Genomic DNA, 72,089 nt, shown 5'->3' on the forward strand with positions numbered 1-72,089 from the left:
CCGGAAGCGTACAGACCAACGTGGCCGGAACCGAACCGTTCGGCAAGCCGCTTGGCAAGCTGCTCGTTGAGCTGCTCGACGAGCTGGGCAACGCACAAGCGAGCGAGCTGAACGTCTCGGCCTGGACAAGACGTCTGCGCTTGACGTCAACCAGGAGCCCATTAGCGCACAGGAAGTCCGCGCCAAGCAGTGCCATGGGCACGTCGGCGGTGACGAACGTCCATCGGAAAACCTGCCCTCCGAACCGCAGAGAGAGGCAGCGTTTTCCGTACATACGGATGGGCGTCCCGTTCGCGGCAAGCAGCGCGGGGCCCCCACCCGCGGCATGCTTGTCTGACGTGCCGGCGGGAACGACACTCACCTGCGCTCCCGTGTCGCACAGGTAACGGCGCCCGGAGAAGGTGTCCGTTATGAACAGCAGGCTGCTCGAACGGCCGGCGCTCATCGCCACTATTGAGCGCAGGCCCGGGCGTTTCCCGACCTGTTGAAGGAGCATGGCGGATGACACTGCCGAGCTTCGTGGCCGAACTTGGCGTGGAACCAGCACCAGGTGGTGGAGCTGGAGGAGCGCGGCTGGCTCCGCCAGGCCGGTGGAGTTGGCGGGTTTCCCCGCGGTGGCGGTTTTCGCCGCGGCGGTGGGCGGGGCGTGGCGGCGGTTACGAGGTGCGTATCAGCATGCTGCGTATGCTGTATAAGCTGATGCTGTGGATCAGCAGCATCAGCAGCATCAGCAGCATCAGCCACGAGGGCCATGACGGCCACGCCGACTCTCGCCCGCGTGTCCGAAGCGGCGAAGTACTTGTCCGCCTCGGCTGCCAATGCTCGGGGTTCCGTTAGCCCGGTCCCGGCCAACGCGAGGCGAACCTGCGCTGGAAGTTGGCGACGGAAAAGCGCCCGGAATAGAGAACCGGGGGCTTCGTCGCCCAACAGTGACAGCATATGGTCCATTCGGACCGACGGGCGCGTGTCACCGAGCTCGGGGAGATCCAGGAGGCGGTCGGCCCGTGCGTCGTCCGTGAGGCCGAACGTGGCTAGGAGTAGCCGCTTGAGTGCCTCGTACTTGTGGCCGTCCGGTGGGTGGCGAAGGACGGACACAACTCGAGCGGCCGTGCCGGGCCCGAGGGAGGCGACGACGTGGCAATAGCGCGTGTCATCGCCGGTGAGGCGCCGAAGCTGAAATTGGGCTTCGGCCTGGACGAACCAGACTTCGGCCTGAGCCTCCCAAAATTCGGGAAATTTGATGAAGTTGGCCATGGCAATGGCGTCGCGTGTGGAAGGATCGCTCCGGCAGATCCAACGTCGAGGGGGTCACCAGTAAAGCGCGGCGTTACGCGCGCTGCTTGCGAGCAAGAGGGAAGCGGACAAGCGGTAACTTATAAGCGTCTTTATTTCAGGAGCTCACTGTAACACTAGCCCGCTCTGGGCTGCGCGCCCCGTGTATATCCTCAGGCCACGCCTACCCCTCGGGCGTGGCCCTCGCCCACTTGGTGCGCGGAATGATGTCACCACGCCAGTGGGCTTTTGTGTCCGCCACAATAGCGTCATATCGTTCACAGCGTCATAGCGTTCATAGCGATTTTTTTTTTCATAGCGTCATAGCGTTCATAGCGTCATAGCGCCATCACGTGATCGCTCTGAGTGAATCAGCGCCCACCTGCTCTGATTCCGTTGATTCCGTGCGCTGAAATGCGCTGAGGTAAATATGAATAAAAAATATGGATCGTCAAATATTTTGAGTTCGGCCATGTTCGTCCCAGGCTCAATGGCCATGTCTATGCCAAATATCAAGCACGTAAGCCTCTCCATTTAGGAGTCTATCGGTAACATTACACACACACACACACACACACACACACACACACACACACACACACACACACACACACACACACACACACACACACACACAAACTGTGTTTTATATTATCTTGATGTGTAATGCTGCTGATAGCCGCCACGATGTGCAGCTGTGTTAGGAAAGGTCTTGGAAATTGAAGAAAGCTGAAGTTGAACCAGTGATAGTCAGAGCAACAGGGATGATCAAGAAAACCCTCACTGAGTACTTAAAAAGCATTCTGGGGAATAGCACGACAAACGAGCTACAATTGGAGGTTGTCAGAGGTTCACTGTGGATTCTAAAAAGGAACCCTAGGAACAAAGCTGTGAGAATGGAGTTTCATGAATAATGATCCTTTACCGAAAAAGGAAGTGGTGATTTTGAGATCTGAGAGAACTTCCTCCCACCTCCGAAAACCTGCATATGGAGATAACAACCAACGAGAGACATCAAGAGCCCAAATGAACCCCAAACCATGGCGGAGGCACTCTGAATCCGGAAAAGCAACCGGATTCATAAAGTGGTAGAGTTAGCAACTACATGAGGACTCCATGTGGTCTTGAACGTCCATCAACTACTGCCAGAGGCAGGACGCCCGTTTAACATCCATCCGAAGGACAGTACACACATTGATGAATCGCCCTCCCTGGGAAACACCTGGATGACGGTTTATAGCTGGGTCGGGATTCGAACCCAGGCTAGAGAGCTTAGAGAGGATTGTGCAGACCTCGAGATCTAGGCCATCCTCACAGCCCAAGCAAGGAAGTAGCACATACTACCATTAAAAATTAATCAAATGTTTGGTATAAGTTCCACTCTAGGGTTTGAACCATTGACCTTTTAGACTCACAGTGGATGTTCTAACCATTACATCAGGGCATGGCATACATGGGGCAGTGTGGTGGGCAGGTGAGAAAAAAAGGGGGAGGATCAAGTAGAGCTACATTCAGTGTACACCACCCCCATGCCAAATAAATAGCATATCCTCCCGTTCGTGACATTTCCGGGGCACCTTGGTGCCTCTGGCGATGCCACCATGCAGCACATGGGGATGGAATTGGGAGAGAGCGGTGTACACTAATTGATTGATCAATTGCGTAATTAAAATAAATAAATAATAATCGTAAAAAAAAAAATTTCTTAATGAATTGGCTAATAGTATACCGAAACCACCACTGCTAAATTCGAATCTGCAACTTTTTGAAAATTAATTGATTCATCGATAAATTGATTTATCAACAAATCAAAAATACCCTTTACAGACAAATCACTTGGTCATTGTCATGTCCAAATATCAGCTTCCTAGCTCCAAAGGTGCCTGAGATATTACCCAAATGAGAGAAAATAAATAACAAATTAATAATTAAAATAATTAATTAATAATCATAAAATAATTAATTTCTTAATTGGCTAATAACATACCTGAACCACCACCGTTTCATCCTAATCTGTAACTTTTTGAAAATTAATCGATTAATTTGAAGATTAAATCATTAATTGATTACTCTATAGATCAAAACTCACCTTCACAGCTAAATCACTTGGTCACTGTCATGTCCAAATATCAGCTTCCTAACTCAAAAAGTGCTTGAGATATTACCCAAATGAGAGAAAATAAATAAGTTCCTGATTAATCAATAATAAGTAGCGAGAACTACGAGTAGTGATGATAGGCTTCCAGGCAAAATAGCCACCATACCACGTGACTGACGTCATCATTTCAATATATTTTCCTCATCGGTAGTCGATCATATCTGTAAATTTTGGCTTGGATCGGTTAAGCGGTTCTGGAGATATGGATTTTCAATTTATTTTCCTTAAATCCAAGATGCCCGCCATACCATGTGACTGATGATGCCATAGTTCAGAAACGTTTTTCCACATGGGGAGTAGATCATACGTTTGACATTTTTCATTGATCCGTTAAGAGGTATTCCAGAAATTATTATTTTTCTTACATTCAAGATGGCGGCCAAATCACATGACCGAGGACGTCATCGTTTGCAAATGTTTCCCCCCCATCGGAATGTAAATATGTCTTTCAACTTTCGCATCGATCGGCAAAGCGTTTTCGAATAAATGGATTTTTAAAGTCTTATTTTTAAATCCAATATGGCCACCAAACCACGTGACTGATGACGTTTTTTCGCAAACTTTACCCCCATGGCTTGGTGATCACATTTTACTATAATTCACCAAATGTCTTTCTGTCCGTTCGAAGGTACCACAATAACGGCTGAACCGATCTCAACGATATTTTGGGTGGTTATTCCTGGGACCCCTTGGAGTAAAATAGGCTATATTGCTTTTCCAATTTTTCCCCAATTTCCCAATTTTCCAGTTTTTTCAAACACGATGGAATAACATTTACCGATATGAACAGTGATGCGGCTTTTATTGAGATTCTACAAATACTGTTTAGATTTTGATGAGAATTACGAACCTGCCGCGAATGCGGAAGTGGACAGATGACGGCAATGCGCGGGTTTGATAATATCCAAATACAACCGTCATTCAATCGTAATGTTAAAACGTTAATCGTGTTAATCATTTTGTGAAAGTATCAATTGATGATTGGAATTGAGTGAATACAATTACGATTTTGAATTCGTAATTGTGTTCACCCAACCGTACAGAACTTCACATCAGGATTTAAATATTTGTTTATGTCACGAATGTTGTTAAAAGTTTATTTTTTATATTAATGTTATTTCATTTGTCATTGGAGTTATGCTGTTTGGAATGAAAAAAGAGATATCAAGTTCAAGTGAATGACGGAATGCCATGACAGTTTTACGTTCTAAACGTGAAATTCGCGGATCGCCATATGCAGATTCGCCATTGACTGGGAATGGAACACACGTACCAGTTTGTTTGCGAACGGGTACGTTTTTCGTGGAAGTCCTTCACGAACTTGCTGTCCATGTCTGACGTACGACTGAAGGTGCTACAGGAATGTGGAATTTATTGGTTTCATGCTTTAGCATTCGCCGTTTCTGCATTGTCTGTTTGCTTCTGGCCTCCCACCCGTGCATAGCACGGGTACCCCACTAGTTTGTAAAATTTCACATTGATCTGTTCAGCGGTTCTGGAGAAGAAGATGATAAAAGTTTATGACGTCATAGGCAAATTGCAAAAACAAAATTCATGATGCACTAAGTTAAATTGGTATATACAGTCACGTGAAAAAGTAAGTACACCCCATGTAAAGTTTTGACTTTTTCAACATATTTCAACATACAGCTATTTGATCTTCATTTCAACAATATTGATAGATAAAGGTGATATAATACAACAAATATCATGAAACATTTACATTTTGTAGTCCATTGCATAATTTAAATAAACATAAATGCAAATTTTGCATGTGGAAAAAGTAAGTACACCCCATGAAATGTTTTTTAAAATCTTTTTAACATATGTGGACATATCAATATTTGATCTTCATTTAAACAGTATCTATAGATAAAGGTGATCTAATTGAACAAAAAACAATGGAAAATTGACTATGCAATAATTTATTCAACCAAAAATTAACAGAGATGCCATTTCCTTTTGTGGAAAAAGTAAGTACACCCTTGGCTCTGATAGGTGGTATTGCTCCCTTTGGCGGAAACAACCTCAATTAGGCATTTCTTATAACTGTCTACCAGTCTCTGACATCGACTGGGAGAAATTTTTGCCCACTCCTCCATGCAGAATTCTTTCAGTTGTGCGATATTGAGGGGTTTCTTGCATGCACAGATCGTTTCAAATCCCCCCACAACATCTCGATGGGATTTAGATCCGGGCTTTGACTTGGCCATTCCAGAACCCTTCATTTCTTTCTTTTCAGCCATTCCTTGGTTGATTTACTGGTATGTTTAGGGTCATTGTCATGTTGCAAGGTCCACCTTCGGTTGAGCTTCAACTCTCCGACAGATGGCCTCACATTATCCTCAAGCACCCTCTGGTACAATGAAGAATTCATAGTGGATTCTATGATGGTGAGCTACCCAGGCCCTGATGCAGCAGAGCTGCCCCAAACCATAATATTTCCACCACCATGCTTTACAGTTGGTATCAAGTTCTTGTGGTCAAATGCTATCTTTGGTTTTTGCCAAACATGTCTTCTGGTACTGTGGCCAAATAGCTCTACCTTTGACTCATCTGTCCAGAGCACATTGTTCCAGAAGTGCTGGTCTTTGCCTAGGTGTTCATTGGCAAACTTTAGTCTTGCCCTGATGTTCTTTCTGGACAGCAAAGGTTTCCTCCTGGCACACCTCCCATGTAGATCAAATTTGTGCAGCCTCTTTCTAATGGTAGACTCGTGCACTTTGACATCAACAGTGTCAAGAGCTACCTGTAGGTCCCGTGATGACATTCTGGGGTTCTTAGAGACTTCTTTCAGCATCTTGCGGTCTGCTCTCGGGCTGAACTTGCTGGGGCGGCCTGGCCTGAACAAGTTGGCAGTTGTTTGGAATCTTCTCCACTTGTAGATGATCTTCCGGACAGTCGAATGATTGATTTCAAATTGTTTGGAGATTTTAAAATCACTTACCAGACTCGTAGGCATCTATAATCTTCTTTCTGAAGGCCTCAGAGAGCTCTTTTGATCTCGGCATGGTGACGCCACACACTTCAACAACAAAGAGCAAACCAATCTAAATGTCTGAGGTTTAAATAAGACAGGTTCCTCCAAGATCCTCTCTAACGATGTTCTAATCATTTGCACTTGAGCTGGTGCACCTGATTCTAATTTTAGGTATTTGAAGTAGTGATAAATGTCGGGGTGTACGAGGTGTGTTCAAAAAGTATCCGACCTTTGTTCATAAAAAATACTCGTATCCAGATACAACAAACTTATACTAATGTCCTTCAAAGTAGTCCCCTTGGGCTGCCACACACTTCTCCCAACGGTTCTGCCACTGTCGGAAGCAGCGCTGGAACGCCTCTTTTGGGATGGCGCGCAGCTGGTCCGTCGCATTCCGCATGATGTCTTCTCTGGACTGAAATTTGGTCCCTTTCAGGGGCATTTTCAGCTTGGAGAAAAGCCAGAAGTCACACGGAGCCATGTCGGGAGAGTAGGGAGCCTGACGAAGCACAGGTGTGTTGTGTTTGGCCAAGAAACTCTGTATCAAATGTGAAGAATGGGCGGGTGCGTTATCGTGATGGAGCTGCCAATTGCCCGCTGCCCACAGGTCCGGCCGTTTGCGTCGCACTGCGTCATGAAGGCGACGCAGAACCTCTTGGTAATACTCCTTGGTGATGGTTGTGCCATGTGACATGATGACATGGCTCCGTGTGACTTCTGGCTTTTCTCCAAGCTGAAAATGCCCCTGAAAGGGACCAGATTTCAGTCCAGAGAAGACATCATGCGGAATGCGACGGACCAGCTGCGCGCCATCCCAAAAGAGGCGTTCCAGCGCTGCTTCCGACAGTGGCAGAACCGTTGGGAGAAGTGTGTGGCAGCTCAAGGGGACTACTCTGAAGGAGATTAGTATAAGTTTGTTGTATCTGGATACGAGTATTTTTTCTGAACAAAGGTCGGATACTTTTTGAACACACCTCGTACTTACTTTTTCCACATGCGAAATTTGCATTTATGTTTATTTTAATTATACAATGGACTACAAAATGTAAATGTTTCATGAGATTTGTTATATCACCTTTATCTATCAATATTGTTGAAATGAAGATCAAATAGCTGTATGTTCAAATATGTTGAAAAAGTCAAAACTTTAAATGGGGTGTACTTACTTTTTCACGTGACTGTATGAGTATAATGAGTTAAAGTTTCGTTGAGCTAGCTGTAACGAGTATCGTCTCCACAAAATGTGTGAGAATAATAATAATAATCCTTACAAGAACAATAGGCTTCCAGTGGGGACCTCACTAGAAGCCTAATTAATTGATTAATAAAAAACAAACAAGACCGATAGTCTAACAACAGTGTAAACGGGCTTGTTTGATACAATAGTTGAAGAGTGAAGATTTTGTGTCAACCGGACCAACGGTTGCAGAGAAAAGTATAGTCACGTTCTGTGCAGACAAGCAAGCAGACAAGCAAGCAGACAAACGAGAAAGACGTCATGCAGAGCACAAAACTTGTAAAATCCACGCCGCACGCCCCCCCCCCCTTCCCCCCCCCAAAAGTGGCCGTTACATCAATTTGTCCGTTTCATTAAAATTAAAATTATCGATTTAATCAATGCTCAGATCAATCGGATGAAAATTTATTATTTTCGAAGTTTGACCTTGAGTTTACCTTTTGACTTCAAAATAATTGGTTTCCCCCATTCAGTGTTGTAGTATGCAATTGCTGTTTAATTTTCAGTTTAATCGGATGAAAATTGATGATGTTTCACAGTAACATTGATTTTAGATGTTTGACCTTGCGTTGACCTTTGACCTTTTGACTTCAAAAATAGTTAGTTTTCCCCCATTCACTGAGCGTCTATGCAAGTGCTGTTTAATTTTCAAGTCCATCGGATGAAAAATGACGATTTTAGAAACTTGGTTATGTAGGAGCTATGCTCCAACGTAAATCGAAAGAATGGACGCGACAAAAAGCTGGAATTCGTCCGAGTTTCTTTATTGTGTCAAATCAACTCGGGTACTCTGAAAAGCCCGTTTATCGGGCAGCAATATATATACACATTATCCCGGAGCGTTTGCCCGGGAAAGGCGAGAGGGGGCGTGCCGGGGCGTCCTGGACGAGGCCTGGCAAGTCGAGAGCGGGCATGCCCGGGTGTCCCGGACGAGGCCTGGCAAGTCGAGAGCGGGCATGCCCGGGCGTCCTGGGCGAAGCCTGGCAAGTCGAGAGCGGGCATGCCCGGGCGTCCCGGACGAGGCCTGGCAAGTCGAGAGCGGGCATGCCCGGGCGTCCTGGGCGAGCCCCGGCATGGTGATCGCTCCGCGTCCTCGGTAGGTGCAAGGCGATTGTGTATACCCAGCAGTAGCCGCGACACACGTCCCCCCAGAATCGACTTACACCGGCAGGGTCAATGTAAGGGGGGTCCTGATGACCCGGCCGTAGCGACCCCTGGCGGGTCGTGGGGGGGGGGGGGGGGTCCGGTGTGGTGGTGGGCGGTCGAGTGGGGGGCACCGTGGACGGGGGGCGGCCTCGCCGCGGCGGAAGGGCCAACCGTGGCGGTTGGTCGATGTCCACGTGTGCCGGCTTGAGGCGGTCCACCGCAATCCGGTCCGACCTGCCGCTGATGTCGATGACGAACGACTTGTCGTCCCGTCGCAGGACCCGGAAGGGCCCGTCGTACGGCGGCCGGAGTGGCCCCCGATGTGCGTCATGACGCACAAAAACGTACTCCGCTGTGCGAAGCGCTGGGGGGACGTAGGACTGGGGGTCACCGTGGTGGGACGTTGGCACGGGGGCAAACCGTCGGGCGGTCTCCTGGAGGTCCGAATGCTGGTGAGCTGCGGACCAGGGACTGGTAGCGTCGGGCACAAATTCGCCCGGGACGCGTAGCGCCTGGCCGTAGACAAGCTCGGTGGTGGACGCCCGGAGGTCCTCCTTGGGGGCCGTGCGGAGGCCCAAAAGGACCCACGGCAGCCGGTCGGCCCAACCGCTGTCCTGAAGGCCGGCCATGAGCGCGGCCTTCATGGAGCGGTGGAATCGCTCGCACAACCCGTTGGCTTGGGGGTGGTAGGCCGTAGTATGGTGGAGCTTGACCCCCAGGTTGCGGGCGACCGCACCCCACAGCTCGGAGGTGAACTGCGGTCCGCGGTCCGATGAGATGTCTGCCGGTGCGCCGAAGCGGGCGACCCAGGTGGCGATGAAAGCCTGCACCACGTCGGCAGTGGAGACGAGGGGAAACGGCCTCCGGCCACCTGGTGGTCCTGTCCACCATGCTGAGCAGGTGTGTGAAACCCCGTGATGGGGGGAGGGGGCCCACCAGGTCCACGTTGACGTGGTCGAAACGTCGTTCGGGCACGGTGAAAGGTGCCAGCGGGGCCTGGGTGTGTCGGTGGACCTTGGCCTGTTGGCAGGCTGTGCAGGTGCTGGTCCAATCGCGGACGTCCCGTCGAAGGCCGTGCCAGACGAATCGCGCCGACACCAGCTTCTGGGAAGCTTTCCGGCCCGGGTGGGAAAGGCCGTGGAGGGAGGCGAAGATGCGGCGTTGCCAGGTAACGGGCACGATGGGGCGAGGCTGGCCTTGGGAGACGTCGCAGAGCAGGACAGTGTCCGTGAAGGGGATGTCTGCCAGGCGGAGGCCCGTGTCCGTCGCCCGGAGAGCTTGCACCGTGGTGTCGGTGGTTTGGTCTGCCGCCATAAGCGCGAAGTCCACGCCGAGGTGGACCGCGTTCGCGCTGGCCCGAGAAAGACAGTCGGCCACGGCGTTGTCTTTGCCGGCGACGTGCCGGATGTCCGTGGTAAACTCCGACACGGCGGAGAAGTGGCGCTGTTGGCGGGCCGACCACGGCTCCGTGACCTTGGCCATTGCGTAAACCAACGGCTTGTGGTCGACGAACGCCGTGAAGGGTCGGCCCTCCAGGAGGTGGCGGAAATGGCGAACGGCCAGGTGTAGACTGAGGAGCTCACGGTCAAACGTGCTATATTTGAGCTCGTTCGGCCGGAGTTGCCGGCTGAAAAAAGTGAGTGGCTGCCAAACCCTGTTCACCCATTGCTCATGTACGGCGCCCACCGCGTAGTCGGAGGCATCCGTGGTGAGGGCGATGGGAGCGTTGAGCACCGGGTGAGCGAGCAGTGTTGCGTCAGCGAGGGCCCGTTTTGAGCTTTTAAAGGCCGCGTCCATTACTGCGGACCAGACGACGTCGTGCTTGGCCGGCTTGCCCCGGAGGGCTTCGTAGAGAGGCTGCATGAGTTGAGCAGCGTGGGGCACGAAGCGGTGATAGAAATTCACCATTCCCAGGAATTCCTGCAGGGCCTTTATGGAGCGGGGACGCGGAAACGTGGTGATGGCCTCGACCTTTGTTGGTAGCGGCACGGCCCCGTTCTTGGTGATGTGGTGGCCCAAAAAATCAACGGCCGTCGTGCCGAAGTGGCATTTGGCTGGGTTGACGATGAGGCCGTGCTCGCTGAGGCGCCCGAACAGTGTTCGGAGGTGGAGGAGGTGCTCGGCCCAGGACGTGCTGGCGACGAGGATGTCGTCCAGGTAAACGAAGAGGAACGGCAGGTCGCGCAGCACGCCGTCCATCAAGTGCTGGAACGCCTGAGCCGCGTTCTTGAGGCCAAACGGCATTCGCTGGAATTCGAATAAGCCGAACGGCGTGATGACGGCCGTTTTTTGGACGTCGGCCGCCCTGACAGGTACCTGGTGATATCCCTGTATAAAATCGATCTTTGAAAAAATGACCCGTCCTGCCAAAACGGGCGGAGAAGTCTTGGATGTGCGGGATCGGATACCTGTCGGGGGTGGTAGCATCGTTAAGGCGGCGGTAGTCGCCACATGGGCGACAGCCGCCCCCTGGTTTTGGGACGATGTGTAGTGGCGAAGCCCACGCGCTATCGGAGCGCCGCACGATGCCGAGGTGTTCCAAAGCGTCGAACTCGGCTTTGGCCACGGCGAGCTTGGCTGGGTCGAGGTGGCGGGCTCTGGCGTAGACCGGCGGGCCCGTGGTTGGTATGTGGTGCTCGATCCCATGTCGTACTGCGATGGCCGAAAACGTCGGCCACGTGAGGGCCGGGAACTCCGTGAGCAGGCGAGCAAACTCGTTCGCCGCCGGGAGGGCGCATGCCAGCTCGGTCGGAGCGGAGCTGCTCAATGTGCATGCCAGGGAGCTGAAGGTCTCGGCGTTGATGAGGCGACGCCGTTGGACGTCCACCAGCAGTCCGTGTGCGCAGAGGAAGTCGGCGCCTAGCAGAGCCATGGGCACGCTTGCGGTTACAAAAGTCCAATTAAAGCGTTGGCCGCCGAAGCAGAGGGTGATGTTGCGCGGGCCGAAGGTGCGGATGGCCGATCCGTTGACCGCAACCAAGGAGGGGCCGCAAACCGCGGACTGCCTGTCCTGATCGGAGGTGGGTATGATGCTCAGTTGGGCGCCGGTGTCACACAGGAAGCGCCGTCCGGACGCTTTGTCCGTGATGAAAAGTAAGTTGCCCATGTGGCCGGCGCTCATGGTTGGTAATGAACGCCGGCCCGGCCGTTTCCCGGCTTGTCGAAGGTGCACGGGGGTCGGCATGTCCGGGCCTTCTGTCCGAACCTGGCATGATAATAACACCACGCCTGGTCAGGTGGAGGCTCCGGTCGTCGTGCTGGAGGTGGTCGGCGCGGCGTAGCGGCCGCCAATTGCGTCGGCAGTTCGGTCGTCGACCGTGCCGGGTGCTCGGGCGCCATGGACGTTGCTTCGGATGGCGGTGGGCTCCAGGTCGCTGCTCCAATGCGTTGGCCTGCCGCGGAGATCTTGTCGGCTTCCCTGGCGAGGGCGCGGGGATCCGTGATCGTCGTGCTTGCCAGGGCGAGGCGTACCGGGCTAGGCAGCTGACGGAGGAACAGCTCCCGGAACAGGAATGCCGGAGAGTGCTCGCCGAGCAGTGAAAGCATGTAGTCCATTCGCTCGGACGGGCGCATGTCGCCGAGCTCGGGCAGGTCGAGCAGGCGCCGTGCGCGTTCCGCTGATGAGAGGGTGAAAGCGTCGAGGAGGAGCTTTTTAGTCACGTCGTATTTGTCAGCGGCTGGCGGGCGCTCGAGGAGGCTCAGGGCACGGGCCGCGGTGGCTGAGCCGAGTGCTGCTACCACATGGTGGAAGCGGGTGTCGTCGGCCGTGATGCCTGGCAGGGCGAACAGGGAGTCCGCCTGGGCGAACCAAACCGCCGCGTGAGCCTCCCAGAAGGTAGGCAGTTTGAGGGCAACTGCCGTGTCCATGTTGGGTCACCAATGTAGGAGCTATGCTCCAACGTAAATCGAAAGAATGGACGCGACAAAAAGCTGGAATTCGTCCGAGTTTCTTTATTGTGTCAAATCAACTCGGGTACTCTGAAAAGCCCGTTTATCGGGCAGCAATATATATACACATTATCCCGGAGCATTTGCCCGGTAAAGGCGAGAGGGGGCGTGCCCGGGCGTCCTGGACGAGGCCTGGCAAGTCGAGAGCGGGCATGCCCGGGCGTCCCGGACGAGGCCTGGCAAGTCGAGAGCGGGCATGCCCGGGCGCGCCCGGACGAGGCCTGGCAAGTCGAGAGCGGGCATGCCCGGGCGTCCTGGGCGAGCCCGGCATGGTGATCACTCCGCGTCCTCGGTAGGTGCAAGGCGATTGTGTATACCCAGCGGTAGCCGCTACAGTTATCTCCATTTACGGGTTTTAGGAAGTGAGAGGAAGTTCTGCCAGAACTCAAAATGTACACCTCCTTTTTCAGTAAAGGATCATTATTCATGAACCATGTTATGAAACTTCATTCTCATAGCTTCGTTCCAAGGGATCTTTTTCGAATTTCAGACTTCTTAGTTGTAACCGGCTCTACAACTTGGGACATGACGATCGGTTTCGAATTTTGAACTGTCGGCGATAGACAAACAGAGACAGAACAACGCACAAAACCAACCTGATATACTTGAAATTTTTTCAATTTTGTAAGTAACAAACAGACCCAAATGCAATACCCTCTCCTATGGCGAGGGTAACAAACAAACAAACCAGGAAAACAAATAAACAGAGTGAAAACTGAGTACTCCCCTACAGCACACGTCATCGCCGGGCCCCGTTCAGCGCCCGGCGATGACGTCATGCATGATGCAGCGCCTGGAGATGGAACAGGGAGGGAGCGGTGTGATGCAATGCACAACATCCCGTAGGTTCAGGGTGAGGGGTGGGTCCTAATATTCTCTCCATGGAAATGGAATATCGCCCTTCCCGGTAGGAGGGGTATTACAAGTTCAAGTCAAACTAGAACGCCACTCAGTAGAGCGCATACTCCCGCCGTGGGTCAAGTTGGAATAGTACGATTTCACAAAGGTTTTAGGGAGTAGTTCAGTGACAAGACAAGACAAGACAGACTGAGACACTGCACAGATATATATTTAGAATTTATAGAAGATAATGTTTAAAAAAACAAGGCAATTTCACTTACATTTTCGGATTCAGCGTTCAATTCTATATAAGTGAGTGTATTTTGAGGCATGTGTGACTTCAAATAAAATTGTATCTTCTGGGAAGAATCCCGCGCACATGCTTGTCACACTTAAATAACTCACCTAAGTCTTTATAAGTTCATCAAATACTGACACCGCGATTGACATTCGCTGATAGTCTGGAGGCATATCCCCAAAAGTGGCCTAGAAAAGGTGGTAGGGGTACACTCATGTTACAAGCTGGCAACAATGTTTTTCTGAAAGCCCAGACCTCTAGGAACCCAAAAAGTCTTGTTGCCAGCTTGGGAAATGGTTTGGACCAGATTTGTGGCCATTTTTCAAAATGGCCGCCTACATTTTTGGTGTTTTCTAATATTTGAGCTCTAGAACTTATATCTGGCTGTCTTAAAGGTCTCTAGGGTTATGACCTTATAACATATAGTCATACAACAATCCTCACCCAAATTGGGGTGCATGGCATATCTATAAGTGGTTTTATTGAAGCAAAAAGGCAAAAATATGCCTGAAAAACGCCTTCATTTTGATTTTTCCAAATCACTAAATTGCATACTGTGAAGTTGTTCTTTGGTCAATTTCTTTCAAAATAGTTTTAAAATTTGCCCAGATCCCTCCTCTTCATTAGCAAATCTTCAGGAATATACCCAAGTTCTCAGAAAATATGTTTTATGCATGATCAGCTACCCCTACCCCCTAAATCACAAAACGTGCCAATTTTCAATATTTACAGATTCCAACCAATATCATTGTTGTATGACTTTTTCTCATCATGATAGGTCCAAATTAACTTACTCTATGTGATTAGGTGTTAATAAAAATTGAATTTCACACTTTAGTGAAAATCCAAGATGGCTGCCAAATGGCCATAGAATATTTGGTGGCGCGAGACCATAAGACTGCAATTTCATTCAGAGGCACTTCTAAAATGTTCCATGTATACTAAATATATGAGGCACTACTATTCTATAGGTCACATGTATGTGAAAGAGTCTTGATGAGTTGAAGATGTATTATTTTAGAGGGGGACTTTATGTAAAATTTATGTTTTATAACATTTGAATTTCAGGAAAGTAGTGTGGATTTGGAAGTGCCTTGTTTGCGGAGTATATTAGTTCCAACATAGCTGACAAACAAGGCACTTACATAAATGAAGACATAGAAGATTGTAAAATATAAGCTATATTATTTAATGTAAAACAAAAATAAACATACATAACTTGTATACATAATGCAAACATTATTATGTTACACTGATCCAAACAATACAAACGTCAATGCAATGCTTGCACCTTTAAACTAAACAAATATTTGGCACTGAATTAACAAAGTCATACCCAACAAGCTAATCTGGCTATTCATACATAAGTGACAGAATGTGGGATACAGTCATATCATAGACTAGTAATACATTGGTGGAACAGAGCTGAAGCAAGACTAGTTACATTACGTCAAATACAGCCAGCATAGTAACAATATGACATTATGGAATATACTCAAGTTTCCATGCATGTCGTCTAATCACTATCAGAGTCATTGAGGGGGTTCCTGCATAAGTCTGCACATTTGCATGCCAATGTGCACCGCAATCCATTTTTCCTACAGTTGCACCTGCCAGTTAGACATGGACGGGCCTTTGAGGTACATGCACACGTCGCAATTTTGACACATTCTGCTGTGAGCCCTTCCTTGGTCATGAGACGGGGCATCAGCTGGTTGTCCTCAAGGTACCAGCCGGATGTTGTTGGATTGGGGATTCCTGGATTTGGCACATTGGCATTTCGCCACACAAGGGCTTGATGATGTGCCCTTAAAATGTGCTGGTGCAATGCATCCTCTGTTGGTGGCATGTTCTCTGGCTTTTTACCAACTTTTCTGAATTGGGAACATATCAGCGCCTGGATTTCCTTTGCGTCTCCTTTCGGGTTGTAAAGACGGCAGACAAACTCCTCAGCCTTTGCACAAATCTTTTCACTTGGAACATGTGCAACCCCTAGCTGGGAGAGTAGGTGAGGAACTTCACAAAATATTTTCCATGCTGCCTTCTTTGATATGCCTGCGAGTTGACTGGTGCTGTCACATCCTGTAATGGCATGGAAAGCTAGAAGACTGTCCCTGACATCATCAGTGCAATCAATTTTGTGGCCAGCAATGTAGCGCCTGTATTTAGAGGTCCCTGATTTCTGCTACTACAGATCTGCTACTGCTTGACTTGACATCAGGTGCAATGGTCTTTTCGCCAGGTATGCTTCTTCGAAAGGCAGCAGACTGTGAGGCATGAAAGGAGCCTTGACCGTCAAGGGTCTCCTCTATGATGTCAATGTTATCATTAGCATATCTGATGTATCCTTGGTAGGTAGCTTGTGCAAAATTCAGGGGTATTATTGTGTTGTTTTGCTCAACATATCTGGCCAAGACAGAGTTTGCAAGGGCAGTGTCAGCTCTTCTTACAGTTTCATAACTAACACCATGTCCTGCAGCATGCATTAGTTGCACCAAGTCCTTGGACCTTGTTGCTTGGTGAACAGTGAGAGCTAGCCCTAGTTGCTTTGGTGTCTGCTTTCTGCCACCAGATGCCAAACATACTATGTCCTGTGCTATGCTCAAAATCCTTTTGCTTTCTCCATCATCATCACCTTCGGAGGTCCCTTCAGAATCTTCAAATATGCTGTCACAATCACACAGCAGGCGTAGGAAAATGTAAAGGCTTTCAGGAACCACCTTCTGTGCACTTTCAGTATTGATGTCTCCAATATCTGAGTGTCCTGGCATTGTCTTGATGTCATTTCTCATTTTGACTGCCACTCTGTAAAGCCAACTCAAGAGTTCCTTGTCCTTTGTTTCGGCTGAGAAAGATGGAATGTGCTGGGAGGTTTCATCAGAATCTTGTATCTCACTTTGTTCTAGCTCATCTGCCATCTCTGCTAAGTTCTGAACAACAATACCTGTTTGAATTAGTGGGAAGACTAGAAGTGAATCCTGTTGATTCATGGACTGTACAAAATCTGCCCTATCTCCTAATACCCTTTTGACTTTGTTCTTGAATGCTTTGTAACTCTGTCGGTCACATTGCTCCACACAGACACTGAAGTCTCTTCTCATCATGTAACAGTATTGGTGCCAGATGGTTTTCATGGTATAGATGTCTCCTCCAGACAGCCCAGCATCCACCTCCTCGATCATTTTGTTGAAACAAACATCTGGTGGATATTCTGGGCCTTCTTCTACCACAGTTGACTCAGACTTCCTCCTGAAGGTTACATAACAAGGAAGGTGGTACTTCCCTTCAGCAGCTATTAGGTCACTTATTCCTGCCAACCGGCATCTCATAATCTTGTTCTTTTGAGCATCATTTAGTATTCTGTCTGAGGTCTCTAAAGTGGCTACATTCCTCAATTGCTTTCCTGCCTTATCCTCCTGACAGAAAATACATTTGTCCCAGGACACTGAAGCAACTGATGCTCTAGAAGAGGGGCGAATGCATGTAGATGGTTGGTCACACGAGTCCTTTGCTTCCTTTTCATGCCGATTTTTCAGTCTCTCAATATGGTTGGCATGTGTAAACTTTGAATAACAGCCCCTGTGCCATACTATGTGTTCTTTTTCATCATCAAGGTCAATACTCTGTATTCTGTCAAGTGTTGAGATGTACTCATGGTCATGGTATTTCTGTCTCGTAATCACACAGTCTTTAAAGCGTTCGAGACCAACATCTGTGGGCTTGGTTGTCTTTTCATTTTTTCTGTTGCCTTGGCAAATGAAGCATGTGCTCCAGTCGATGTCCAGTGCAACTGATTCTCTCTTCCGTCTCCCGCCTATCACAGCTACAGGTTCCATCTTCATTCATATCTGGAAAGAGACAAAGACTATGTCTACCACAACACTGAAAGCTATTTACAGCACATGCAACAAGCAATATGTTATAGTACATTGTTAATACAACAATTATGTTAAAATGATGATTCGGGCAGGACCTGAGGAAGGATACAAAGGAAAGCATCATTATTGCAATATATTATGTCTCAAAAATGTGTTGGTATCAAATGGTAGACTACATTACCTTAACTTAACGTCATAATGTGAAATATTATATTTTATTGGCCATTTGGCAGCCATCTTGGATTTTCACTAAAGTGTGAAATTCAATTTTTATTAACACCTAATCACATAGAGTAAGTTAATTTGGACCTATCATGATGAGAAAAAGTCATACAACAATGATATTGGTTGGAATCTGGAAATATTGAAAATTGGCACGTTTTGTGATTTAGGGGGTAGGGGTAGCTGATCATGCATAAAACATATTTTCTGAGAACTTGGGTATATTCCTGAAGATTTGCTAATGAAGAGGAGGGATCTGGGCAAATTTTAAAACTATTTTGAAAGAAATTGACCAAAGAACAACTTCACAGTATGCAATTTAGTGATTTGGAAAAATCAAAATGAAGGCGTTTTTCAGGCATATTTTTGCCTTTTTGCTTCAATAAAACCACTTATAGATATGCCATGCACCCCAATTTGGGTGAGGATTGTTGTATGACTATATGTTATAAGGTCATAACCCTAGAGACCTTTAAGACAGCCAGATATAAGTTCTAGAGCTCAAATATTAGAAAACACCAAAAATGTAGGCGGCCATTTTGAAAAATGGCCACAAATCTGGTCCAAACCATTTCCCAAGCTGGCAACAAGACTTTTTGGGTTCCTAGAGGTCTGGGCTTTCAGAAAAACATTGTTGCCAGCTTGTAACATGAGTGTACCCCTACTGTCACATTTCCTGGAAGTGCCTCCAGACTATGAGGTAAATGTTGATATCTCTACTGAGGTAATAAAAACAACAACAAAAAAACAGCTTTAAAGCATTATACGTATCAAACGATACATTTTATGAAACGGGGAAACCTAATACACACTTTGGTGGTTTTAATGACAGAATATGTCTTTATTAGAAAAAAAAAACCTTGATGTCGACGCTGCTAACAAAATACACCGCTCTAACGCATAACCACGAGTTTAAACTACATTTACAACAAATATGAAAACTATTTTCATATAACAATGTTAAATATAGAATATATAAAAGATAATGTTAAAAAAAAATGAGCCCTATCTTCCAATGGTAAAAAAATCCTTCAAAAAATTCCTGGATCGAGAATATCCTGAGCTTCACCAAAAACTAATCAATTCTTCCTTATCCCAAGGGCAATCATCCCACCAACTTTCATCCAAATCCGTTCAGAACCTTTCCAGATATCTTGTTCACGAACACACACACACGCACACACACGCACACACACACGGCCGAACAACGATCGAATGCATAACTCCCTGGCGGGAGTAATACAATAAGCCAATTGTGGGACAATAAAATCCCATCCGTTCTTCGCTAGTTTATACAATTTGTAGGACTCCATGATCCCTCCCATATGTAGCTTTCACGTGTTATTATATCGTCTCAACAAAAGGGCAGTTTTTAAATAAATCCGACTCTGGAACGAAACCCAAATAAAATAGTTGCAGATGCTGCTGTGATTATTAATTTATTATTGAGGTGTTGTATAGCAATGTGGGTCTCAGATTCCAGATCCTGTGATCATTGAGGTGTATATATGTTAAGCTCGGTTAGCACATTCGCCCCTTTTTCAATTAATTTATATCTAAGTCATCCCATTTTGACCATTAAATGTATTGTATAATTTATAGCCCAATATTGATATTACTATTTATAATGTTAATATTTGTTGGAAATGCACTGTAATATTCAGTCATCAGGAGGAAAATATAAGGAGTTTATTGGGCGGTGTATTGGCTAGGACTGCTCTTTAGTGTGTACGCTTGTTACTGTAATTTTCTTGATATAAACGTGGAGTGAATTTTGCATTGTAAGGATCGCACTTGTCTCGCATCAACTATAAAATGGATTATTTAAGTTGTTATACTAAACAACTACAGGAAGAGGGGGTTTTTTTGCACTTTTTTCCTTGCATTTCTCAGCGCTATCTTGTCCTCGCTCTGAAGTCTAAACTAAAGACATGACTGCGAATCACTGGAGTAAAGCTATGCGGCTTTGTGCGGAATGGCCAGTCGATAAAACGAAGCGTGGTCGAGAGTTGGCGACGGCACTTCGGCTGTATATGTCTCAGAGATGGAAAAGCAGGTGAGGACGAGACAAGGGAGAAGGTTAAGGGGGTCGACTTTCATTATCAACATTACCACTACGACTGTACTACTACTACAGAGTAGCACTTGTCAAGATTTCCTCCGCTCAAATTGGTACTTTGCAATCATCACTTACGTATTCGTACTTGCCTCCTATTAGTATTACTGCAGTACTATCAGTATCATGCTAGTACGTACTCGTAAGTCAAGTGTATGATTACTATGATGTTGAAGAGCAGGGCTCTTGCTTGAGACGGACGAAGTGACGGGCAAGACACAAACTCGTCCGAGAAGATGTTTATTGCAAAAACCAACTCGGGAACTCTCCAAAGCCCGTTTATCGGGCTGCATATATATCACAACCAGAAGCACAACCGAAACCGAAAGCCACGCCTTTCAGGCGAGGCGCGCTTTGGGGGTCACGTGACCGACAGGTGCAAAGGTTTATAACCGCACGCGCGGCACGCTTTGGTGGTCACGTGACCGGCCACCCCGGCGCCGTGGTTTGCCCGCCGGTTACGTCACGGGTGGAGCAAGGAGATTCTGTGTTAGTCTCACTTGGGGGACCCATGGGTCGCTACACACGCCCCCCCAGAATGGACTTGATCCAGGAAGGTCAACCTGAGGGGGGTCCGGATGACCCGACCGAAACGACCCCTGGCCAGTCGCGGGGGGGTGGGGGGGAGGGGTCCGGTGTGGTGGCGGGTGGTCGGACGGGGGTGCAGTGGACGGGGGGCGGCCGCGCCGCGGTGGGAGAGCCAGCCGTGGCGGCTGGCCGACGTCCATGTGGGCCGGCTTGAGGTGGTCCAGCGAAATCCGGTCCGCCCGGCCGCCAATGTTGACGATGAAGGATTTGTTGTCCCGTCGTAGGACCCGGAAGGGTCCGTCGTATGGTGGCCGGAGCGGCCCCCGGTGCACGTCGTGGCGCACGAAGACGTACTCCGCCGTGCGGAGTGCTGGGGGACGTAGGATTGGGGGTCGCCGTGGTGGGACGTGGGCACCGGGGCGAAACGTCGGGCGGCCTCCTGGAAGTCCGTGTGCTGGCGCGCGGCGGACCAGGGGCGGGTGGCGTCAGGAATGAACTCGCCCGGTACACGGAGGGCCTGGCCGTACACCAGCTCGGCGGTGGACACCTGGAGGTCCTCTTTGGGAGCCGTGCGGAGGCCCAAAAGGACCCACGGGAGCCGGTCGGCCCAGCCGTCGTCCTGGAGGCCGGCCATGAGTGCGGCCTTCATGGAGCAGTGGAACCGCTCGCACAACCCGTTGGCCTGGGGGTGGTAAGCCGTGGTGCGGTGCAGGGTAACGCCCAACGTGCGGGCGACCGCGCCCCATAGTTCGGACGTGAACTGTGGGCCGCGGTCCGACGAGATGTCCGCTGGTGCGCCGAAACGCGCGACCCAGGTGGCGATTAACGCCTGGGCCACGTCGGCGGTGGTGGTGCAGGCGAGGGGCACGGCCTCCGGCCACCTGGTGGTCCTGTCCACCATGGTAAGCAGGTGGGTGAACCCCTGCGACGGGGGAAGGGGACCCACCAGGTCCACGTGGACGTGGTCGAACCGTCGCTCGGGCACGGTGAAGGGAGCCAGCGGAGCCTGGGTATGACGGTGGACCTTGGCCCGCTGGCAGGGTGTGCAGGCGTTGGCCCAGTCGCGGACGTCCCGTCGCAGCCCATGCCAGACGAAACGCGCCGCCACCAGCCTCTGGGACGCCTTCCAGCCCGGGTGCGAGAGGCCGTGGAGCGAAGCAAAAATGTGACGCCGCCAGGTGACCGGCACAACGGGGCGAGGTCGGCCTTGGGAGATGTCGCACAGCAGGACCGTGTCCGCGAAGGGGACGTCAGCCAAGCGGAGGCCCGTGTCCACCACCCGGAGCGCCTGCACCGTGCCGTCGGTGGCCTGGTCCGTTGCCATTAGGGCGAAATCGACGCCGAGGTGGACGGCGTTGGCGCCGGCTCGAAAAAGGCAGTCGGCCACGGCGTTGTCCTTCCCGGCGACGTGCCGGATGTCCGTGGTGTACTCCGACACGGCGGAGAGGTGGCGCTGCTGGCGGGCCGACCACGGCTCCGTGACCTTGGCCATGGCGAAAACCAACGGCTTGTGGTCGACAAAAGCCGTGAATGGGCGGCCCTCCAGCAGGTGGCGAAAATGGCGGACGGCCAGGTACAGCCCGAGGAGCTCGCGATCGAAGGTGCTGTACTTCAACTCGTTGGGCAGGAGTTGCCGGCTGAAGAACGCGAGCGGCTGCCAGGCCCCGTTTACCCATTGTTCATGGACCGCGCCCACGGCGTAGTCGGAGGCGTCAGTGGTGAGGGCGATGGGAGCCTGGGGTACCGGGTGGGCCAGCAGCGTGGCGTTGGCGAAGGCCCGTTTTGCGCCGGTAAAAGCAGCGTCCATGTCCGTGGACCAGACAACATCGCGTTTCGCCGGCTGGCCACGGAGGGCCGTGTACAAGGGCCGCATAAGTTGCGCAGCTCGGGGCACGAAGCGGTGATAAAAGTTCACCATCCTGAGGAACTCCTGCAGCGCCTTGACGGAGCGGGGGCGCGGGAAAGCGGCGATGGCCTCGACTTTTGCCGGTAGCGGCACGGCGCCGGTCCGGGTGATGCGGTGGCCCAAAAAGTCGATCGTCGCCGCACCAAAGTGACATTTGGCCGGGTTGACGATCAATCCGTGCTCGCTGAGGCGGCCGAACAGCGTCCGGAGGTGGAGGAGGTGCTCGGCTCTGGACGTGCTGGCGACGAGGATGTCGTCCAGGTAGGTGTAGAGGAACGGCAAGTCGCGCAGCACGCCGTCCATCAGGCGCTGGAACGCCTGTGCCGCGTTTTTGAGGCCTAAGGGCATCCGCAGGAATTCAAAGAGGCCGAAAGGTGCAATAACGGCCGTCTTCGGGATGTCGGCCGGGCGGACGGGCACCTGGTGGTACCCCCGAATCAGGTCCACTTTTGAAAAAATGGTCCGCCCCGCCAACCGGGCGGAAAAATCCTGGATGTGCGGGACGGGGTACCTGTCGGGGGGTAGTGGCGTCGTTAAGGCGGCGGTAGTCTCCGCATGGCCGCCATCCGCCCCCCGGCTTCGGGACGATGTGCAGCGGCGAGGCCCAGGCGCTGTCGGAGCGCCGCACTATGCCGAGGCGCTCCAGCGCGGCGAACTCGGCCTTGGCGACGGCGAGTTTGGCGGGATCGAGACGGCGAGCCCGGGCGTACACCGGCGGGCCCGTAGTGGGGATGTGATGCTCGATGCCGTGACGCACCGCGATGGCCGAAAACGTCGGTCGCGTGAGGGCCGGGAACTCTGCGAGGAGACGTGCGAAGTCGTCTGCCAATGGGAGGGCGCAGGAAAACTCCGTGGGCGCGGAACGGCTCAAAGCGCATGCCAGGGAGCTGAAAGTTTCGGCGCTGACGAGACGCCGGCGTTTCATGTCGACCAGCAGCCCGTGGGCGCACAGAAAATCGGCCCCGAGCAAAGCCATGGGGACGTCCGCCGTCACGAACTCCCAGTGAAAGAGCTGGCTGCCGAAGCGGAGGGCGACGGTGCGTGGGCCAAAGGTGCGGATGGCGTAGCCGTTGGCCGCGATTAAGGAGGGGCCGCAAACGGCGGCCCGCCTGTCCGCTGAAGCGGGAATGACGCTCAGCTGGGCGCCGGTGTCGCAGAGAAAGCGCCGCCCCGACGCTTGGGCCGCGATGAATAGCAGGTTTCCGGAACGGCCGGCGTTCATTGCTGGTAGGGAACGCCGGCCCGCCCGTTTCTCGACTTGCCGAACGTGCACGGGGGTTGACATGATCGGGCCTGCCGCCCGAACCTGGCGTGGAAATAACACCAGGCCGGGTCCGGCGGGGGCTCCGGTCGACGCGTCGGGACCGGGCGACGCGGCGTTGCCGCTGCCAGTCGCGCCGGCCCGGCGGCCTCCGGGAAGGAAACTGCATCGCGGGCGGGTGGGCGGGAGGGTTCCCGGCCGCCACCCCGATGAGCTGGCTCGCCGCTCCGGCGAGCTGGCTTGCCGAATCGATCTTGTCGGCCTCCTTGGCGAGGTCGCGGGGGTTCACGATGGTCGTGCCTGCCAGGGCGACCCGTACCTGGGCCGGGAGCTGGCGAAGAAAAAGCTCCCGAAACAGGAAATCCGAGGGGTGCTCGCCGAGCAACGCGAGCATGTAGTCCATGCGTTCGGACGGGCGCGTATCGCCGAGCTCAGGAAGGTCGAGCAGGCGTCGTGCGCGCTCAGCCGGGGAGAGGGCGAAAGCGCCCAGAAGAAGTGCCTTGATGGCGTCGTACTTGCCGTCAGCGGGCGGGTTCTGGAGGAAGCTCAGGCAGCGGGCGGCGGTCGCGGAGCCAAGCGCGGCGACCACGTAATGGTATCGCGTGGTGTCCTCCGTTATGCTACGCAGGGCGAACTGGGAGTCCGCCTGCGCGAACCAGACGGCGGCGTGTGCTTCCCAGAAGGTGGGCAATTTGAGGGACACTGCGGTGTCCATCGCGTGTCGTAAATTCGGGTCACCAGTGAAGAGCAGGGCTCTTGCTTGAGACGGACGAAGTGACGGGCAAGACACAAACTCGTCGAGAAGATGTTTATTGTAAAAACCAACTCGGGAACTCTCCAAAGCCCGTTTATCGGGCTGCATCTATCTATAATTCCAGTAATCTCTGTCTGTACGTTTGTACGTTTGTACGTTTGTCTGTTTGTCTGTGACCGCTGTTTCTCGACAACTACCGGTCCGATATACTTGAAACTTGCCAGGTATATTGCTGGGGACCCGAGGATGTGCCTTTTCAAGGTTTTAAATTAATCGGACAAGTACTTACCGAGCTATGGCGATTTAGCCGTTCGCCGTTCGCTTTGGCGTTGCGAATGGACCAAACCATTCATGTAAATAGAGGGGGGGGGGGGGGGGTTCTGTGGTCGTTCGCTTTGGCTTTGCGAATGGACCAAACCATTCATGTAAATAGAGGGGGGGGGGGTTTCTGTGGTCGTTCGCTTTGGCTTTGCGAATGGACCAAACCATTCATGTAAATAGAGGGGGGGGGTTCTGTGGTCGTTGCGAATGGACCAAACCATTCACATCGAATCATCGAATCACATCGAATGGACCAAACCGTTCGCTTTGGACCAAACCATTGCATGTAAATAGAGGGGGGGGGGGGGGTTCTGTGGTCGTTGCGAATGGACCAAACCATTCATGTAAATAGAGGGGGGGGGGGGGTTCTGTGGTCGTTACTGCCACGTGGTTTCAAAGTTTTTTTTTGTTGTTGTTGTTTGCACGCATGTTTTTTTGCACCCACGTACGGGCACGCCCTAGGATGTTTACACACACACACCCCTACACAAATTTTTTTTTTTTTTTTTTTTGGCAAGGAACGGGCACCCACGTACGGACACGTCCTAGCTTATATATAGTACGGGCATGCCCTAGTATATATATAACAACCAGAAAGCACAACCGAAACCGAAAGCCACGCCTCTCAGGCGAGGCGCGCTTTGGGGGTCACGTGACCGACAGGTGCAAAGGATTATAACCGCACGCGCGGCACGCTTTGGTGGTCACGTGACCGGCCACCCCGGCGCCGTGGTTTGCCCGCCGGTTACGTCACCGGCTGGAGCAAGGAGATTCTGTTGTTGGTCTCGCTTGGGGGGCCCATGGGTCGCTACAATGTAAGCACCGTATTCTTCCTCTTTCACCTCTATTTTTACTCACTCCTTCTTCTACTCCTGCTACTACTACTACTACTCCTTCTTCCTCTTCCACGCCTTTTTCGACTCCTACGAATACTATCCTTCTTCCTCTTCCAACTCCTTCTACTACTCCTTCCTCTTCCACTTCTTCCTCCTCTACTACTACTACTTCTACTACTCCTACTACTTCCTCTTCCACTCTTGCTACTACTCCTTCTACTACTTCCTCTACTACTTTTTCCCTCTTCCACTCCTACTACTACGGCTTCTACTACTTCTTCCTCTTCCACTTCTTCCGCTGCCACTCCTTATACTACTTCTTTTACTACTTCTTCTACTACTACTTCTTCCTCTTCCACTCCTTATACTACTTCTTTTACTACTTCTTCTACGACCTCTTCTACTACTACTTCTTCCTCTTCCACTCCTTTTACTACTTCTACTACTGCTTCTACTACTTCTTCCTCTTCCACTTCTTCCGCTTCCACTCCTTATACTACTTCTTTTACGACTTCTTCTACTACTACTTCTTCCTCTTCCACTCCTTATACTACTTCTTTTACTACTTCTTCTACGACTTCCTCTACTACTACTTCTTCCTCTGCCACTCCTTTTACTACTTCTTTTACTACTTATTTTACTACTTCTTTCACTACTTCTTTTGCTACTTCTTTTACTACTTCTTTTACTACTTCTTTCATTACTTCTTTTACTACTTCTTCTACGACTTCTTCTACTACTACTTCTTCCTCTGCCACTTCTTTTACTACTTATTTTACTACTTCTTTCACTACCTCTTTTACTACTTACTTATTTTACTACTTATTTTACTACTGCTTTTGCTACTTCTTCTACGACTTCTTCTACTACCTCTACTACTACTTCTTCCTCTTCCACTCCTTCTTCTTTTTTTTTTTTTTTTTTTTTTTTTTTTTTCTTTTTTTTTGTATACAAGATCGAGGCTCGTGAAAGAGCGAAAATTAATCACACAGAAAGACAAACAGACACATAAAACAAATAACATCGGGAGCGGTAGACAAGATGGGGAGAGAGGGGGAAGGACACAAACACAACATTTGCATTTGAGAGCAGGGACCGAGAGACATGGAGACATCGAGAGATCTGTGGGAGGGAGAGGGCTTTGGGGGGGAGGCATGTGACGGGGGGAGGCATGTGAAGGGGGGGAGGCATGTGAAGGGGGGGGGGGGGGGTGGGAGAGGTATAAACATATGGACACTGCCAGGATTTCCAGGAAATAAGTTGGAATTTCAAACAAGGTGGATCTGGGGTGAATTAGTGGGGGTAGAATAGATCAAGGTTATGGATGGGGGAAGATAAGAGATGGTGGTGAACAGCTGTTTTAAAGACCTGGAGGGAGGAGAGGGATTGAAGGGAGTGTGGGAGTTTGTTCCACAGGCGGGAGAAAAGAGGAATGAAAGAGTGAAGGTGAGCAGAGAGCCGAGATTTCGGCAGTTTAACCATCAGAGGGTTGCTGGCAGATCTTGTGCGACCTGTAGGAATATTTGGGGGACAGAGCACGGAGAGAGCTGGGGGAGCAAGGCCGGAGAGGAGTCGGTAGAAGACAGAAAGACCACCTACCTGCCTGCGGTGAGTGAGTGAAAGGCCCTCAGAGATAGCTTCATCGCGGGAGATTCCAATGATTTTGAAAGCTTTGGATTCAACAGCGTGAAGCCGAGCCAGGTGTGAGGCAGGGACCGAGAGACATGGAGACATCGAGAGATCTGTGGGAGGGAGAGGGCTTTGGGGGGGCGGCATGTTCTACCCCTACTCCAAGTACAATAGAACTATCATATTGCAATCCTATATTATTATCATAATCTTCATATTAGTATATACTATATAGTGCCATATCATCCATTTAATTTAAATGTTTTAAAATTTTTAATCTTTATCAATTGAGCCGCACTACTGTTGCCAAGGAGATGTTTGATTAAAGCAACAATCTGTAACAAAAGATGTATTTTGATGTCGCCTGTGATCTTTGCGACAGGAAACCTTGACTACGAACAGTTTAACACATTCAAAGGCCGTCCTTTCTTGAATGTATGGTTTTCCTGATCCTGGTGTTTTTCCTGATCCTGTTTTCATGTAGAGTATCTCACATTGCGTATGGGACAGCTATGTGTGATTTCTCTGATTTTTGTCATATTTTCCACCATGAACATGCAGGGTGTGACGAACATTGTAAGCCGGTGGATCCCAAACTGTTTTGTCCTCGACCCAAAATTTGAAATCGCATTCACCTCACGACCCAATTGGTACCTGTACATACTTGGTACCCGCACCTCCGATAAAAATTGTCAGTACCTTTGATAAAAATTGTCAGAAAACGTTTTGACGTGAAACCTCCCTCCTCCCCCACTCCCCTGCCCCCTCAAACGCTGGGATTTCAAGTTTGGGTCGTGAGCCTGCGTTCGGGAGCACCTGCTGAAAGCATTAGAGGGGTACTGGTACTGGCATTAGGGCAGGCTCCATGCAATGTACATGTGAAGTGTATCCCTGTCTTCTGGGCAGCACACAGTTGTTGGAATGTCATGAAGTGATCAGGATGTTCTGGATTGGTATGATGTGCCAGGATTCAGAGGACGGCATGTTTCACACAGGATTGGCTGTCCACACATGGACGATATGTTCCAGAAAGGATTGGCTGTTCACACATTGACGGCATGTTCCACAGATTAGCGGCATGTCCCACACATGGGTGGCATGTCTCACACATGGGCGGCATGTCTCACACATGGGCGGCATGTCTCGCACATGGGCGGCATGTCTCGCACATGGGCGGCATGTCTCGCACATGGGCGGCATGTCTCGCACATGGGCGGCATGTCCCGCACATGGGCGGCATGTCCGACACATGGGCGGAATGTCCGACACATGGGCGGCATGTCCCACACATGGGCGGCATGTCCCACACATGGACGGCATGTCCCACACATGGACGGCATGTCCCACACATGGACGGCATGTTCCACACATGGACGGCATGTTCCACACATGGGCGGCATGTTCCACACATGGGCGGCATGTTCCACACAGGATTGGTTGTCCACACGTGGACGGAATGTTCCACACGTGGACGGAATGTTCCACACGTGGACGGAATGTTCCACACGTGGACGGAATGTTCCACACGTGGACGGAATGTTCCACACGTGGACGGAATGTTCCACACGTGGACGGAATGTTCCACACGTGGACGGCATGTTCCACACGTGGACGGCATGTTCGACACGTAACCTGCCTTGTTCCACACGTGGACGGCACGTTCCACACGTGGGCGGCATGTTCCACACATGGAGGACATGTTCCACACGTGGGCGGAATGTTCCACACATGGACGGCATTTTCCACACGGGATTGGCTGTCCACACATGGACGGCATTTTCCACACGTGGGCGGAATGTTCCACACATGGACGGCATTTTCCACACGGGATTGGCTGTCCACACATGGACGGCATTTTCCACACGGGATTGGCTGTCCACACATGGACGGCATTTTCCGCACAGGATTGGCTGTCCACACATGGACCGTATGTATGTTCCATACCTTCACAGCTGTCACAGGTTTGGCCTCGCAGCGACGACTGACTTCAATGCAACTCCCAATGTCGAATGACACATGGCCTGGCCGCCTGTCAATGTGCTTCACAAAGAACTTCCACTCCTCGAGCTTCTGCCACAATACCGGATGTAGTTTGATTTACCACAGGCTCATGTTTATTACCCATTTCACATCGGCATAGTCATAGAATGCTATGTAGTTTGACACGCCGTTCACCTTCATTACAACTGAAGTGACTGAATGACATCCATGAGTTTTGCCATCCCAGGATGTATTGAGGATGTCCGAAGCACTGTTTAAAACAAGTCCCTCTTTCTGCAGGAGATCATTTGCAGACATGTTTTGATGAGCTGGCAGGTGCTCCTCATTAGACAGGCGGAGAGACACATTCAAGTCACTTTGAATATGGTGCGGAATTGTGCTCAATGGGATTGTAGCTTGAGGGACCAGCAGGCTCGCAAACTGAAATCAACATGTCCATCTTGTCATCACGTGACATTCTACACAAGTACAACGCATTCTCACACATAGCTTGGGGGACGACCAATGACGATGTGTTGGGATTTTCATTGCTTGCATCAGTTTTTCACCTGCACCCAGATGTCCAGGCACTCCTTATGATCGGCAGCTTTGTGTGTGTGCTCCACGCGGCTGGCTTTAAGGAGGTTATAACTCTAACTTCATGAGATGTTATTGAGTTGAGATGGGCTCTACTGAATGTACTTCCTTATAATCATCAATTCTTGCTCCACAAGTTGTGCTTGTCCCTCACGTTACGAGCATGGGCTGCATAACCATGCATCGTTACAAAATTCCTGATTGTAGTTGATAATTCTGGACACGTGGTACTGCACCAGTTTTTTTATTGTACATGAAGACTCCTTCAGTTCCATCATGTTTGCTTTCATCACTGTTGGGACCGTATGTTGGGACCGTTTGCTCAACTTTTGGACAAGTCAAGTGACAAGATTTCTGAGATGAGGGTAGGCTTCAGTACCAGCTCTGTGAAATTCATCAATACCTGCTGTTTACCCAAACACTCGCACTCGCACTCTCACACACACACACACACACACACACACACACAAGCCTACGAAATATTCTGAGTTGGAGCATCTGACATCCCGTAATGTGTCCTGATGGTCCTCATCATAGGAACGCCAATGTTGCCGGGGGTGACAGAAGCATCCTTGTACTGAAACGACCTCAGAATTTGTCTGGCTGTCAGTGGAGTGAAAATTGTGTCCATTGTCCTCGGCATCACCAACATTTCTGATGGCTTTGTCACGTGACAGTCCCAGCGAATTAGGCGCCACCAACTTGTAATCATTTTCTTTGGTTAACCTGATGAAGCATCTGTTTCTGTGCTCATTTGCAATTCTTGAGCAGTGGAATGGCAACATCCATATCACATTTGGACAATGGTGGGACACCTTTGGACATCAAGTTCAGTCTGTTCTGGCAAGATTTCATCCGCCAAGCATTCCGTCTTTACTTGGGTACTCAATTACGGCAACTAAGTCGTCCGTCAACACTTTAAGTCGGCATTTGCGTTCGTGAACAGTTCCTGGATTATTGAGCCCTTTTGTTCGAATACGTCAGATCTTAAGCCAGTCACCTTGACCGTTAAGCCCACACCAGGTCACGGATGTGCTGCTGACATTGTGTCTCTTCTGCAAACGCTATGTGCGCTGTGCCAGTCTCAGCAGGTACAGGCTTTGAGGTGGCATTCGCAGCTGGATGTTGGGAACATTGGCGTTCTTTGCTGGCACTCACGCTGGTCCAACACAAGTGCGAAAAGTGGTTTTTCAACACTAACACAAGTGCGAAAAGTGGTTTTTCAACACTATCACAAGTGTAAAAAGGGGTTTTTCCACACTAATACAAGTGCAAAAGTGGTTTCCTGCACCAACACAAGTGCAAAAAGTGGTTTTTCAACACTAACACAAGTGCGAAAAGTGTTTTTTCAACACTAACACAAGTGCGAAAAGTGTTTTTTCAACACTAACACAAGTGCGAAAAGTGTTTTTTCCACACTAATACAAGTGCAAAGTGGTTTCCTGCACCAACAAAAGTGCGAAAAGTGGTTTTTCAACACTACCACAAGTGCGAAAAGTGGTTTTTCAACACTAACACAAGTGCGAAAAGTGGTTTTTCAACACTAATACAAGTGCAAAAGTGGTTTCCTGCACCAACACAAGTGCGAAAAGTGGTTTTTCAACACTAACACAAGTGTGAAAAGTGGTTTTTCAAAACTAACACAAGTGCAAAAAGTGGTTTTTCCACACCAATACAAGTGCAAAAGTGGTTTCCTGCACCAACACAAGTGCGAAAAGTGGTTTTTCAACACTAACACAAGTGCAAAAAGTGGTTTTTCAACACTATCACAAGTGCGAAAAGTGGTTTTTCAACACTAACACAAGTGCAAAAGGTGGTTTCCTTCACTAACACAAGTGCGAAAAGTGGTTTTTCAACACTAACACAAGTGCGAAAAGTGGTTTCCTTCATCAACACCAGTACGAAAAGTGATTTTTCAACACTAACACAAGTGCAAAAAGTGGTTTTTCCACACTAATAGAAGTGCAAAAGTGGTTTCCTGCACCAACACAAGTGCGAAAAGTGGTTTTTCAACACTAACACAAGTGCGAAAAGTGTTTTTTCCACACTAATACAAGTGCAAAAGTGGTTTCCTGCACCAACACAAGTTCGAAAAGTGGTTTTTCAACACTAACACAAGTGCGAAAAGTGGTTTTTCAACACTAACACAAGTGCGAAAAGTGTTATTTCCACACTAATACAAGTGCAAAAGTGGTTTCCTGCACCAACACAAGTTCAAAAAGTGGTTTTTCAACACTAACACAAGTGCGAAAAGTGGTTTTTCAACACTAAGATAAGTGCGAAAAGTGGTTTTTCCACACTAATACAAGTGCAAAAGTGGTTTCCTGCACCAACACAAGTGCGAAAAGTGGTTTTTCAACACTAACACAAGTGCGAAAAGTGGTTTTTCAACACTAACACAAGTGCGAAAAGTGGTTTTTCAACACTAACACAAGTGCAAAAGTGGTTTCCTGCACCAACACAAGTGCGAAAAGTGGTTTTTCAACACTAACACAAGTGCGAAAAGTGATTTTCAACACTAATACAAGTGCAAAAGTGGTTTCCTGCACCAACACAAGTGCGAAAAGTGGTTTTTCAACACTAACACAAGTGCGAAAAGTGGTTTTTCAACACTAACACAAGTGCGAAAAGTGGTTTTTCCACACTAATACAAGTGCAAAAGTGGTTTCCTGCACCAACACAAGTGCGAAAAGTGGTTTTTCAACACTAACACAAGTGCGAAAAGTGGTTTTTCAACACTATCACAAGTGTAAAAAGTGGTTTTTCCACACTAATACAAGTGCAAAAGTGGTTTCCTGCACCAACACAAGTGCGAAAAGTGGTTTTTCAACACTAACACAAGTGCGAAAAGTGTTTTTTCAACACTAACACAAGTGCGAAAAGTGTTTTTTCAACACTAACACAAGTGCGAAAAGTGTTTTTTCCACACTAATACAAGTGCGAAAAGCGGTTTTTCAACACTAACGCAAGTGCGAAAAGTGTTTTTTCCACACTAATACAAGTGCAAAAGTGGTTTCCTGCACCATCACAAGTGCGCAAAGTGGTTTTTCAACACTAACACAAGTGCAAAAAGTGGTTTTTCAACACTAATACAAGTGCAAAAGTGGTTTCCTGCACCAACACAAGTGCAAAAAGTGGTTTTTCAACACTAACACAAGTGCGAAAAGCGGTTTGTCAACACTAACGCAAGTGCGAAAAGTGTTTTTTCCACACTGATACAAGTGCAAAAGTGGTTTCCTGCACCATCACAAGTGCGCAAAGTGGTTTTTCAACACTAACACAAGTGCAAAAAGTGGTTTTTCAACACTAACACAAGTGCGAAAAGTGGTTTTTCAACACTAACACAAGTGCGAAAAGTGTTTTTTCCACACTAATACAAGTGCAAAAGTGGTTTCCTGCACCAACACAAGTGCGAAAAGTGGTTTTTCAACACTAACACAGGTGCGAAAAGTGGTTTTTCAACACTAACACAAGTGCGAAAAGTGGTTTTTCAACACTAACACAAGTGCGAAAAGTGTTTTTTCCACACTAATACAAGTGCAAAAGTGGTTTCCTGCACCAACACAAGTTCGAAAAGTGGTTTTTCAACACTAACACAAGTGCGAAAAGTGGTTTTTCAACACTAACACAAGTGCGAAAAGTGTTATTTCCACACTAATACAAGTGCAAAAATGGTTTCCTGCACCAACACAAGTTCAAAAAGTGGTTTTTCAACACTAACACAAGTGGGAAAAGTGGTTTTTCAACACTAAGACAAGTGCGAAAAGTGGTTTTTCCACACTAATACAAGTGCAAAAGTGGTTTCCTGCACCAACACAAGTGCGAAAAGTGGTTTTTCAACACTAACACAAGTGCGAAAAGTGGTTTTTCAACACTAACACAAGTGCGAAAAGTGGTTTCCTGCACCATCACAAGTGCGAAAAGTGGTTTTTCAACACTAACACAAGTGCGAAAAGTGATTTTCAACACTAATACAAGTGCAAAAGTGGTTTCCTGCACCAACACAAGTGCGAAAAGTGGTTTTTCAACACTAACACAAGTGCAAAAAGTGGTTTTTCAACACTAACACAAGTGCGAAAAGTGGGTTTTCCACACTAATACAAGTGCAAAAGTGGTTTCCTGCACCAACACAAGTGCGAAAAGTGGTTTTTCAACACTAACACAAGTGCGAAAAGTGGTTTTTCAACACTATCACAAGTGTAAAAAGGGGTTTTTCCACACTAATACAAGTGCAAAAGTGGTTTCCTGCACCAACACAAGTGCGAAAAGTGGTTTTTCAACACTAACACAAGTGCGAAAAGTGTTTTTTCCACACTAATACAAGTGCAAAAGTGGTTTCCTGCACCAACAAAAGTGCGAAAAGTGGTTTTTCAACACTACCACAAGTGCGAAAAGTGGTTTTTCAACACTAACACAAGTGCGAAAAGTGGTTTTTCAACACTAATACAAGTGCAAAAGTGGTTTCCTGCACCAACACAAGTGCGAAAAGTGGTTTTTCAACACTAACACAAGTGCGAAAAGTGGTTTTTCCACACTAATACAAGTGCAAAAGTGGTTTCCTGCACCAACACAGGTGCGAAAAGTGGTTTTTCAACACTAACACAAGTGCGAAAAGTGGTTTTTCAACACTAACACAAGTGCGAAAAGTGTTTTTTCCACACGAATACAAGTGCAAAAGTGGTTTCCTGCACCAACACAAGTTCGAAAAGTGGTTTTTCAACACTAACACAAGTGCGAAAAGTGGTTTTTCAACACTAACACAAGTGCGAAAAGTGGTTTTTCCACACTAATACAAGTGCAAAAGTGGTTTCCTGCACCAACACAAGTTCGAAAAGTGGTTTTTCAACACTAACACAAGTGCGAAAAGCGGTTTGTCAACACTAACGCAAGTGCGAAAAGTGTTTTTTCCACACTGATACAAGTGCAAAAGTGGTTTCCTGCACCATCACAAGTGCGCAAAGTGGTTTTTCAACACTAACACAAGTGCAAAAAGTGGTTTTTCAACACTAACACAAGTGCGAAAAGTGGTTTTTCAACACTAACACAAGTGCGAAAAGTGTTTTTCCCACACTAATACAAGTGCAAAAGTGGTTTCCTGCACCAACACAAGTGCGAAAAGTGGTTTTTCAACACTAACACAGGTGCGAAAAGTGGTTTTTCAACACTAACACAAGTGCGAAAAGTGGTTTTTCAACACTAACACAAGTGCGAAAAGTGTTTTTTCCACACTAATACAAGTGCAAAAGTGGTTTCCTGCACCAACACAAGTTCGAAAAGTGGTTTTTCAACACTAACACAAGTGCGAAAAGTGGTTTTTCAACACTAACACAAGTGTAAAAAGTGGTTTTTCCACACTAATACAAGTGCAAAAGTGGTTTCCTGCACCAACACAAGTGCGAAAAGTGGTTTTTCAACACTAACACAAGTGCGAAAAGTGTTTTTTCAACACTAACACAAGTGCGAAAAGTGTTTTTTCCACACTAATACAAGTGCGAAAAGCGGTTTTTCAACACTAACGCAAGTGCGAAAAGTGTTTTTTCCACACTAATACAAGTGCAAAAGTGGTTTCCTGCACCATCACAAGTGCGCAAAGTGGTTTTTCAACACTAACACAAGTGCAAAAAGTGGTTTTTCAACACTAATACAAGTGCAAAAGTGGTTTCCTGCACCAACACAAGTGCGAAAAGTGGTTTTTCAACACTAACACAAGTGCGAAAAGCGGTTTGTCAACACTAACGCAAGTGCGAAAAGTGTTTTTTCCACACTGATACAAGTGCAAAAGTGGTTTCCTGCACCATCACAAGTGCGCAAAGTGGTTTTTCAACACTAACACAAGTGCAAAAAGTGGTTTTTCAACACTAACACAAGTGCGAAAAGTGGTTTTTCAACACTAACACAAGTGCGAAAAGTGTTTTTTCCACACTAATACAAGTGCAAAAGTGGTTTCCTGCACCAACACAAGTGCGAAAAGTGGTTTTTCAACACTAACACAGGTGCGAAAAGTGGTTTTTCAACACTAACACAAGTGCGAAAAGTGGTTTTTCAACACTAACACAAGTGCGAAAAGTGTTTTTTCCACACTAATACAAGTGCAAAAGTGGTTTCCTGCACCAACACAAGTTCGAAAAGTGGTTTTTCAACACTAACACAAGTGCGAAAAGTGGTTTTTCAACACTAACACAAGTGCGAAAAGTGTTATTTCCACACTAATACAAGTGCAAAAGTGGTTTCCTGCACCAACACAAGTTCAAAAAGTGGTTTTTCAACACTAACACAAGTGGGAAAAGTGGTTTTTCAACACTAAGACAAGTGCGAAAAGTGGTTTTTCCACACTAATACAAGTGCAAAAGTGGTTTCCTGCACCAACACAAGTGCGAAAAGTGGTTTTTCAACACTAACACAAGTGCGAAAAGTGGTTTTTCAACACTAACACAAGTGCGAAAAGTGGTTTCCTGCACCATCACAAGTGCGAAAAGTGGTTTTTCAACACTAACACAAGTGCGAAAAGTGATTTTCAACACTAATACAAGTGCAAAAGTGGTTTCCTGCACCAACACAAGTGCGAAAAGTGGTTTTTCAACACTAACACAAGTGCAAAAAGTGGTTTTTCAACACTAACACAAGTGCGAAAAGTGGGTTTTCCACACTAATACAAGTGCAAAAGTGGTTTCCTGCACCAACACAAGTGCGAAAAGTGGTTTTTCAACACTAACACAAGTGCGAAAAGTGGTTTTTCAACACTATCACAAGTGTAAAAAGGGGTTTTTCCACACTAATACAAGTGCAAAAGTGGTTTCCTGCACCAACACAAGTGCGAAAAGTGGTTTTTCAACACTAACACAAGTGCAAAAAGTGTTTTTTCAACACTAACACAAGTGCGAAAAGTGTTTTTTCAACACTAACACAAGTGCGAAAAGTGTTTTTTCCACACTAATACAAGTGCAAAAGTGGTTTCCTGCACCAACAAAAGTGCGAAAAGTGGTTTTTCAACACTACCACAAGTGCGAAAAGTGGTTTTTCAACACTAACACAAGTGCGAAAAGTGGTTTTTCAACACTAATACAAGTGCAAAAGTGGTTTCCTGCACCAACACAAGTGCGAAAAGTGGTTTTTCAACACTAACACAAGTGCGAAAAGTGGTTTTTCCACACTAATACAAGTGCAAAAGTGGTTTCCTGCACCAACACAAGTGCGAAAAGTGGTTTTTCAACACTAATACAGGTGCGAAAAGTGGTTTTTCAACACTAACACAAGTGCGAAAAGTGGTTTTTCAACACTAACACAAGTGCGAAAAGTGTTTTTTCCACACGAATACAAGTGCAAAAGTGGTTTCCTGCACCAACACAAGTTCGAAAAGTGGTTTTTCAACACTAACACAAGTGCGAAAAGTGGTTTTTCAACACTAACACAAGTGCGAAAAGTGGTTTTTCCACACTAATACAAGTGCAAAAGTGGTTTCCTGCACCAACACAAGTTCGAAAAGTGGTTTTTCAACACTAACACAAGTGCGAAAAGCGGTTTGTCAACACTAACGCAAGTGCGAAAAGTGTTTTTTCCACACTGATACAAGTGCAAAAGTGGTTTCCTGCACCATCACAAGTGCGCAAAGTGGTTTTTCAACACTAACACAAGTGCAAAAAGTGGTTTTTCAACACTAACACAAGTGCGAAAAGTGGTTTTTCAACACTAACACAAGTGCGAAAAGTGTTTTTTCCACACTAATACAAGTGCAAAAGTGGTTTCCTGCACCAACACAAGTGCGAAAAGTGGTTTTTCAACACTAACACAGGTGCGAAAAGTAGTTTTTCAACACTAACACAAGTGCGAAAAGTGGTTTTTCAACACTAACACAAGTGCGAAAAGTGTTTTTTCCACACTAATACAAGTGCAAAAGTGGTTTCCTGCACCAACACAAGTTCGAAAAGTGGTTTTTCAACACTAACACAAGTGCGAAAAGTGGTTTTTCAACACCAACACAAGTGCGAAAAGTGGTTTTTCAACACTAACACAAGTGCGAAAAGTGGTTTTTCAACACTAACACAAGTGCGAAAAGTGGTTTCCTGCACCATCACAAGTGCGAAAAGTGGTTTTTCAACACTAACACAAGTGCGAAAAGTGATTTTCAACACTAATACAAGTGCAAAAGTGGTTTCCTGCACCAACACAAGTGCGAAAAGTGGTTTTTCAACACTAACACAAGTGCAAAAAGTGGTTTTTCAACACTAACACAAGTGCAAAAAGTGGGTTTTCCACACTAATACAAGTGCAAAAGTGGTTTCCTGCACCAACACAAGTGCGAAAAGTGGTTTTTCAACACTAACACAAGTGCGAAAAGTGGTTTTTCAACACTATCACAAGTGTAAAAAGGGGTTTTTCCACACTAATACAAGTGCAAAAGTGGTTTCCTGCACCAACACAAGTGCGAAAAGTGGTTTTTCAACACTAACACAAGTGCGAAAAGTGTTTTTTCCACACTAATACAAGTGCAAAAGTGGTTTCCTGCACCAACAAAAGTGCGAAAAGTGGTTTTTCAACACTACCACAAGTGCGAAAAGTGGTTTTTCAACACTAACACAAGTGCGAAAAGTGGTTTTTCAACACTAATACAAGTGCAAAAGTGGTTTCCTGCACCAACACAAGTGCGAAAAGTGGTTTTTCAACACTAACACAAGTGCGAAAAGTGGTTTTCCACACTAATACAAGTGCAAAAGTGGTTTCCTGCACCAACACAAGTGCGAAAAGTGGTTTTTCAACACTAACACAGGTGCGAAAAGTGGTTTTTCAACACTAACACAAGTGCGAAAAGTGGTTTTTCAACACTAACACAAGTGCGAAAAGTGTTTTTTCCACACGAATACAAGTGCAAAAGTGGTTTCCTGCACCAACACAAGTTCGAAAAGTGGTTTTTCAACACTAACACAAGTGCGAAAAGTGGTTTTTCATCACTAACACAAGTGCGAAAAGTGGTTTTTCCACACTAATACAAGTGCAAAAGTGGTTTCCTGCACCAACACAAGTTCGAAAAGTGGTTTTTCAACACTAACACAAGTGCGAAAAGCGGTTTGTCAACACTAACGCAAGTGCGAAAAGTGTTTTTTCCACACTGATACAAGTGCAAAAGTGGTTTCCTGCACCATCACAAGTGCGCAAAGTGGTTTTTCAACACTAACACAAGTGCAAAAAGTGGTTTTTCAACACTAACACAAGTGCGAAAAGTGGTTTTTCAACACTAACACAAGTGCGAAAAGTGTTTTTTCCACACTAATACAAGTGCAAAAGTGGTTTCCTGCACCAACACAAGTGCGAAAAGTGGTTTTTCAACACTAACACAGGTGCGAAAAGTGGTTTTTCAACACTAACACAAGTGCGAAAAGTGGTTTTTCAACACTAACACAAGTGCGAAAAGTGTTTTTTCCACACTAATACAAGTGCAAAAGTGGTTTCCTGCACCAACACAAGTTCGAAAAGTGGTTTTTCAACACTAACACAAGTGCGAAAAGTGGTTTTTCAACACTAACACAAGTGTAAAAAGTGGTTTTTCCACACTAATACAAGTGCAAAAGTGGTTTCCTGCACCAACACAAGTGCGAAAAGTGGTTTTTCAACACTAACACAAGTGCGAAAAGTGTTTTTTCAACACTAACACAAGTGCGAAAAGTGTTTTTTCAACACTAACACAAGTGCGAAAAGTGTTTTTTCCACACTAATACAAGTGCGAAAAGCGGTTTTTCAACACTAACGCAAGTGCGAAAAGTGTTTTTTCCACACTAATACAAGTGCAAAAGTGGTTTCCTGCACCATCACAAGTGCGCAAAGTGGTTTTTCAACACTAACACAAGTGCAAAAAGTGGTTTTTCAACACTAATACAAGTGCAAAAGTGGTTTCCTGCACCAACACAAGTGCGAAAAGTGGTTTTTCAACACTAACACAAGTGCGAAAAGCGGTTTGTCAACACTAACGCAAGTGCGAAAAGTGTTTTTTCCACACTGATACAAGTGCAAAAGTGGTTTCCTGCACCATCACAAGTGCGCAAAGTGGTTTTTCAACACTAACACAAGTGCAAAAAGTGGTTTTTCAACACTAACACAAGTGCGAAAAGTGGTTTTTCAACACTAACACAAGTGCGAAAAGTGTTTTTTCCACACTAATACAAGTGCAAAAGTGGTTTCCTGCACCAACACAAGTGCGAAAAGTGGTTTTTCAACACTAACACAGGTGCGAAAAGTGGTTTTTCAACACTAACACAAGTGCGAAAAGTGGTTTTTCAACACTAACACAAGTGCGAAAAGTGTTTTTTCCACACTAATACAAGTGCAAAAGTGGTTTCCTGCACCAACACAAGTTCGAAAAGTGGTTTTTCAACACTAACACAAGTGCGAAAAGTGGTTTTTCAACACTAACACAAGTGCGAAAAGTGTTATTTCCACACTAATACAAGTGCAAAAGTGGTTTCCTGCACCAACACAAGTTCAAAAAGTGGTTTTTCAACACTAACACAAGTGGGAAAAGTGGTTTTTCAACACTAAGACAAGTGCGAAAAGTGGTTTTTCCACACTAATACAAGTGCAAAAGTGGTTTCCTGCACCAACACAAGTGCGAAAAGTGGTTTTTCAACACTAACACAAGTGCGAAAAGTGGTTTTTCAACACTAACACAAGTGCGAAAAGTGGTTTCCTGCACCATCACAAGTGCGAAAAGTGGTTTTTCAACACTAACACAAGTGCGAAAAGTGATTTTCAACACTAATACAAGTGCAAAAGTGGTTTCCTGCACCAACACAAGTGCGAAAAGTGGTTTTTCAACACTAACACAAGTGCAAAAAGTGGTTTTTCAACACTAACACAAGTGCGAAAAGTGGGTTTTCCACACTAATACAAGTGCAAAAGTGGTTTCCTGCACCAACACAAGTGCGAAAAGTGGTTTTTCAACACTAACACAAGTGCGAAAAGTGGTTTTTCAACACTATCACAAGTGTAAAAAGGGGTTTTTCCACACTAATACAAGTGCAAAAGTGGTTTCCTGCACCAACACAAGTGCGAAAAGTGGTTTTTCAACACTAACACAAGTGCAAAAAGTGTTTTTTCAACACTAACACAACTGCGAAAAGTGTTTTTTCAACACTAACACAAGTGCGAAAAGTGTTTTTTCCACACTAATACAAGTGCAAAAGTGGTTTCCTGCACCAACAAAAGTGTGAAAAGTGGTTTTTCAACACTACCACAAGTGCGAAAAGTGGTTTTTCAACACTAACACAAGTGCGAAAAGTGGTTTTTCAACACTAATACAAGTGCAAAAGTGGTTTCCTGCACCAACACAAGTGCGAAAAGTGGTTTTTCAACACTAACACAAGTGCGAAAAGTGGTTTTTCCACACTAATACAAGTGCAAAAGTGGTTTCCTGCACCAACACAAGTGCGAAAAGTGGTTTTTCAACACTAATACAGGTGCGAAAAGTGGTTTTTCAACACTAACACAAGTGCGAAAAGTGGTTTTTCAACACTAACACAAGTGCGAAAAGTGTTTTTTCCACACGAATACAAGTGCAAAAGTGGTTTCCTGCACCAACACAAGTTCGAAAAGTGGTTTTTCAACACTAACACAAGTGCGAAAAGTGGTTTTTCAACACTAACACAAGTGCGAAAAGTGGTTTTTCCACACTAATACAAGTGCAAAAGTGGTTTCCTGCACCAACACAAGTTCGAAAAGTGGTTTTTCAACACTAACACAAGTGCGAAAAGCGGTTTGTCAACACTAACGCAAGTGCGAAAAGTGTTTTTTCCACACTGATACAAGTGCAAAAGTGGTTTCCTGCACCATCACAAGTGCGCAAAGTGGTTTTTCAACACTAACACAAGTGCAAAAAGTGGTTTTTCAACACTAACACAAGTGCGAAAAGTGGTTTTTCAACACTAACACAAGTGCGAAAAGTGTTTTTTCCACACTAATACAAGTGCAAAAGTGGTTTCCTGCACCAACACAAGTGCGAAAAGTGGTTTTTCAACACTAACACAGGTGCGAAAAGTAGTTTTTCAACACTAACACAAGTGCGAAAAGTGGTTTTTCAACACTAACACAAGTGCGAAAAGTGTTTTTTCCACACTAATACAAGTGCAAAAGTGGTTTCCTGCACCAACACAAGTTCGAAAAGTGGTTTTTCAACACTAACACAAGTGCGAAAAGTGGTTTTTCAACACTAACACAAGTGCGAAAAGTGGTTTTTCAACACTAACACAAGTGCGAAAAGTGTTATTTCCACACTAATACAAGAGCAAAAGTGGTTTCCTGCACCAACACAAGTTCAAAAAGTGGTTTTTCAACACTAACACAAGTGGGAAAAGTGGTTTTTCAACACTAAGACAAGTGCGAAAAGTGGTTTTTCCACACTAATACAAGTGCAAAAGTGGTTTCCTGCACCAACACAAGTGCGAAAAGTGGTTTTTCAACACTAACACAAGTGCGAAAAGTGGTTTTTCAACACTAACACAAGTGCGAAAAGTGGTTTCCTGCACCATCACAAGTGCGAAAAGTGGTTTTTCAACACTAACACAAGTGCGAAAAGTGATTTTCAACACTAATACAAGTGCAAAAGTGGTTTCCTGCACCAACACAAGTGCGAAAAGTGGTTTTTCAACACTAACACAAGTGCGAAAAGTGGTTTTTCAACACTAACACAAGTGCGAAAAGTGGTTTTTCAACACTAACACAAGTGCAAAAGTGGTTTCCTGCACCAACACAAGTGCGAAAAGTGGTTTTTCAACACTAACACAAGTGCGAAAAGTGATTTTCAACACTAATACAAGTGCAAAAGTGGTTTCCTGCACCAACACAAGTGCGAAAAGTGGTTTTTCAACACTAACACAAGTGCGAAAAGTGGTTTTTCAACACTAACACAAGTGCGAAAAGTGGTTTTTCCACACTAATACAAGTGCAAAAGTGGTTTCCTGCACCAACACAAGTGCGAAAAGTGGTTTTTCAACACTAACACAAGTGCGAAAAGTGGTTTTTCAACACTATCACAAGTGTAAAAAGTGGTTTTTCCACACTAATACAAGTGCAAAAGTGGTTTCCTGCACCAACACAAGTGCGAAAAGTGGTTTTTCAACACTAACACAAGTGCGAAAAGTGTTTTTTCAACACTAACACAAGTGCGAAAAGTGTTTTTTCAACACTAACACAAGTGCGAAAAGTGTTTTTTCCACACTAATACAAGTGCGAAAAGCGGTTTTTCAACACTAACGCAAGTGCGAAAAGTGTTTTTTCCACACTAATACAAGTGCAAAAGTGGTTTCCTGCACCATCACAAGTGCGCAAAGTGGTTTTTCAACACTAACACAAGTGCAAAAAGTGGTTTTTCAACACTAATACAAGTGCAAAAGTGGTTTCCTGCACCAACACAAGTGCGAAAAGTGGTTTTTCAACACTAACACAAGTGCGAAAAGCGGTTTGTCAACACTAACGCAAGTGCGAAAAGTGTTTTTTCCACACTGATACAAGTGCAAAAGTGGTTTCCTGCACCATCACAAGTGCGCAAAGTGGTTTTTCAACACTAACACAAGTGCAAAAAGTGGTTTTTCAACACTAACACAAGTGCGAAAAGTGGTTTTTCAACACTAACACAAGTGCGAAAAGTGTTTTTTCCACACTAATACAAGTGCAAAAGTGGTTTCCTGCACCAACACAAGTGCGAAAAGTGGTTTTTCAACACTAACACAGGTGCGAAAAGTGGTTTTTCAACACTAACACAAGTGCGAAAAGTGGTTTTTCAACACTAACACAAGTGCGAAAAGTGTTTTTTCCACACTAATACAAGTGCAAAAGTGGTTTCCTGCACCAACACAAGTTCGAAAAGTGGTTTTTCAACACTAACACAAGTGCGAAAAGTGGTTTTTCAACACTAACACAAGTGCGAAAAGTGGTTTTTCAACACTAACACAAGTGCGAAAAGTGTTATTTCCACACTAATACAAGTGCAAAAGTGGTTTCCTGCACCAACACAAGTTCAAAAAGTGGTTTTTCAACACTAACACAAGTGGGAAAAGTGGTTTTTCAACACTAAGACAAGTGCGAAAAGTGGTTTTTCCACACTAATACAAGTGCAAAAGTGGTTTCCTGCACCAACACAAGTGCGAAAAGTGGTTTTTCAACACTAACACAAGTGCGAAAAGTGGTTTTTCAACACTAACACAAGTGCGAAAAGTGGTTTCCTGCACCATCACAAGTGCGAAAAGTGGTTTTTCAACACTAACACAAGTGCGAAAAGTGATTTTCAACACTAATACAAGTGCAAAAGTGGTTTCCTGCAACAACACAAGTGCGAAAAGTGGTTTTTCAACACTAACACAAGTGCGAAAAGTGGTTTTTCAACACTAACACAAGTGCGAAAAGTGGGTTTTCCACACTAATACAAGTGCAAAAGTGGTTTCCTGCACCAACACAAGTGCGAAAAGTGGTTTTTCAACACTAACACAAGTGCGAAAAGTGGTTTTTCAACACTATCACAAGTGTAAAAAGGGGTTTTTTCCACACTAATACAAGTGCAAAAGTGGTTTCCTGCACCAACACAAGTGCAAAAAGTGGTTTTTCAACACTAACACAAGTGCGAAAAGTGTTTTTTCAACACTAACACAAGTGCGAAAAGTGTTTTTTCAACACTAACACAAGTGCGAAAAGTGTTTTTTCCACACTAATACAAGTGCAAAGTGGTTTCCTGCACCAACAAAAGTGCGAAAAGTGGTTTTTCAACACTACCACAAGTGCGAAAAGTGGTTTTTCAACACTAATACAAGTGCAAAAGTGGTTTCCTGCACCAACACAAGTGCGAAAAGTGGTTTTTCAACACTAACACAAGTGCGAAAAGTGGTTTTTCAAAACTAACACAAGTGCAAAAAGTGGTTTTTCCACACCAATACAAGTGCAAAAGTGGTTTCCTGCACCAACACAAGTGCGAAAAGTGGTTTTTCAACACTAACACAAGTGCGAAAAGTGGTTTTTCAACACTAATACAAGTGCAAAAGTGGTTTCCTGCACCAACACAAGTGCGAAAAGTGGTTTTTCAACACTAACACAAGTGCGAAAAGTGGTTTTTCAAAACTAACACAAGTGCAAAAAGTGGTTTTTCCACACCAATACAAGTGCAAAAGTGGTTTCCTGCACCAACACAAGTGCGAAAAGTGGTTTTTCAACACTAACACAAGTGCAAAAAGTGGTTTTTCAACACTAACACAAGTGCGAAAAGTGGTTTTTCAACACTAACACAAGTGCGAAAAGTGGTTTCCTGCACCATCACAAGTGCGAAAAGTGGTTTTTCAACACTAACACAAGTGCGAAAAGTGATTTTCAACACTAATACAAGTGCAAAAGTGGTTTCCTGCACCAACACAAGTGCGAAAAGTGGTTTTTCAACACTAACACAAGTGCGAAAAGTGGTTTTTCAACACTAACACAAGTGCGAAAAGTGGGTTTTCCACACTAATACAAGTGCAAAAGTGGTTTCCTGCACCAACGTCGCTGGCGTCGATCTGTATTGAAAGCAACCAAATTATAAACTGCACTTGTACTTGAAAAGATGCAACTTTTTTTTTCGTCTAACAAGGTTTAGTGAAGATTTAATGATCACAACAGTTATTAAAGTTTCGGTCAAAAAGTAAAGAATTTCCACCAATAATAAATATTCTTACCTTTGGTTTTGTAAAAGACAGCACCGTTGGGTATCTGGATCACACCTTCTCCGTAACGTACACGCATGCATTGATGAAATGTTCGCAGAGATTTATGGGGTTTTTATGAACGACTGTGGGTAATTACCACCGCCACTGAAGGTGGACGGAGGTTGTGTTTTCACCCCTGTTTGATACTTGCGAAATTGAAGATTTGCAAGGATATTGCTTCGACTGGTCTGTTTTCCTTTGTTTTTTTTTTAGTCTGTTTCTTTGTGAATCGTCCACAGGTCACATTTTTACTCCAATACTCACAAAACCTAGCCATCTGGTAGAGGTAGTGACAAGCTGGCAGCCTATTGTTTGAGGTCAATATGTCAAAAGGTCAAGGTCACATAAATCGTCAATTTTCATCCGATTTACTTGATATTTACATGTCTATTTATATATATATATATATATCTATATACAGTGGAACCTTGACTTACGAGTGCCCCAACTTACGAGTTTTTCGAGATACGAGCCGTCGCTCGGGCGGTTTATTGCTTTGAGATGCGAGCCGAGATCTGAGTTACGAGCTTTCGCCACCCGGTCACGTGGTTATCTTGCCGTGCAAGTACAGTATCTCTGCCGTATAGCGCTGCATTTTTGTTTTCGCATGTTGGTTATTTTGAGTTTACGTCACCAGGTGGGTTCCGGTCACGTGGTTATCTTGCCGTGCAAGTACAGTATCTCTGCCGTATAGCGCTGCATTTTTGTTTTCGCATTTTGGTTATTTTGGAAAATTTCTTAGTTTTAACCATGGGGCCTAAGAAAGTGAGTGCCAAGTGCAGTGCTGAGAAGAAGAAGAGGATGATGAGCTTGGCTATAAAACACGCAATCGTCGAACAACATGAGCGAGGTGTGCGTGTTGTCGACTTGGTGAGGCGGATGTGAAGGCAGCTGAAGATTTTATTATAACTGAGAAGAAGAAGAGGATGATGTGCTTGGATATAAAACACGCAATCGTCGAACAACATGAGCGAGGTGTGCGTGTTGTCGACTTGGTGAGGCGGATGTGAAGGCAGCTGAAGATTTTATTATAACTGAGAAGAAGAAGAGGATGATGTGCTTGGATATAAAACACGCAATCGTCGAACAACATGAGCGAGGTGTGCGTGTTGTCGACTTGGCGAGGCGGATGTGAAGGCAGCTGAAGATTTTATTATAACTGAGAAGAAGAAGAGGATGATGTGCTTGGATATAAAACACGCAATCGTCGAAAAACATGAGCGAGGTGTGCGTGTTGTCGACTTGGCGAGGCGGATGTGAAGGCAGCTGAAGATTTTATTATAACTTTTGCCGAACTGATAGAAGCCGAACGATACATCCCCCAGCAAATCTTCAACTGTGACGAGACAGGGCTCTTCTGGAAAAAGATGCCGAGGAGGACGTATATAACGGCAGAGGAGAAGAGCATGCCAGGCCACAACTTGTTCAGAGTGCCGGCGATAGCTCGCCTTCTCTTTGTGGAAAACACGGTACTGAGAAGAAGAAGAGGATGATGTGCTTGGATATAAAACACGCAATCGTCGAAAAACATGAGCGAGGTGTGCGTGTTGTCGACTTGGTGAGGCGGATGTGAAGGCAGCTGAAGATTTATTATAACTGAGAAGAAGAAGAGGATGATGTGCTTGGATATAAAACACGCAATCGTCGAAAAACATGAGCGAGGTGTGCGTGTTGTCGACTTGGTGAGGCGGATGTGAAGGCAGCTGAAGATTTTATTATAACTTTTGCCGAACTGATAGAAGCCGAACGATACATCCCCCAGCAAATCTTCAACTGTGACGAGACAGGGCTCTTCTGGAAAAAGATGCCGAGGAGGACGTATTTAACGGCAGAGGAGAAGAGCATGCCAGGCCACAACTTGTTCAGAGTGCCGGCGATAGCTCGCCTTCTCTTTGTGGAAAACACGGTGAGATCCTTAACATCCAACAACTAATGGGACGCAAACGGGGCGCCCAGTTTAGCGGTACACACATTGATGAATCACCCTGCCTGTGATTCACCCATGACAGGTTATAGCTGGGTCGGGATTCAAACCCAGGCTGGACAGTTTAGACTTTAGAGTCAAGTGTGCGTACCTCCAGTCCAGGCCATCCTGCCAACTTGTATGCTGCATACAGGTGAAATATAAAGCGCGAGATATTTTTATATATACTGTATATTAAAAAAAAAATTGGTGTGGTTTTTGGCGGGCTGGAACGGATTAATAGCATTTCAATGCATTTTAATGGGGAAATTTGATTTGAGAAACGAGCAATTTGAGTTACGAGCTCGGTCACAGAACGAATTAAACTCGTAAGTCAAGGTTCCACTGTATATATAATTTTTTTCCGAAATTACCAAATTGCTGTTTCCATGGCAACTGTTGTTTATTTGGACATCGCAATATCGTGCTATACGCGACATATTTGTCTGTCTGTGAGCAGGATATATTGCAGGATACTTGGTGGACAGGTTGGGTATGTGACAAGAACGAGTTTATTAAATTTTGGTGAAAATCTGGATCCAGATACGAGATTTTTAAAAGTGATTCTTTGCCATTCAGAGTTTTTTTTGTATACTTAGTCGAGGCTCGTATAAGAGCTAACACATAGAACATATATAAAGGGAGCGGGAGACAAGAAGGGGAGAGAGAGGGAAGCACAACAGAGTAACAGAATTACAGTGACGGAGCAACAGACAACAGAGAGTTCGTGCCTGAAACGACGTATGGCATGATATCTAAAAGCGTTGTGGACAGATTATGACCACATGGTGGATGAGTTGGGTAGGTGACTAAGTTTTGTGCCCTGGCTAATAAACCACGTCTGTGGCAGAGGTCAGTAAGCCAATATTGCACTGTGGCACGTGTACAGGTGGACATTGTGAGATGTCCTTGCCACTCATGTGGGGAGAGGGGTTTGTACCCCTGACCTGCCCCTGGGTGCTACCAACACGTATGCAATTAATTTTATTATGCTCTAACAGGAACACAAACAACACAGATAAACGCTGTTTATTTATTATGTCATAAAAGGTACTGTTAGTGTCTGGTCATAGATACACTTGCTCCATTATATATAGATTAACAGGGTGATTCCTCAATGTCTGTGCCGTCTCTCGGATGGACGGTAAACTGGGTGCCTCTTCTGTCAGCATTAAGTGGTGGACTTGAAGGACCCCACGGTGTCTTCCGCGAAGGGTACGGGAGCCATCGCTGGCACCATGGCCAGATTCCTGGCCTGACTTCCTGAGTCCGACCAGGATTGTAGCCCAGCAACTGCTTTGGCTGCACCACCGCTCTGCAAAGGGCATGGTACATAATGTACATGGTACATAATGATGATGATGATGATTTTAAAAAATTGATATTTGAGGGTTTTTTGCTGTGTCGTGCACCCTTTTTGTTTGTTTGCGTAACGGGCAGGTGTCAGGAAGCACATTGTTGCGATTCTAACCCTTGCACTCCCTGATCACGTGGTGATTTTGGAAGCGTATAAATGTTTTTTTTTCATCCCGTAACCTGCCTTGTTTGACAGTAAATGTGCGGGTGAGATGTGAATTGCTATGCCTCACGCTGGAATTTGATTTAGAATTTAGTCTGCTAGTTGCATCATTTACTGAGGTGTGGCTGTACTGATGCAGTGTCCCTGCACATTCGGGCAAGAAGTTACATTTTGTTCATAATGCTAGCGATAGCCCGCCTCCTCTTCATGAAATAAACTGTGGGATATTTTACATCCACCAACTATTGCGAGCAGACAGAACACCTAGCTTATTTGAGGGACGGCACACACATTGATGTATCCGAAATACCGGGATCAGAGTTGAAAAGCTGGGCCGAGATTCAAACCCAGGCTAGACAACTCATAGTCAGGTCAGGTTCACTATGTTTTTTCGTTCAAAATCATGGTAGATTAGCAAACCTATACATTTTTGGAAACGTTATTACATGGAAAATCTGAAAATCAATGGTTACATTTGCCAATTCCGACCATTTCGATTTGACCAATTCGACCAATTCCATTCGACCAATCGCTTCGATCGACCATTCGACTAATCGCTTCGATCGACCATTCGACCAATTCGATCGATTCGATTCATCGAATTCGATTCGATCGACCATTCGACCAATTCGATTTGCCAATCAATTTGACCGACCTTTGCTTGTGTGGAACGGACTGTGAAAACGATGCGGACTATATTGTCGGATACGACACACAGGACGGTGATGACGAACTCTAAATGGCATATTCTGTAATCGTGTATGTTTGATGCCATTGACTGCCTGTGTATATTTTGTCATTGACTGCCTGTGCAGATGTGAAGTTATACTGACTGCATGTGTATATATGATTTTGCTGACTGCCTGTGTATGTTTGCTGATATGAATTATTGTGACACATTTTGATGTTATTAACTGCCTGTACAAAATGATAACGTGTATTTGATTATGCAACTTATCGCGAATACAAAGACAGTATTTTGCAATTCAAAACCTTTGATTCGTGTCTTACCATTCCCCATAGCACTAATTTGATACTTTCATTGGATTCCTTGTCCCTGAAAATATAGGTTTAGTATATTTTAAAAAGTTTTTAGGATAATTAGAGGCAGAAATAGAACAAAATATGTATTTTACAGTGGCCATTTTGAAAATCCAAAATGGCCGCCATACAGGTATCTCTCCAAATGTAAACATTGATTTTTAGTTTCCTTATGCTATAACCTTTCCAAAAATGTATAGGTTTGCTAATCTACCATGATTTTGAACGAAATATAATTTATTGACATAGTGAACCTGACTATCAGGAGTGAGTGCACATATCTCTTGGATATCCTGCCAGACAGTTTGGAAGGGTGAAAAGACAAGAGGTCGAATGGAAAGGACGAGGAATTCCAATTTTCTTTGACAGATTTGTGGTGGTGGTTATAAAACATTTTTAGCCACGTCACAGACGCTGCTCATAGAGTGCCCTTTGCTGTTGTTGTTGTTCTTCTTCTTCTTCTCCTTCTTCTTGTTCTTGTTCTTGCAGAGAAGACAAAACCTCAAAGCTCCACCCATTCTGGGAACCATAGCTCCACACATTGTGGGAGAGGCTTCATATAAACAAATATCCACCATTTTATTAACTCGCATAGCTTTGAGGCCTGTTTTGTAGGCCCGTGGTGTCTTCCTCTCTCACACAGTTTTATTTCAAATCAAATTCGATATATCATTTCATTTTTCACAGTCGCTAACATAGTTTTAGACTCGGTTGAAAAAAAACGGGAAGAAAATCCGATGAAAGTTGCCCTTTATAGAATGAAATGAATTCTCAAAGGCCTGTAACTTCAAGTCCATTGAGATTTTTTTTTTTTTATCGCAGCATGGTCAGTCATACACCGCCCGAAATAAGAGACGGGAAAATGCCGAGATATATATATTTTGTTTAAATCGCGGCATGGTCAGTCATACACCGCCCGAAATAACAGACGGGAAAATGCCGAGATATATTAAAAATTCGTCCATTTGATGACAATCGTCACGATGAAATATTTAATTTATACGTCGTCACAATAATGTGGAGAGAGGAGCATAGCTTCGTTCACGTGTCGCCACACACAGGAAATTGCCGAGATTTTTTTTTATTTTAATCGCAGCATGGTCAGTCATACACCGCCTGAAATAACAGACGGGAAAATGCCGAGATATATTAAAAATTCGTCGCCACACACGGGAAATTGCCGAGATATATTTTCACTTTGCACAAAAATAACATCAAGTAATCGAATCAATAGGAATGTCCTGTGCCTATAACATCGACGTTATAGGCACAGCTGCATCTAGGCATTGTGTAACATCAACGCGGCTTTTGTTTTAATTAAAACTTTTTGTACTTGTTCTAATGATATTTGGCAGCTGTTTATGTATTTTTTGAAGTTATGATTTAGGAATGTTGCAGTTGCACACTTGGTAGACAATTCACCATTACATTATTTCAATGTTGTTGAATCGTGAAATGAATGCAGATTGCTGATCTGAAGTTTTTTTTTTTTGTTTGTTTTTTCAGACATGCGAATTGCGAATTGGCAGGTGGGCTCGGTTATTACCCTGCGCTCACGAAGCGAAAAGCAGGGTTAAGCATTCAGTTGCATACGTGTACCGTGTGCTGTGTCTGCATTTAAAAAATTCATTTTCTCGGCAACCGTTGGCCCGATTGACATGAAATTTTCACCGTATTGCAGCGGTGTACAATTATTCAGGCACTGTTGAGCAAGTTGAGGTTACAAGTTGAGGAGCTCCTCCTCCTCCTTTAGAATATTTTAATGATAATCATGACGTCGTAGGTCATGTGGTACAGGCGCCATCTTGGAAAAACCGAAAAATGTTGCACCTTTATATCTCTAAACCGAACCTGGTGTTGGCTTAGCGGTTAGGGTGCTGGCTTGGGATCCTAGGATCCTGGGTTCGAATCCCGGTTATTGCTGAACCAATGCCAGGGGGGTTGACACAGCCTGTCATCCTTCCGAGGTCGGCAAATTTAGTACCAGTTCACTGGTAATTCCCTGTGTGTTGCAAGAGGCGACTAACAGGGTTGGTGGCAGGAAGGGCATCCAGCCATAAAACATTGCTTCAAAAAGGGGACCAAGGTGCCCAAAAAAAGGCCAACCCCTGCTCTGTGGGGAAAAAGGGCCTCTAAAGGTGGTTCTTCTTCTTCTTCACGTGGTTAATCACAAATAAGTTTGTTTATTTTTAATCCATTAGTGAGGCTTTTGAATTTCACGGAGATGTTGGTGATTCTTCCTTGAGGCCTCACACACACTTCCTTACTTCGTCGACACCCCAATCGTACCTCCGTCCACCTGTGATGTATCATTTCTGATATAACACTGCCATGCCAGTCAGCCACACTTGTTTTTACCATCCATGTGTGAACTTGTACATTGTGACATGGTCCTGACGTTTGTTTTGGGTGCACGTTAACCTGTTTCCTGGCAGGATGCTGACGCTGAGAAATGCGATGCCCTACACGAGAGCCTCTTGCGCATCCGAACCAACCATTATCGCAATAAGGTCTGACGATTCCTGCCTCGGGATAAAGTTACAGGTTTTGGGTCTTGTACCGTTGACCTCGCACACTAATGCGAGGTTGTTGCATTTTGACATCACGTATGCTTTTAGCTTCCGTTTATTATTTCATTTCACTTGTGCCCCCCGCTGCTTGTCTGGGGCAGGACAGAATGGCAGCCAAACGAGTTTGTTCGCTAACGGGTTATCGATTTGTTTTCAGAACCGCAGCTTGCCATTCCTAGCAAGCTTTAGTGGTTGGGTTGTTGTTGTTGGAATGCATGTCATCAATACCCGTTTGATGAAACGTACACGTACTACACATGGGAAAACCCCACTGCATTTACAGTACCCACGGCAACAGAACACGAGCTTCACCAATCTCTCGGCGGAAGAATGCAGAGCCATCCTCTCTACAGGTGCGTGGCAGCAAGAATGCGGTGAGTTATCTTGTGTTGTTGCGAAGCTGCGGCCTTGTGTCCTTTCGAGTAACAATGCGCCACAGATGGATAGGCCTTCCAAATACGATGACACGTGGCACGGGGACGAGTTCCAACAAAAGAATAATTGTGGGGTGCCTGGTGTTTCCTAGCAATACATTTTACTTCCGTTTTTCAAAGCTCCAGTGAGTGTTTGTGCTAAATATAAAAAGCATTTTGATTTTGTGGTTGTCCATCAGACTCCTTGCTCTGCTTCCTCCAACAGAGTGCTTGGAAGAGTTGGAGGGGGCAAAGAGAGGCGTTTTTGCAACACTGAAGAACTGGATTACTGGAGGAAGCACTCCTAAGACTGAGGGTCATGGAGATTAGGCCCTCGACGAGACCTAAGCATCTTGTGTGTACCTGCGATGCTGGCACGCATTGCCTTGTTCCAAGGCGAAATTACGTTTTTAGTTTCACCATGTGACTTTAAAACTTTAAAAACAAAAACGATTTCTTCTCCAGGGTTCACTGTTCAAGCTTCACGCGCGTGTGCTACTGCCTTAAACACTTTTTTTTCTTTTTTCTTTTTTACTTCTGACACGTATAAAAATCCACGTAATTTTGAATAGTCTGTGAAACAGGTAATTCCATCTTCGGATGATCCACGAGGATGGTCATGATAACTCGTGCAAGTGAGACGCCATGCTGAGTAATATTGAGGTCACGAGAAGAGGAGTATTCAGAATCCCCAGGGGATCTTTTTGTGGCAATTCTTGTCCTGAACAATGTGCAATTGTGCATGGACATTTGTAAGGTAGATGGGGTTCCATACCCTAATGCTGGAGTGGGTGTTGGTTTGAAAGTTTCAGTTGGGGGGGGTGGCCGAGGGGGGGTGAGGGGGGGTGGGGGCGGGGGTGAGGGGGGAGGGGGGGTCGTAGTTGGTGTGGAGGAAGGATGAGTGGAGGGATGCTGTTGCTTGAGAATGTGCAACCCACGTGTGCTTTCACTGTCTGACTCAAACTCGCCTATTTATAAGTTCACTCAGGCCCTAAACCTGGTGTTGGTTTAACGGTTAGGGTGCGGGCTTGGGATCCTGAGTGAATCCCGGTCGATCGTTGAATTAACGCTAGGGGGGGGTTGACTCGGCATGTCATCCCTCCGAGGTTGGCAAATTGAGTACCAGCTTGCTGGTAATTGGGGCACTGCATCAGTGGCACAAACGTGCTTCCAGAGAAATGATGCAACCAGCAGCCACAGGCTGCATACAAAACAACACCAACAACTCAAGCCATGGCACTTCCCCTTATCTGTACCAAAAGTACTTCAGTACTTCATCTCTTTCCCTCGTGCTCGTCCCTCTTCATCTGTATGTTGCTTCCTCGTTTACAACACTGTGAACATTTGCCCCAACTGTTTTTTTGTCCCTCTCGTTACCTCCTCAAACCGCTCCCAAAGCGACTTGAAGACCAGTTGTTGATTTGAGCGGTTGTGGCTTCACAACCAGTACACAATGTTCCTACATTAGCTTGTACATGCCTTGTACCTGTAATATACAAACAAAACATTCTCTAACCAATAAGCTTTACTAGACATTCAGCAGGACGTCACCGGTACAAACACTGTACATGTCTTACAAAAGGACATTCGGGCCTTGCTTTGCTTGTGGTTTAAAGGCACCTTGGCATACCTTCTTGGTAATTTCTAGCACACACTAGATAACAGACAGACCTGTTTCTGGCATCAATAAAGCAGACACAACAATTGTACAGTCCATTTACACAGTTTTTGCTATCCCGTTTTCTTGTACCGGCTTGTTCATAGCAACAGTCCCTGGGCATCATTCTGCGCTTGCTGCAGGTAGTACACAGACATTCTACCCATTAAAGAAAATATCATTTTCGCACATTGCCCTGGCACCGACCGGCGGTGCACCTGGTCACCATAGTCCTGAGCATTGGGAATCCTTATGCCAGGAAGCAGCAGCACTAGTTCAACTATCCAGCTAAAACCCAACCCCTCTAGTCTCTCATTGTTCCAGGAATTACACCAACCGTATCCATAACGGGGAACATAGGAAACAGGCCAGAGGTGCCTGGCACAGAAGCGTGGCTCTGCACCATTGAAGCCGTGTGCCCGTACCAAAAGGATTCAATAGCAGCTGTTTGGAGCAAAGAGGGTGTTGTCAGGTGCGAAGATTGGGCTACTGGTGCATAGGCCCCAGACATGAAGCACAAGGGCATGCAAAAGGGCTGTCGTAGCATAGGCGAGATGGCAGGGGGTGATATGTCCTCGGAGAAGCGTGCTTGCTTAACAGGGCCAAGGGGGATTATTGGTGGTGTGGGGTTTGACCGTTTACCCCCAGGAGTGGGCCTCATTTCTGCACGCTCCGTCTCACCACCGTAGCCGCTATCTGTGTCTGTGTCACTACCACTGAGATCCCCTGGCACGACACGTTGTATTACGGGCACACAGTTCTCACGGCGCAGGGTGTCTGGCTGTTGCTTGTGAGCCGAGCTCGTGAGCGGTGCAAAGGTGGTGTTAGTCTCATCCTGCCGCAGCCCTCCTATTGCCTTAAACTCCACGGCACCATCATCGCACAGCGTTGCACCTCCTGTCGGTGAAGACCGTCGTGCCGCTGCCATTGCCATTGCCCCGTCTGGCTCGAACTGAGGACCGTGATCTGTATTTCTCTGCACCACTGTAGCAGAGTGAGCCGAGGCCCCCACCGCCCTTGGCTCTCCACAGATATGCTGTAGATGAGTGAGCAGGACATCTCGTTGCGCTTGGCTTCCATGCCGATCCAGGAATGTCTGAACCTCCAGCACGCATGACTGGAAGCCCGAAGTGAACGAGGATGCGTCGGCAGCAGACACGTTTGCCACCTCTCCTGTGCGTGCGGACAGATGTTGCAATTAAGAAAAGCATAGAACCACCTTTAGAGGCCATTTTTCCCCGCAGAGCAGGGGTTGGCCTTTTTGGGGGACCATGGTCCCCTTTTTTTGAAGCAATGTTTTACAGCCGGATGCCCTTCCTGCCACCAACCCTATGAGTCGCCTCTTGCGACACAGGGAATTACCAGTGAACTGGTACTCAATTTGCCGACCTCGGAAGGATGACAGGCTGAGTCAACCCCCCTGGCATTAATTCAGCGATCGACCGGGATTCGAACCCAGGATCCTAGAATCCCAAGCCGGCACCCTAACCGCAAAGCCAACACCGGGCTCAATGAAGAAAAGCATAAATAATTAAATTTCGTTTGGCAGCACCAGACATCAATGATTATGAAAACCTCTCAATTTGGTTCAGACTGATTAATGATCAAGTTATTTTTACTCGTGCTTCCTCTTTTGGTAGGCTCACCGGTGTGCAGTGCATGTAGTCGCTGCTGTTGCTGGTGACAGAGTGCTGTGAGTGCCTGGAGGTGTTTTACTGCCAGTTCCAGCACGACGGCTTTCTCAAGATGTCCGAGTGCCTGCAAGAGGTCACCAAGTTAGTTCGACCCATAACTTTCATCAGTTTATCGTATATACACACTGTGGTACAATTATTTGGGCATCTCCATTCTGAGGCGATTTTTGGGTGAAGAAGGCCGTTTTAATATTACATATGCAAAAATGGAGGAACTCCCTCCAAACACATCTTTTATCAATTCCTTGCAACTTCCTTTTCCATTTTGTTTTATTTCCTTCCCTTTCCTCTCCTTGTGCGTATGTTGGATGCGGATAACTCCGATCGATAATTGAGGTTTGAGATAACTCCAAGTTAACTGTACAATGGGATTTTAAAACGGTGGTTGCAAGAGCTCGGGAAAGGGAACAGATTTGGGCTCCGAGTGGATGTGTCGAGTTCAGCAAAACCACAAACGTGGGGGAATCCAGAAGCAAACACCACCCACGCAGGACACAGGGGTGTAAAAATAGAGGTGGCTCGGCAAGCTGTAAACACGTTACGCACGAGGAGCGCACCCCGCGAGGCTCTCTACGTGGGCGGGGTGAGCCGTTGTGGGCCCCACTCCCCAATGATCCTACACATTCGACTAGTTTGAAGTGTCCCTGGTACAATTCCAATCGGGATTAAAGGGTACAGGCGTCTCCCTCAGCACATCCATCTGGCTATGATATGACAATCGCCATCCGTAGCCGCATTTCATTATGACTATCCGGCTTTATAACTCGTAATTAATTTCGAATCTGTCAAGTTTGTCATTGAGTTGGGGAAGGGGAAGGCCATTGCACAATGGAGCATGCTGTCGACAGCACTGAGCCGACTGTCTCCAAAGCATTGTGGAGTAAAATGGCATCAATCCCTATTTTTACATTCAGCTCAGGCTCATGAGTTTGTATACACAAAGAATTAAGTTAAGCACCCCCCCCGTTTTTTTACAACCTCGCACATTACAAGTTTGTTGTCGTCAAAACAGTGTAATATACCCATGATATTGCTATATTTTCTGGAGAAGTGATATTATGGTCACATAAAAACATAACAATCATGCCGTTTTCAATATTTTATTCTGAATAATTTAAGGTGAAATTTTTTGGGAATTTTAGGCATATTTTCACCTCAATTTAAGTATGGAGCTATAGGTCCATCACGGACAGTGTGGATGACGTTTATGTTTTCTAACGTACAGTCATTGTTCTGAGAAGACCTCTAGCGATCTTTGCGTCAATAACGTGTGTAGGACCCACGTGATCGGATCACTGACTCAACCAATCACTTTTTTTCACTTTGATCACTCAATTTCATCAATGGATAATTGCTAATGTCATACCAATCATTATTTGATCTCACATACCTTAGAATATATGCCAATGTATACATATACACAAAGAATATATATTAGGGGGTGCTTACCTTAATTCGTTGTGTAGGGGTGCTTAACTTAATTCTTTGTGTATACATGAATCGCATGCGGGATTTGAACCTGGGTTCTGAGCATCACGAGCCGAGGGGTTTATGATGACACACCCACCACCAAACAGACGGACCCATCTTTTACAGGGAGGTCCATCGAGACCCTTTCCCGTCTGCTGCAACAGCCTCGTGATTGCGAGAGAAAAGCTCAGACCAATCGTGTTGCAATTTCACGTCAATAACACGGGCAGGTTAGCGTCCCCTATCGAATGTCTTCAGAGGTCATAGAGTGGGTTCGTTTAATGGGGACGGAGCACGAAGCACTGATTTAAGGTGACACGTGATGTCAAGCGAATGAGTAACGCACGGCCAAATATATTACAATTAGCGAGAGACCGCACGAGGAAGTGCGTCACGAAGCTTTGAGTCCAAGTGCGATCCACAGCCCACTCTATGCGTGAAGGAAGGGGGTGGGGGTGGGGGTGGGGGGGAGGGTGAGGGGGGTGATCCGGATGCACGGGGAGGGAAATCGGAGCCGCTGCACTTTACTCGGCCGTGACCACGTGCGTCATTGGCGACGCACGTGCTGATCCGCGCCAAGTTTGGCACGTGGTGGTGGTGGTGCGGTGGGGGAGGGTGAAAGACAGCCGGATTTGAACCAAGGGAGAACTTTTACATTGAACACCAACCGGGTTCATGCAACACCCTAATCTCCCTAAAAGATCTGCTTTGCTGTAATGCAGAGCTCGCTTCCCTCCCCCACTCTCCCATCCAAGTCTCACCGCTAGCTTGAGATGCTCCGGTAGGAGCTCCTTGAGCTGCGCGATGCACTCATTGATGCGGTCGCGTCTCTTTTTCTCGATCAGGCGGTGAGGGAGTTTGTAACTTTCCTGTGGTGATGGAGGTAATAACACGAATATATTAAACACCCACACCGCACGGCAAAATCGATGAACATCACGTAAGAACTGCACAATCGTTTTGTGATCTATAAAAAGGCCTTGAGGATGAAAGTGTTGGACCGGAGGTCCGGACCACCTTTCCACATTCTAACATCTTTCCTAATCTCCAACCACCGTCATCGCCCCATTGTGCTTCAGTGGAAGTTGAGATCGGATATTAAAAAGTCTGAACGTGCGAGAGTGACCTCAATAAAAGGAACGAACAATGCACGTTCATTTTGTCATTCATATGTACATAGACAATTCAGTCATTCATATGTGCGTAGGCAATTTAGTCATTCATATGTACGTAGGCAATTCAGTCATTCATATGTACATAGGCAATTTAGTCATTCATATGTACGTAGGCAATTTAGTCATTCATATGTACGTCGACAATTTAGTCATTCATATGTGCATAGGCAATTTAGTCATTCATATGTGCGTAGGCAATTTAGTCATTCATATGTATGGAGGCAATTTAGTCATTCATATTTACATAGGCAATTTAGTCATTCATATGTTCTGAGGCAACTGAGTCATTCATATTTACGTAGGCAATTTAGTCATTCATATTTATGTCGGCAATTTAGTCATTCATATTTACGTAGGCAATTTAGTCATTCATATTTACGTAGGCAATTTAGTCATTCATATTTACGTAGGCAATTTAGTCATTCATATTTACGTAGGCAATTTAGTCATTCATATTTACGTAGGCAATTTAGTCATTCATATTTACGTAGGCAATTTAGTCATTCATATTTACGTAGGCAATTTAGTCATTCATATTTACGTAGGCAATTTAGTCATTCATATTTACGTAGGCAATTTAGTCATTCATATTTACGTAGGCAATTTAGTCATTCATATTTACATGGGCAATTGAGTCATTCATATTTACGTAGGCAATTTATTAATTCATATTTACATGGGCAATTTAGTCATTCATATTTATGTAGGCAATTTAGTCATTCATATTTACGTTGGCAATTTATTCATTCATATGTACGTCAGCAATTTAAATATTCAGATGTACTGAGGCAACTTAGTCATTCATATTTACGGAGGCAATTTAGTCATTCATATGTACATAGACAATTTAGTCATTCATATGTACATGGACAATTTAGTCCTTCATATGTACGTAGGCAATTTAATTATTCAGATGTACTGAGGCAACTTAGTCATTCATATTTACGTAGGCAATTTAGTCATTCATATTTACATTGGCAATTTAGTCATTTATATGTATGGAGGCAATTTAGTCATTCATATGCACTGAGGCAATTTAGTCATTCATATGCACTGAGGCAATTGTCATTCATATTTACGTAGGCAATTTAGTCATTCATATTTACGTCGGCAATTTAGTCATTCATATTTACGTCGGCAATTTAGTCATTCATATGCACTGAGGCAACTTAGTCATTCATATTTACATCGGCAATTTAGTCATTCATATTTACGTCGGCAATTTAGTCATTCATATGCACTGAGGCAATTGAGTCATTCATATTTACGTAGGCAATTTAGTCATTCATATATATGTAGAAAATTTAGTCTTACATAAGCCGTACACAAGTGGTCTTCAAACATATCTGTTTCACCATCATTCTAAGCAACGCAAAAGATGGATGAATGAAGTAAAACCCGATATGTTGAGATGGCAGTCACAACCCTTGTACCTTTTCCTCTTTCTTGATCATCCGCTTTGATTTGAGGTTCGGGGAGATCCATGGGTCCATCCTGTGTGGGACAGCGAGATGGTCAGGAAATCTGAGGCACATTTATACCACATCACTCACACCACATTAATCATACTACACCATGCACTTTACACTAATCACACTACACCATGTACTTCACACTAATCACACTACACCATGCACTTTACACTCATCACAATACACCATGCACTTTACACTAATCACACTACACCATGTACTTCACACTAATCACACTACAACATGCACTTTACACTAATCACAATACACCATGCACTTTACACTAATCACACTACAACATGCACTTTACACTAATCACACTACAACATGCACTTTACACTAATCACACTACACCATGCACTTTACACTAATCACACTACACCATGCACTTTACACTAATCACAATACACCATGCACTTTACACTAATCACAATACACCATGCACTTTACACTAATCACACATAACCATGCACTAATCACACTACACCATGCACTTTACACTAATCACAATACACCATGCACTTTACACTAATCACACATAACCATGCACCAATCACACCACACCATGCACTTTACAATAATCACACTACAACATGCACTTTACACTAATCACACTACACCATGCACTTTACACTAATCACACTACACCATGCACTTTACACTAATCACAATACACCATGCACTTTACACTAATCACACATAACCATGCACTAATCACACTACACCATGCACTTTACACTAATCACAATACACCATGCACTTTACACTAATCACACATAACCATGCACTAATCACACTACACCATGCACTTTACACTAATCACAATACACCATGCACTTTACACTAATCACACTACAACATGCACTTTACACTAATCACACTACACCATGCATTTTACACTAATCACACTACACCATGCACTTTACACCAATCACACCAGACCATGCACTAATCACACTACACCATGCACTAATCACAATACACCATGCACTTCACACTAAACACACTACACCATGCACTTTACACTAATCACACTACAACATGCACTTTACACTAATCACAATACACCATGCACTTTACACTAATCACACTACAACATGCACTTCACACTAATCAAACTACACCATGCACTTTACACTAATCACATGACACCATGCACTTTACACTAATCACACTACAACATGCACTTTACACTAATCACATTACACCATGCACTTTACACTAATCACACTACACCATGCACTTTACACTAATCACACTACACCATGCACTTTACACTAATCACACTACACCATGCACTTTACACTAATCACACTACACCATGCACTAATCACACTACACCATGCACTAATCACACTACACCACGCACTAATCACACTACACCATGCACTTCACACTAATCACACTACACCATGCACTAATCACTACACCATGCACTAATCACACGACACCATGCACTTTACACTAATCACACTACACCATGCACTTCACACTAATCACACAAGACCATGCACTAATCACACTACACCATGCACTTCACACTAATCACACCAGACCATGCACTAATCACACTACACCATACACTTCACACTAATCACACTACACCATGCACTTCACACTAATCACACTACACCATGCACTTCACACTAATCACACTCGACCATGCACCAATCACACTAGACCATGCACTAATCACACGACACCATGCACTTCACACTAATCACACTACACCATGCACTAATCACACTACACCATGCACTTTACACTAATCACACTACACCACATGATCACATCACTCATGAATAGAATAACACCTTTTATATGATTAACGCACACTCTCGCTACCCGAACGCGCGTGCGCACGTTCATCGGGACAGCTCGGGGTAACCTGAAGTTCCCGCACGAATACCGACCCCTAATCCCTCCGTAGATCCCCCTCTCGCTCAGGTACACCTTCCTTACCCCGTGCTCGCCTCTCCCTGCTCGGTCGAAGCGCTCAACCCGTCGCAGGTTAGCCCGGCCATGCCTCTCGGTCACGAATCACGGCTGCACTGTCCCTGCGTCCGCTCCTCCGACGCACAATCCCCGACTATGTCCCTCCCCCCTTGCCGATCCACGCTGCCAGCAACGTGACCTGGCGGGCGCGAGCCGGGAGGGCCCCGCCCACTCTCAAACGTTCTTCGTGTGACGTCAAAGGCTTTACGCACACCACTTCATGGTGACCCCCTCTGAGCTTAGTGTTCGCCATTTGTTTATTAATCTATTGCTATTCCCGTCTCTGTACATCAATCACTCTTCGTGTTACCTGTTTTGTTTTCCTCCTACCTCCCGGCCTCCCTGCGTGTGTTTTCGTCGTTTTACCTTAATTATTCGCTCCTTTCAGGTGAACATTTCCTTCAATTCCGATGTCCTTGACAAACACAACGTCGCCTTTACTCTTATCGGTCCTTCAAGTGCATTCGATCATTCCTTTCAGGCCGTGTGTGTGTGTGTGTGTGTGTGTGTGTGTGTGTGTGTGTGTGTGTGTGTGTGTGTGTGTGTGTGTGTGTGTGTGTTGTCTCTCCCTTCGGGACTCGATGTTCGTATTTCTCTTGAATTAACCATGTATTTTTATGCTCCTCCATGACCTCAGCGTCATGTGCGAGCTGCTTGCGCCGAGGACACCAGGAAGACCTTGGAGGTGGAGTGGAGTTGAGGGAGGGCCCCTTTGGGGCGGGGGGAGGGGGGTGTTCTAGAGGGAGGAGGAAGAGGACGACGTGCGTCCGAAATCGCACGTACACGCGCACCAGGCACGTGGCTTGCCCGGTACACGTGCGAGCCGATCGCGCTCTGCCATTGGTTGCCTCGTTTAGCCCCGCCCCCTTTTCCTCATAACACCCGTATTTACACGTTCACATTGGAAGGGATAAATGAACGAAACATTTTGACTGCATGCAAAAGATGACGTAAAGTAGGTTGACTTTCAAACCCTTTCTCCCATATTTATATTCGTAGTTCATTAAAATGAGGAATAGGTAAACATTTTCAGGTAGTGTATGTACCTCATGACTTCATATGTGTTTACATTATGCTGGAGGGATTTGGTAACGAAACGCCATTAACGGATGATGTCCGCACAGGAAGCTGGTTCCATCGCGATGAAGATCAATCGATGTCCTTGTCCATCTTGGGAATCTGCATTCCCGTTTTCTTGGCCCTTTTGAATCGTCCAATCGTTTCCTTTCCGTCACGTTCGGACACGCCCCACGGATGAATGATTGGTGGAGGAGGGAATGGGCGGTTCCAGTAAAACCCGTGACACGGTCGCACGCTTGTGACCTTCGTTAAGACACGTTTTGGGGTTTGGCGGTGCCTGGTGTGGTCCATGTCGCGTTAGGGAAACAGATTAATAAACCACCGTTACGAGCCCATGCTGGAGCCTGGAGAATGTAATTAATAATAAATCACTAATTGTGCTTGAGACACATTTACTATTAGTATTACGTCACCATGTGCAGCCACTGCACGTTCAGGGCACGAGGTGAATGAATGCTGCCTTATCGCTGGAGACCTAGACCGGGGGGCACACACACTGTCTAGCCTGGGTTCGAAATCATCCCAGTGTTCCACGGACAGGGTGTCATCAATGTGTGTCCTATATGCCGGCAATAAATTCGTTGGTGGACGTGGAGAAGGCGAGCTATCACCGGCACACTCGCCAAGTTCCAAAGTCCTGGGGGCACTGCATCAGCCACACAGCCGCGCCCTAGGGGAAGATGTAATGCCGCGAATTGTTGTAATAATAAAGGGACCGTCTATATATTACGTACGCATCGAGGTAAGAGGGACAAATTGAAAAGACAAAGCCGAGGGGAGGGGATATATGTCTCATTTTAATGAATCGCGAATATAAATACAGGACAAAGGCTGAAAGGTTTTGAGAATCTACTTCGTGTGTCCTGTCGATGCAATATCGACGACATCACTCAGTAGCGAGCATCCCTCTGCTAGGTTGAATAGTTTGTTTTGTATTCCACTGATAGGTCAGATCTGGATTCGGACCTGAACCAAAATCGAATCGACTTGTTCTTGTCACCGAACAAACTCATCCACCAAGTTTTTCTCATAACTCGTCCATAACTTATTGCCCCACGTCGCACCGCGGAGCGAAAGGGGGACTATGGTTTTACCCTCCGTCCGTGTGTGCGTCCGTGCGTACTCTTGTGAGCGGAATATCTTGAAAAATAAGCGAAGTACCAACTTCTAATCCGGTGTGTGGGTGTATCTGGGCATAAGGAAGAACGCTATTGAAAATTGGGTCGCCACGTCAAAATCCAAGATGGCCGCCGCCATATATGTCTGAACCTTGTGAACGGAATATCTTGAAAAATAAACGAACTACTAACTTCTAATCTGGTGTGTGGGTGTGTCTCCAACCCACTCGCACATATTATCGACTCTTCCATGTTTTCTGCGTCTTCCACTTTGTCAACTCACATCACTTCACCGACGGGGGGCCTAGGCGTAACGCTTGTTGGAACATGTTTTTGAAACTTTTTTCCCCCCTGTCTGTCAATGGTGAAGAATCACTAAAAATTGTCAGATCCAGATCTTGATCCGGATCTTCACTAAAATCTAAACATTTCATCCTTGAAATTTCATACCCAACATCTCCACCAAATTTCGTCCGAATCCATCTACAACTTTTTGAGATACCCTCGTCACAAACAAATAGAGAAACAAGAAAGAAGTTTTGCAGAGCATGATACTTGCAAAATCCACCCATCCCCCCAACCCCCCAAAAGTGCCATGGATACATCAAATTGTCCATTTAATTAAGATTCAAATTGACGATCTTAGAAATTTGACCTTTGACCTCTAAAACTAGTTCGTTTCCCAATTCAGTGATGCACAATGCAATTGCTCTTTAATCTTCAGATAAATCAGATGAAAATTGATGATTTTAGAAGTTGGACCTTGAGTTGACCTTTGACCTCAAATGGTTGGTTTTTTTTCCCAAATCAGTGACCAAAATTTTAAATCCTGTTCAACTTTCAAGTCAATCAGATGAAAAATGGTAATTTTCGAAATTTGACCTCACATGACCTTGGACCTCAAAATCAATAAGCTTCTCAGTTGTGACTACCTCTACAGCTTAGTAAACTTTCATGACGATCAGTTTAGAATTGTGACCTGTAGGCGATTGACAAATAGACAAACAGAAAAACAAACAAGAAACATGCCGTGCAGCATGATACTTGCAAAAAATCCCTAAAATAAGTTGTTGGCCGATGATGACCTCAAAAAAATCACCTGGTGTTGGCCTAATGGTAAGGGCGGCGGGCTTCGGATCCTAATGTCCTGAGTTTGAATCCCGTTGAATTAACCCCAAGTGGGGTTGACTAAGCCTGTCATCCTTCCGTGGTCGGAAAAATGAGTACCAGATAACTGGTTATGGAGAGGCCTCAAAAATTTACAGATGCAATAGATGCGAGGACCATCTAAACAAACAGACGTCTTTAATCAGCGGCAGACGTGCCCACAGAAGAATGATGCAACCACCAGAATAGAACCAACACACAAACCACCCACCCACCTCAAAAATAATTGGTGGTTGAATTCAGTGAACAGATATACAAATCCTCTTCAGATTCCAATTCAATCGGATGAAAATTGAGGATTTTAGAAATGTGATAAAGTTGGTGACCTTTGGCCTATGTTGACCTATTGACCTTTTGACCCCAAAACAATAGGCTTCTTGCTTATGACCAACTCTACCATTTGGTGAAGGTTCGTGGAGATCGTTTGAAAATTGTGACCTGCAAGCGACTGATATACAGACAGACAGACAGAATAACGCACAAGACCAACCAATATACTTGAAAACATCTTCGCTTTTGCAAACCTCCCCCACCCCCCCCCCTCCCATCTGCAGAAAAAAGGCACCATCGATACATCAAATTGTCCATTTCATCAAGATTAAAATTGACGATCTTAATCAAAGGTCAATTGGATGAAAATTGTTTATTATTCAGATGAACATTAATGATTTTAAAAGTTTGACCTTGAGTTGCCCTTTGACCGTTTGACCTCAAAAATAGTTGGTTTCCCAATTCAGTGATGCGCTTTGTAATTGCTGTTTAATTGTCAGGTTAATCGAATGAAAATTGACGATTTTTCAAGTGAAATTTGCTGATTTGAGAAGTTTGACCTTGAGTTGACCTTTGACCTCAAACATAGTTTGTTTCCCATTTCAATGAGGCACTATGCAATTGCTCTTTCATTTTCAAGTCAATCAGATGAAAATTGATAATTTTTCAGATTAAAATTGATGACTTTCGAAGTTTGACCTTGAGTTGACCTTTGAACTTTTGACCTAAAAATAGTTGGCTTCCCAATTCCGTGAGGCAATATGCAAATCCTGTTCAACTTTCAAGTCAATCGGATGAAAAATGACAATTTTAGAAATTTGATCTCATGATAACCTTTGACCGCAATCAATAGGCTTCTCAGTCGCGACTACCTCTACGACTTGGTAAAGTTTCATGAGGATCGGTTTAGAATTGTGACCTGTAGGCGATAGACAAAGCTAAACAAACAGACAGACAGACAGACAGACGAACAAAGTCAACCGACCCATATACTTTCTTGAAAAAACTATACTTTAAAAATTGTCGATTTTGCAAATAACAAACAAACAGGCAGGTGTGTCGGTTTGGCGATACTGGGGGAGCGTAAGGAGGGAGAGGGATGTTGAGAAAAATTCGGCCATATTGGTGGACCTAATAAGGAATTGCATAATAATAATAATAATAATAATAATAATAATAATAATACTCCTTTTAGTGGATTATATTTCTGTCCGAAGTCGAACTCTAACCTGAATGGAAAGGCCACCGAAGGCCCAAATGAGAAGACAAGGTGGTCCAGGACCTGACACTACAAAGGCCCAAAGTTACGAGCAAGGAGCCCAAACAAAGCAAGGTACAAGAGCGAAGACAGCCCCCTTAATACCTCAGCTGATCGACTGTGTTGCAGGAGGAGTATGACGTCAGTAGTGAGAATGGATTTCATCAGGAATCTTATAGTAAGTAACCAGGTAGGCCGATACACCGGTCAGAAACGAGCGCACTTCCAACTGATGAGCTGTTGTTGCACGAACAATTGATAAACAATCAAATATGGTAAATTTTTATCTACCATATAAAACACAATGCCAGTTTGTGCGTTTGTACAGATGTCTACCCACCTTCATGAGGGTGTTTTAAAATCCAATCTTTCAACATGAATGTGTGTTCACTACGGTCTATATCTGAGGATAAAACGAACTGGAAAAATATTTTCCACAAAAGAGGAATTATGTCTCTTCTATTGGAATTGTAGACGGTCGCTTGCAAAGTGAAACTCAAGGGCGGTGTACAGAAACGTTTTTTAAAAATAACAATAAATACAAGGTGCATGGAGGTGAACATCGCTGCACGTGATGTGCAATACACGCAGAGTAAAATGAGTGTTCATTTACATCTGTATAAAAAATATATATAACCACCTTTAGAGGCCATTTTTCCCCGCAATGCGGGGGTTGGCCTTTTTAGGGAACCGTGGTTGTTGTTGTTTTTTTTGTCCCCTTTTTGAAGCGATGTTTTACGGCCGGATGCCCTTCCTGACGCCAACCCTTTTTGCCGCCTTTAATGACAAACAGGGAATTACCAGTGAACTGGTACTCAATTAGCCGACCTCGGAAGGATGACAGGCTGAGTCAACCCCCCTGGCGTTTACATCTGTATGATGTCGAATAAATAAAGAAGATATAAGCACACCTGATACTAGGCCGAGGCTTCAGACGTTGGCTTGTTCACGAGCCTGCACCATTGAATAAACTGTTCCAACCCGTCATTTTTGACAGGCTTTTTACTAGTTTAGAATAATAAAAGAAAATCTGTGTGTGCGTGCGTGCGTGCGTGTGTGTGTGTGTGTGTGTGTGTGTGTGTGTCTCCTCCTTAGTTGCAAAACCATGAAACCTAGCGGCCCCAAACTTTGCATGTATACAAAGTGAACTCGAAGGGAGTGCATGAATGAAAACTGGGTGTTTGGGTAAATTTAAACACCCCTTTTTAGGATAATTAAACGGATTCTTAAAATAAAACAAAACAGACTTTATCCTTGGTCAGCCCACTATCCCTCGCAGGGATCTTAACCTTTGTTTCTGCCTGTTCAAAAACACTTTGCCCTGGAACAGGTTGCGAGGGTTTCTGCACGATTAAGCGCTCAAGATTACTTTTTTCACTTTCCTCACTCACACCATCAAATGTCTGATCTTCATATGTACGAATCACTTTTGTAGGTGCTATAGTAATAGTAGTTTTCAAATTAGGAGATTGGAGCGATTTGATCTGTCTGATTTGATTTGATCCAGAGGGATTCGTCTTTATGGAGAATCCCTCCCCAGAGAGATTAGTCTTCATGGAGATTCCCCCCCTAGAGGGACAAGTCTTTATGGAGATGCATTCCCCAAAGGAATGTCTTTGTGAGGATTCCTTCCCAAGAGGGGTCTTTATGGAGATTCCTTCCCCAGAGAGATGTCTTTTTGGCGATTCCTTCCCGAGAGGGATAAATCTTTATGGAGATGCATTCCCCAAAGGAATGTTTTTGTGAGGATTCCTTACCCAGAGGGATAAGTCTTCATGGAGATTCCCTCCCCAGAGAGATGTCTTTATGGAGATTTCCTCCCCAGAGAGATAAGTCTTTATGGACATTCCCTCCCCAGAGAGATAAGTCTTTATGGAGATTCCCTCCCCAGATTGACACAAGCAATCATGAAGATGCATTACTGTATGCCAGTCCCTGGCATTACTCCGCTGAGAGGACATTATAGTGGAATCTGGTTTAAAAAAAAGTCTGAAAACGGGAACCAGAGTACATTATCCTCTATTTCTGATGTGTACCAACTCTCAACACCAATAACCCAGGAAATGCTTCATACAAAAACAAAAGGGGAAATACACAGTTGATCGAGTGAAACATGCAACAGCTGACAATCACAATACTCCAGGAAACGGCAAAAGAGGAAGTGTAATCATCTCTATTGTGCAGAAAATAAAATGGCGAATGATTATTTCAAACGTCACTATTACAATTTATACAGGAAACACAGGTATATTAGAAGCACTCACTGGTTGAGGTGGATGTTAGGGAATACTCTGGGGTGTGTGTTCGTGCTGCCGGAGCGCAGCGGCAGCTCAATCCATCCAAGGCGGAGCTCCCTCCATAACATAAAAAAAAACATTAAAACCACATGAAAATCAATTATCCGTCTTCAGCCGAAAATTTGTCAATTCTTCTCCATAAAGGGAAGGAATCTCCATAAAGACATCCCTCTGGGGAAGGAATCTCCATAAAGACTTGTCCCTCTGGGGAGGAAATCTCCATAAAGACTTGTCCCTCTGTGGAAGGAATATATTGTTGTGGATCTCCAACGTCGGCCTTCCCCTTATCAAGGGGGGATTAATCCCCTTGTCTTTTTACAAGCCGACACGATCCGGGACTATCACGTTCCTTCCGGTCGGTGTTAAATAGGGTTGTAAGCCGAATTCTAACGAACACCGGCCGTGAAGCAAGGAAATAACCCCACCCGAACGACGGCGTTAGTGGACACGCCGAGCGATAGCGAGCCGCGATTTGGGCCGTTAACGGGAACTAACCCGATTGGAGCGGTTCCTAATCGTGCCACGCTTACCCAATGGAAGAAATCACTAAGACGGTCGAATTAAGAGGAAAACAGGAAGAACAGGTAATTTATTATACACTTTGTACAAAGAAGAGGAAGAGGAAGCAGCAATGTACAGTGAAGAGGAAGAAGCAGATACACAGGGCAGCCTTATACAGTCTTATACTTATCCCTGGACACGGGCCCGTTCGCACTCAGACAATATCAGACTCACTCACACGGGGTTGTAGATGGTCGGGTTGAGGGTCCACCGATGGCGTCCACAGCTCGCTCCGGTCCCCGACTCGTACCACGAAGCAGATGGTGATGGTAGACGGCAGGCAAGATCGCCGCGTGTCGGTGGCGCGGATCGGACAATTATACTGGGGGGGAATCGGTAAGCTGGCGATTATACTGGCGTACGTAATAGTTGTACCAGCGCCTTATACGCGCTCCCGGTATAGTTCAGTACAATGCGCCACTTCCAAATCCCCAACGAGCCCTTGCAAACGATGCAATGCACTCCAACCAAGTCCAAGTCCTTTGCCGCTGCCGTATGCATGCGAGTCCTTCTCATATATCGAGTGCCGTTCAGTCCTCTTGGCAAAAACGCAATCGTGCAAGTCCTTCAATACCACGTAAGTCCTGGACAGTCCTTTGTAATCGCATCAGTTCTTCAGAGGGCTTTGCGCTCGCGGTTATATAGCGCCGCTTTGCGAACCCTCTCGAATCTCTGAGATGCGCACTCACCACGCCCCTTAGCCATGCCCACTCGAGTCCTGGTTGGTTGATGGGGTCTTACCGGCTCCGCCCTTGATGTCTGGTTGACGTGGCCACACCCCCGACCTCGCGCTCCGTCCCCTTTTCGGGCCTTACCTCGTGGCATTTGGCTGGTTTGAGCGAGCAACTGGCAGCTAACGCTGCCGGCCCAATGCGTAATAAACTGCGGGCATCCTAATGCGAGGGGCAATGGGGTGAAGACTGGATGGGCGCAATGGAGCATGGGGTGCAGACTGGATAGTGTGCAATGGAGTCGATTGGAGGGAGGCTGCAAACTGAACGGGGCCTACTCTTATTTGTTTTACACAACACAGATGATAACTATTGGAAATGGCCTTATCTCACATATACTAAGAAATAACTAACGTTCTAAGGTGACCTACGTGTTGCTTGTGGCCTATCTATGGGGTGCAACCTTTAACCTTTAATGATGTTACCTGTGTGGGTTCTCAAAACCGCAACAATATATGAAGACATCACTCTGGGGAAGGAATCTCCATAAAGAGTTAGCCCTCTGGGGAGGGAATCTCCATAAAGAGTTATCCCTCTGGGGAGGGAATCTCCATAAAGACTTGTCCCTCTGGGGAAGGAATATATATAAAGACTTATCCCTCGAGGGAAGGAATCTCCATAAAGAGTTATCCCTCTGGGGAGGAAATCTCCATAAAGACTTGTCCCTCTGGGGAAGGAATATATATAAAGACTTATCCCTTTCGGGAAGGAATCTCCATAAAGACTTGTCCCTCTGGGGAGGGAATCTCCATAAAGACTTGTCCCTCTGGGGAAGGAATATATATAAAGACTTATCACTCTGGGGAAGGAATCTCCATAAAGAGTTATCCCTCTGGGGAGGGAATCTCCATAAAGAGTTATCCCTCTGGGGAAGGAATATATATAAAGACTTATCACTCTGGGGAAGGAATCTCCAGAAAGAGTTATCCCTCTGGGGAGGGAATCTCCATAAAGGGTTATCCCTCTGGGGAGGGAATCTCCATAAAGACTTGTCCCTCTGGGGAAGGAATATATATAAAGACTT

The 72,089-nt window shown here is 45.8% G+C and overlaps 2 protein-coding genes across 6 annotated transcripts; one reads left to right on the forward strand and one right to left on the reverse strand.

The window, feature by feature from the left end:
• The first annotated feature begins 19,752 nt into the window (after positions 1-19,752).
• UQCC2 (ubiquinol-cytochrome c reductase complex assembly factor 2) lies at positions 19,753-53,573 on the forward strand. Of its 4 annotated transcripts, none has more exons than XM_068134743.2 (4): positions 19,753-20,035; positions 52,573-52,647; positions 52,991-53,081; positions 53,347-53,573. In XM_068134743.2, exons 1-4 carry the CDS (start codon positions 20,024-20,026, stop codon positions 53,448-53,450), a joined length of 282 nt encoding a protein of 93 aa, XP_067990844.2. In that variant the 5' UTR covers positions 19,753-20,023; the 3' UTR covers positions 53,451-53,573. The 4 variants fall into 4 exon arrangements, with proteins under 4 accessions (XP_067990844.2, XP_067990853.2, XP_067990860.1 ...); XM_068134752.2 differs by having other exon boundaries at positions 19,756-20,035; positions 52,991-53,060; XM_068134759.2 differs by lacking the exon at positions 19,753-20,035 and adding an exon at positions 51,258-51,666.
• A 1,054-nt stretch (positions 53,574-54,627) lies between these two features.
• Positions 54,628-62,774, reverse strand: LOC137439061 (class E basic helix-loop-helix protein 40). Of its 2 annotated transcripts, none has more exons than XM_068134730.2 (5): positions 62,551-62,774; positions 60,550-60,610; positions 58,703-58,810; positions 56,424-56,535; positions 54,628-55,950 (listed from the first exon to the last, which is right to left on the reverse strand). In XM_068134730.2, the coding sequence occupies exons 1-5, from the start codon at positions 62,610-62,612 to the stop codon at positions 55,082-55,084; spliced, it is 1,212 nt and encodes a 403-aa protein (XP_067990831.2). In that variant the 5' UTR covers positions 62,613-62,774; the 3' UTR covers positions 54,628-55,081. The 2 variants fall into 2 exon arrangements, with proteins under 2 accessions (XP_067990831.2, XP_067990821.2); XM_068134720.2 differs by having other exon boundaries at positions 60,550-60,640; positions 62,551-62,681.
• Positions 62,775-72,089: the final 9,315 nt, after the last annotated feature.

This window comes from Myxine glutinosa, chromosome 1 (assembly GCF_964187855.1).
Source record: "Myxine glutinosa chromosome 1, kmMyxGlut1.1, whole genome shotgun sequence".
Lineage (NCBI taxonomy): Eukaryota > Metazoa > Chordata > Myxini > Myxiniformes > Myxinidae > Myxine > Myxine glutinosa.

Coding starts and splice junctions, on each gene's coding strand:
- LOC137439061 (XM_068134720.2), bottom strand. CDS start 62,612: ATGGCCGGGCTAACCTGCGACGGGTTGAGCGCTTCGACCGAGCAGGGA. Junction 56,536..58,702: donor CGGAGCATCTCAAGCTAGCG/GTGAGACTTGGA, acceptor GACCTCTTGCAG/GCACTCGGACATCTTGAGAA. Junction 55,951..56,423: donor ACTACATGCACTGCACACCG/GTGAGCCTACCA, acceptor CCGCACGCACAG/GAGAGGTGGCAAACGTGTCT.
- UQCC2 (XM_068134752.2), top strand. CDS start 19,911: ATGACTGCGAATCACTGGAGTAAAGCTATGCGGCTTTGTGCGGAATGG. Junction 20,036..52,572: donor TCTCAGAGATGGAAAAGCAG/GTGAGGACGAGA, acceptor GTTTCCTGGCAG/GATGCTGACGCTGAGAAATG. Junction 52,648..52,990: donor CCAACCATTATCGCAATAAG/GTCTGACGATTC, acceptor CTGCATTTACAG/TACCCACGGCAACAGAACAC.